General features: G+C 36.0%; 2 protein-coding genes across 2 annotated transcripts; both read left to right on the top strand.

The window, feature by feature from the left end:
* The first annotated feature begins 20,777 nt into the window (after window positions 1–20,777).
* Window positions 20,778–31,102, top strand: LOC131928902 (cubilin-like). The gene is made up of 4 exons (XM_059285070.1): window positions 20,778–20,904; window positions 22,428–22,551; window positions 22,654–22,895; window positions 30,972–31,102. Exons 1-4 carry the CDS (start codon window positions 20,778–20,780, stop codon window positions 31,100–31,102), a joined length of 624 nt encoding a protein of 207 aa, XP_059141053.1.
* A 13,012-nt stretch (window positions 31,103–44,114) lies between these two features.
* Window positions 44,115–54,452, top strand: LOC131928901 (cubilin-like). Its single transcript, XM_059285069.1, has 4 exons — window positions 44,115–44,241; window positions 45,770–45,893; window positions 45,996–46,237; window positions 54,322–54,452. The coding sequence occupies exons 1-4, from the start codon at window positions 44,115–44,117 to the stop codon at window positions 54,450–54,452; spliced, it is 624 nt and encodes a 207-aa protein (XP_059141052.1).
* The last annotated feature ends 17,637 nt before the right edge of the window (window positions 54,453–72,089 follow it).

Here is a 72,089-nt window from a genome sequence, read left to right as displayed (position 1 = left end):
CCCCCCCCCCCTCTCTACCCACATGGCCAGCGTTTGGACGTGTACCGCCTTCCATCCCCTTAATGTGCCTCACGAAATATTACTTGTATAAACGTTGCTTAAACTCTTTGGTGACCAAGGGACATATTTGTCCAAACACATTAAATCAATATCAAACGAAATTTAAATAACTTAGATATGTCCAATTTGCTTTAAAACATAGACTTTATAAAATAATTCTGGTTTCAGTATTATATATTTATGGGAACTTTAAAGCGTTAGATCACTGGCAGAGCAAAACTTTAAATTTTTATATGAAAAAATTTTAAGTGCAAAAAGAGAAATTACTGGTGTTTGTTTCAACGATTTACTAATTAGGTATTATATTGACATGTTTTCGACAAGAATAAATGTGTTTTAATAGGTATCGCTAATGTAAATGTTTTTAATTGAAGTAGTCGCGGAGCTTTTATCTTCTATCATTGAAAAAACAAATTGAGCAAATTCTGTTTTTAGACAAAAATGACATGATAACAATTTTGCTATTAATGAAGAGTTTTATAGATAAAAATGTCGACAAAATCTATGTGGAAGTTGTAATGTAACGTGTGATGTAGATGTTTATATAAAGTGTGTGTGAGAATGGCCTCCCCTTGTAGTGGTGTGCAAGCGAAAAAAGAAGTGTGTGAACTGTAGTGTGTAAGCGGTGTGTGGTGTAGAGCGTAGGAAGTAGGCAGTGTTTTCGTTTCAATGTTGAGTGTTTCTCTGTTGTAGTTGGAAAATTATATAGGACTATTACATTTGAACTGTGGATTCTGTTTTTGATTTGTGTTGTGCCTGGTTCCAAGATGAAATGGAAAGCTGAGCATAACAAGTGAGGGCTTAAGTCCGGGATTTGAACACAACAAGATTCGAGTTTTGACCCTGTGACCTACTTAGGTCTTGTATTTTTTTTTTTGACTTTTATTGCTCAACCATGAGTGACCTGTGGTGCAACCGCCGGTACTTTTCCATAGTTCCAAGAAAGACATATACCCAGTACTTTTCCATCACCAGTGGTGGTGCAATACTTTTATACTATCGATTGGTTGATTCGGACATCGGAGGTGTCCCAACCAATAGTCATATGTTTTGAAGGTGACCTCCCATGTTGCCTCAGGTGTCAAATGGTCTGCGCAGACTTTTCTGCAGGCAGCCGACCGCAGCGGTCCGCAGCAGCACTCAGACCAGACATCTTTGAGAGAGAAAGCCTTGAGTGTCGCTATTTTGTAGCCTATAGTTTTTAAGCAGCATTTTTCTTTTATTACTTGTGATTTTAAGTAATATTTTGTGCTTTAAGTAGTGTCGTATAAACTGTGGTGATTTTCTTAAGTGCCATATCCTGTGATAGTGTAACATAGTGTTTTTTCCTCAAATAGTATGTTGGGTTATTGTTATTTTACTCATTCATTTTATTCGGTATAAAGCTAGAGTCTTATCTTGAATTTGTACACATATTAAAAGTTATATATGGATTAAATGCATTGTTGGTATCAGGAGTTCATCGAGTGTATCCCCTAGACGTTAAGTTCGTGTCCTCGTTAACTGTTGTGCTAGCAACCATTTATAGGGCTTTAAGCCATCTGTGTATAACCATCTAAACGAACCCGGGTACGTTCGCCAGCTATCTGGCTGATAGAGTGGTGTTTCGTAATAACCCCTAGACAAAAAGAGAAATGGCAGAGAAAAAGCGGACTGTCAGTGTCAGAAAGACAGGAGATGCCGAGTTACAAGTAAAATTAAAACGAATAGAAATTGATGCAAAGAGGGAACTTGAATGGATGAAAATAGCAAAGGAATGGGAAATGAAGGATGGAGAGTTGAAAGAAAAACAAATAGAGAAAGAGATAAGACAAATCGAGGCCGATAAGGAAATACAGCTGGCAAGGCTAGAGAGAGAAGGAAATTCACAAAGGGAAGATAATCAGAACTTTGAGGCAGTTAAGTATGCCAAATTAGTCCCCAAGTTTGAAGAAAAAAATATTGACCAATATTTAACGCAATTCGAAATTACAGCGTACAATTATAACTTCCCAGAACAATGCTGGCCAATGATGATACAACCGGCACTAACTGGGAGAGCCGCTGAGGTGTTCACCTCGCTGACCCGAGAACAACAAAGGGACTATCACTTGGTGAAATCCGTGATTTTAAAGCATACGAATTTGTGCCTGAGGCGTATCGAAGAAGGTTTAGAGACTTGAAGAAACAGGAACAAACACATGTTGAATTCGTAAGAGAAAAAGAGCGACTGCTAGAAAAAATGGATCACATCCAAAGAGGTGGGTACCAGTTTTGAAAAATTGAAAAACCTAATATTAATGGAAGAATTCCAAAGCTGCGTGTGGCAAGATGTCCGCACTCATATAGCGGACCGAAGAGAAGATGATGTGCACAATGCGGCAGTGTTGGCGGATGACTATCTCATCACGCATCAATTCGCCGAAATGACATCAGTCAGAAAACTAGATAATAGAAGAAAGGAAAGTGACACAGAGATGTCACCTAGAGGTCAAACCTCTTTGAGAAGTGAGGTTAAAAAACGAGAGGCGTGCACCTATTGTAACAGACAAGGGCAAACACGAAATGTTTGTTGGAGACTTGACTCAAGAATTGACAAAAAGGAGAGTAAAGTTGTTGCCTGTGCTACATCATATCCGACGAGAATCTATTGGCCCACACCCGTCAAACCCAACAAAAAATTTGGGCAGTCAGCAGATGGTCGATCAGAGTTATCGAAAATACAAACAGAGACTGAACTTTCAGCAAGAAAAGAGGTGGACTGTATAGGCGTCGGTGAAGTTGCAGGTGAAAACACCGAGAGTCTCAGGGAAAAAGATCTGAGGAGAGCTGGTGCACCCACGGCCAGAATGCAGTTAACCTCCTTGCAAGAATTCGGTCCTTTTATTTCGGAAGGATGTGTATCACTACCCGGCGAGTCGACTAAGTGGCGACCCATCCGTATCCTGAGAGATACTGGTGCGGCTAAGTCATTAATACTGGAGGGAGTCCTACCCCTATCGGCATCTACGGAGACCGGAGATTGTGCGCTGATCCATGGAATAGGACAGGGGGTAAATCGTGTGACCCTCCACTACATCGATATCAAGTCAGATCTCGTCAGTGAACCTGTTATTGTCGGGGTCCAATCTGAATTTCCAGTAGAAGGCATCTCGCTGTTGTTGGGAAATGACCTGTCCGACACAAAAGTGTTCGCCATCCTACACCCCTCTCCGTTCTCTAACCAAAGGGCACCGCTAGATGGTGACCTGGAGGTAAACACAGTGGGCGCCGTTACCAGGGCCATGAGTTCAAAAAATACCAAGAACCGACTTCCGTTGGAAAAAGAGATGACACTGAGGTAGAATTGGCGGATACATTCCTCACCAGTTTGTATCAACGACAGGACGAAGGGGGAAAACCCACAAAAGAATATTTAATTGAAGAACAGACCAAGGATGTGGAGATATCCGAACTCCGCGAGAATGCCCAGCCGTTGGAAGAGGCTGAACCGGGTCCGTGTCTGTATTATTTGAAAGACGGAATGCTCATGAGAAGATGGAGACCCCCTGAGGCATAGGTAGACGAAGAGTGGAGAGTCCGACCATGTTCCGAAGAGACATTTTGACCTTGGCACACGATACGCCTCTTTCAGGCCATTTAGGAGTAAAAAAGAATAGCGTCAAATTTTTTAGGCCACAATTGAGAAACGATGTGGCCGAATACTATCGAACATGCCACACGTGTCAATTGGTTGGAAAACCAAATCAAACGATACCACCTGCTCCTCTAAATCCGGTTCCGGCTTTCGAAAAACCTTTCGGTCGGATTATCATCGACTGTGTAGGACCACTACCCAAGACCAAATGTGGCCATCAATACTTGTTGACCATTATGTGCGCCGCGACCAGATTTCCAGAAGCTGTTCCTCTCCGGAAAATTAAAACTCCAAACATTGTGAAAGCGTTAATCAAATTTTTTTTACAGTGTTTGGTCTCCCCAGAGAGGTGCAATCCGATCAGGGAACCAATTTTACCGCCAGATTGTTCAAACAAGTGATGAAACAATTGGGAGTGAAACAATGTATGTCGAGTGCTTACCATCCAGAATCTCAGGGTTCCCTAGAACGATTCCACCAAACACTGAAAAACATGATCCGTACATACTGTTATGACCACGAAAGAGACTGGGACGAAGGAATTCCCATGCAGCTGTTTGCTTCCCGAGAGGTGGTACAAGAATCTCTTGGATTTAGTCCTTTCGAACTGGTGTTCGGCCATACGGTTCGAGGTCCACTGAAATCACTTAAGGAGATGTGGATGTCTTCGACCCCAACCGAAGGTCTTCTAGACTACGTCCTTAAGAATCAACTAAGTGACGCCTGTCGGCTGGCCCGATCTCACTTGAAACAATCACAGCATAAAATGAAAACATGGTATGACAGGAAGGCGAAAGCCCGTTCGTTCTCACCGGGGGATGAGGTATTGGTGTTTCTCCCCATACCAGGTCAGACACTACAAGCCAGATATTTCGGCCCATATGAGGTCGAATCCAAGAACGATGACTTGAATTACGTGATAAAGACCCCCGATAGAAAGAAGAAGAGACAATTGTGCCATGTCATTATGTTGAAAGAATACTGTAAGAGAGAAGAAAGCCAACCAGCTCCAGTGAAGACTGTCGCTATGATAAACGTTTGTGATCCTGAGGATAAGATCCCTACAGAAAAGGCAGGACAATATAAATTTAAAAATTCAGAGATCTTGTCCAATTTACCAGCCAAACTTTCACATCTTTCCACTGACCAACAAGAAGCTGTTATCTCGGTGATTAGAGATTTTGCCACTTTATTTCCTGACATTCCAAACAAGACCAACCTCATTGTTCATGACGTAGATATTGGGTCAGCATCTCCGATTAAACAACATCCATATAGGGTAAATCCAATCAAGTTGGAGATAATGAGAACAAAAGTGAAGTATATGCTGGAAAACGATATTATTGAACATAGCAAAAGTAATTGGAGTTCCCTTTGTGTTCTAGTACCTAAAAAACGACGGCACTTATCGGTTCTGCACCGACTTTAGGAAAGTGAATGCGGTCACAAAAGCTGATTCGTTCCCAATTCCTAGGATAGATGACTTGATATATCGCATGGGGAACTAGTCACCAAGATAGACGTGTTGTCGGGGTATTGGCAGATTCCCCTATCCGACCGAGCCAAGGAAATATCTGCGTTTGCTACTCCGGACGGACTATACCAGTACAAAGTAATGCCCTTTGGGATGAAAAACGCTCTGGCAACATTCTCATCACAGACTTAGAAAAATCAAGTGCGTACATAGATCGCATTATAGTCTACAGCAATGATTTCGTTAGCCACGTGAAACAAATACGAGCTCTGTTTACCAAACTGGACGAGGCCGGGTTAACAGTTAACCTGAGCAAGAGTGAATTTTGCCATGCCACAGTTGAATATCTTGGTCATGTCGTCGGACAAGTGAAACCGATCGCTGCTAAGATAGAGGCTATTCAGACTATTTCACCTCCCAATGATAAAAAACAGTTAATTAGGTTTCTGGGGATGGCAGGGTATTATAGGAAATTCTGTGAAAAATTTTCAGTGATAGCCGCCCCCTTAACCAACCTTCTCAGAAAAACCGCAAAGTTTAATTGATCACCAGAATGCGAGGAAGCCTTTGTGAGAATTAAAACCATGCTAACTGGCTCCCCGGTCTTGGTAACCCCAGATTTTAAACGTCAATTCCGAATAGCTGTGGACGCCAGCGATTCCGGTGTCGGAGCTGTCCTATCCCAGTTAGACGAAGAAGAAGTGGAGCATCCGATTTGTTATTTCTCGAAGAAATTTAATAAGCACCAAGCCAATTATTCCACGGTTGAAAAAGAATGTTTGGGCATAATCCTGACGTTGCAGCAATGGGAATTTTATGTTATTTGTTCGGCTCAACCAATCCTGGCGTTAACGGACCACAACCCGCTGACATTCCTCAACAAGATGAGCAAAAAAAAACAAACAAGAGGTTACTCCGGTGGAGTTTATTTTTACAAGAATACCAATTGGACATTAAGCACATAAAGGGGCTACACAATGTCGTGGCTGATGCCTTGTCTCGGTGTTAAAAGTTCTGATGAATTGTATTAAATATTTTACTGTATATGTTAAGTAGTTGTGCCAGATACACCTTAGGAATGCCGGCTAAAAACAATACTTAAGAGTGTTGGATGGGCTACTATTCCAAAATTAGAATTATGTACGAATTTGGATTATAGGCATAGCTTCTGGCTTTCAGTTATCATCATTTTTTATTTGTGTTGTGCCTGTTTCCAACATGAAATGGAAAGCTGAGCATAACAAACGATTGTTACTACTACATAAGGCCTACATATTTTTTTCTGGTGAATTTGTTCTGCATACATCGCATAAATCAATGTTCCTTTTAGGCTGCGCGTTTTATCGGCCGTGTAGTAATTTTGTAAAATACACATAAACTTGTATAAGACTTCTAAAACACAGCGCGCATAAAATACTCGACGCACTTTAGCTATCCCCTTATAGGGGGCGATTATAGACGATTTTAAAACTATCATACAGATTAAGTTGACACGTATCTATAGCATCAGTACACCTGGATTTGCCCAAGCCACGAACAGCAAACGTCCTGGTGATGTTTGAAAAAGGAGAGTAATTTATTGTTTTCGAGTGGAGACATCGGAAAACATTATTTGTCTACAATTTTGGGAAGATAACAATATATGTTAATTGTCATTGCCTACTCAATGCTTTTTAAGCATATTAAAACAAATATCCTGAGAACATGGTATCTCAGATTGTCGACCATATCAACTGACCATTGAGACTACTGGTACACTGAACCTGATCTCAAAGTGTCATAAGTTGCTAATGCGATGCCAAGATATATATATATATATATATATATATATATATATATATATATATATATATATATATATATATATATATATATATATATATATATATATATATATATATATATATATATATATATATATATATATATACTAGCTGCATCCCGTGCTCCGCCACGGTAAATCTTTTTAAAATGTACCAACTTGGGAACAGAACAAAACTAAACACAACACAAACGAACGCAAAAAACACGAAAAAACAAACATAACACGCATAATATAAACACAATTTAAATGCAATCCTAAAGGCATATTGCTCACAGTCTAGTCCGTAGCGCCAAATCGCGCCCTTTCCGAGCGCCGCCGGACGCGTCTGACACAGTGAATGACTATAAAACAGAGGCGTAGCTACCCTTTCCGGCGCCCGGGGAAAAACTTTCGATTTGACCCCCCCCCTCAAACTTGCGATTTGTACCCCTCTCCTCAAAATTTCAATTTCCACCCCACCCCCTTAAATTTTCGATTTGAAATTCCCCCCGCTCAAACTGTTGATTTGCACCCCCTCAAACTTTCGATTTGCACCCTCCCACCGCCCTCAAGCTTTCGATTTCCACCAACCCCCCCTCCCCCGCGAATTTTTTCCAACCCACTTTGGCGCCCCCTTAGGTCGGCAACCGGGGACATATGCCCCCCCCCTCTCTCTACGCCTCTCCTATAAAACCCCCAGCAGTATTTAAAATATCCGTGTTTTACCTAACATATTATATTACTTTATCAATTCACGCATTTTTTCCCCAGTACTTTAAATTTTAAAAATTTACAATAGAATTTCATAACTAAAACCATTGCGCACCCAATGAACGTGATGACGCGTCTATAATAGTGCTTAATAGTTGATTACAAATTATAAGTAGTAAACATTACATTCAGTGAATAAAATAAATAAAAGATAGCCTTTTATCAATCAATGCTAATTATAATATTCCAACAATAATGTACTCTTACACGTCTGCATAATTTGCATTCATATTTTGCTAATTATATTATTCCAACTATTATTCCGTCTTGCAGAATCTGCATTCACATTTTTAGCGTGAGTTCAATTTATTTTTAAAATACCTCCCTTGGCAAAATTACTAAACAGTTTAATTAGATTTTTCTAACCTACAGTTATTATGTTATTAAAATGTATTCACTTTTTCTAGGAATATTAACGAAAACGATATTTGACATTGATTCTTTTAATATGTTTTAGCAATGTGCGTGTATTTAATATTCTCTTGACATTATGCAAAATTGTACAAACAGTGGAAATTATAAAATAGCTCTATGTCGTTATATAAACAAACCCTACTCTAATACTTATAATAAGACACTGTGGTGCACTGAAAAGCACAGCATGGTGCGGTGTTTACTTTTATGGTTCAAAAAAGCTATAGCGATGACGGAAGGAAGGAAGGAAGGACTGACACACTACTTGCCCGCTATATATATATATATATATATATGATATCTAAATGGCATTTATACATAAGTGAGAGACACGAACGCTGTCATTCATTCAATAAAATAACCCAGCGTAAACACAGACAAATGATAGCACAAGCTCTCATTTATGGATTACATAAAGGAAGGATCACCTCTAGACCTGTTAAATGCGACAAGAATTTCTCTCCAACCCCACAATCTGAATGTAATATGATAACTAAAAAAAGAAAAACACAAGAGGTGTGCTCAATGTGTAAGAGAGAAGAATTTATTTTATTGATTCATTTATTCAATTACGGTAACAATAGTATTGACTGAGGCCTTTTTTTCACATTGGCCGTTTTAAAATTAACAAATAAAACAAAAATTTAAAAACAGCATTTAAATAAACCGGGAGTGATCTTCCCTAAACTTTCTCGAATATTTTTATATAAAATAACAGGGGATGGGAACTCGGGCTATAGACATGATTTTTAATCCATTTTAAATACTTAAAGTTTTAAAAATAGAATAAAATCTCGTAGACAAAAGAATTGCACACCAAGTGAACGCTAAATAAAAAAGTGCATAATAGTGCGCAACATTATTAGTACTTTAAAAATTTACATTAGTTTTTTGAGAAATCGAAAGTAGCGTAAATTACTACTTCCGTTCAACGGAAATGACTCAAAATTTAACAGAAGGTTGAGAATTAGATCTTTTACTTACATGTGAAATTTCGTTTATCTATCTGAAATAGTACTCAAGTTATAGGCTTTTGAAAATTTCAAAGTAGGAAAAGCACCACTTCCGGTTATCGGAAATCGCTCAAAAGTTGATACGGATCTACGATTTTGATAAAATACTTATATATAAAATATTTCATCAACCTAGCTGTAACGGTACTCAAGTTTACGTGTTTACACACACACAGACAGACACACAGACAGACACACAGACAGACACACAGACATACGGACAAGATTGCAAAATTATGTTTTTCCGTATCAGTGAGATGTAAAATGTCGAGATTTGTAAAAATCTCGATTTTTTTTGCACGATTACAATACTTTCTCTATACTTCGTATATACGAGAAAGTAAAAAGCAATAGCATAGTAACTACATGACATAGCACTAAAATGTGTAATAAAGATATAACATTACATAGTTATAATACAAAATGAGATTAAATAAGAATATAATAGATGAATGAGAAATATTTCAATGAGTCAGTCATAGAGGTCAATAAATAATTGTTGATTTAGTTTAGTTTTAAATATATTTTCAGATCTAGATTGTATTGTAGTAGGAAGGTTGTTCCACAAAATAGAACCAGAGTAGGCGAAGCTTTGTTTTTGGAAAAAAAATTGTATATGGGATCGGTAAATTAAGACGACGATTTAATTTTGTGTTAAAAGAAAATAGGTCTGATAAGTAAGAGGGCGCTGTATGTGAGAACAGAACGGACAGCGTGGTCTGACACGTTCATGTTTGTTATAGAACATCATATCACTGCTTCCAGAAGCTCAATTCTTAGATGCCTATACACTCATTAGGTACATAAAAGTGTTCTCTTTACATACATTTTTCATTTCAAATTAAATAGAGCAACCATAAACCATTTGGAAATAAAAAATATTGATATTATTCATAACCTAGCCTACTATCGATAATTGTTCCCTTCTGGAAAATAGGGACACATTTGCCCATGCGGTATCTAAAAAAAATTACGTTATCCAGAAATCCAATGTTTCATATCATTTGAAAAGTATTAGATTCAATTTTAAACTAAAAGAACAATGTCTGTTAGTTTGAAGCACGGAGGAATGTACAACCTCTTCTTTCACCTGATCGCTGGAAGAATGACAGCCAGTTAATAATTTCCTAATTTCAAGTTATTACATTTACTAATTTTTTAATTGAGCTCTAACTTAATAGTTGTAAAGTAAATTTGAAATTAAATATTTATTCCTGTTGTATTTTTTAACATTATCTATTGGGAATACTTGTCAATAAAAATTGTATTGATATCAAACCTGGCATTAATTAATTTCATAAATTAATAAAATATGACAACAGCACATTGCTAAAAAAACAAAGCTTTACAAATAAGTTTTTTTTTAAGTAGTTGATAATTGAGTAAAATATATAATAAAAACGCTTAGAATAAGATATTAATTCTTTGGATGCTGTATAGTTTTTGCTCTAATGTGATTTTAATATGATTTTAATTTTAAATATAGCTTTAGATGATTGTTATATAAATTTAAAATTTATTTTTATTTCATCAATCTTATGAAATATTATCTATTGAAATTTTATTAAATGATACGTCTTTAAAATTGTTCAAACAACTGACATAAGTTAAATGTGACCACCACATGGACATTAAATATCCATCTTTAAAATTTGTATATTTTCCAACATTTAGCAACAGAAATTGCTTCTCGAAAATTCAAAATTTGCATCAATAGCTCTAAGCTCTTTATTTTTACAATCCTACTCATTCGTAATTTATGTAAAAAAATGAATGAAAAAAAAACAGCCTAAAATACTAATTTAAAAAAAGAAACAAATCATTTTCGTTTGTTTTTGTTTTTGTCCCTTTTTTTTAATATTCAACTTTTTGTCCACGTACTTTTTGCCTTACATTTCTGTAAAATAATCCTCGCATAAGATAAATCGAACAAAAAGCAATTGTATAGTAAATCATAACACGTCGAATAACCGAAATCAGGGGTCTCCAAACTTTTCAGCCCGAGGGCCGTATTAACTATCAAATATTAGTTCGGAGGCCAAAGTGTCTTCCAGGCATTTCTTCGGAATGGCATAATGGCATAATATATATATATATATATATATATATATATATATATATATATATATATATATATATATATATATATATGTATATACATTTCAATACTCTGCTCAGAACTATCACACAACTTAATATCTTACTGCTGTGAAATATGGTAATTATTGCGATTCTGTATTTGTATCTTTCAACATGTCTCTGAACTATCTATGGATGAGCCCATGTGACCTTATTAATTTCACCATCTTCAAGACAAGATTCAGCACACTGCTAATGTCCACATGCTGGTGAATAATACAGTGCAGGAACATTGGTTGTAGAATGCTTTTCTCACTCGCTTGTCAATCCAAGTCTTTCTTTATTACACTCATCTACTTTGCTCCATCAACAGTTAGGTAACAGAAGTTAGTCCAGGCCAAATTATAATCAGCATTTTTTTAAATTCATTGAATATATCCTGTCCGGTAACAGAGCCATGCATGTTATGTAGGAAAGCCAGCTCTTGTGTTATTTTCTCGTCTTCATCCACATTTCTAATGAACACAAGCAGTTGATAGATTGAACAGCTGTCCAGAAACTCATAAGTTGCAATTGAAAATTGTCAAAACTCTCTTGAATTTTTCACTATTTAATTCACGATGATTTTATCAATGTCTGCAACATGGTTGACAATGGTACTTTTGCACCCAATGCTACATTTTCATTTTCATTTTTATTTTTCCCCAGCCACCTCCAACAAACATTTTTTTCGGGCCTTCGGGCCGTAGTTAGGAGACCCCTGACCTAAATCGTTAAAATATTGTTTAAAATACTTTGGGATATAAAGACTGTTCTGAAAAAGCAAACCTAAAACCTAAAGAAACATTTAAGAAATAAAAAAAATTATGACTTGAGATAACATATAATGAGATCGCTTAGACATAGATATAATTTTTTAGTGCGTTGTATAGTTTATTCTCTAATGTGATTTGAACATAATTTTCATATTAAATATAGTTTTCTATTGTTGTAATTTTTATTTAAAATACATTTTTTACTTAATCAATACTATAAAATATTTATTTGAAATTAATTAAACTATAAGTCTTTAAGACTGTTAGAAAAACTGACATAAGTTAAATGTGACAACCATAGATAACCACATCACACTGAACAAGTCTCAAGGTAATATCTCCAGCCCGGGATATCCATTTGGCAAACTTGATGACATCATGATGTACACCTGGACTATACAGGGCAAAGCTGACAGTTATATCGTCCTCAAGTAAGTTGCCGTTGTTTTAAAATTTACCTTTTGTAAACTAAAGCCCCGTATGCTAGTATGTGCCAAATATTTGAGAATAAAATGGTTTGCAAGTGTTATTTCTATTACAATCACAGCAGGTTTAAATTACAATCGATTTCGCCTTTCCCAGTATTTCAGACTTAGGAGAAGACTGCCAGTATGGTTACCTAAGAATATATGACGGACCTGCAACATTTTCGATGTTTAGAAATTTCTGCAAGTCAGTACCACCAGGGTTAATGGCTTCAACGGGAAACTCCATGTTTGTTGTGTTAAAAACGAATAGTTCCTACAAATACAAAGGCTTTTATGGAAATTATGAAATAAGAGGTAAAACTTTTTTTTTTGATTTAGAGAAAATATATTTTAAAACTATTTATTTTTTTCCGTTTTATTGAACGTTAGGTTTTATTTTTAATATAAATTTTTTGTTGAAATAATGTTGATTGATATCAAGCAGTGTACCAAAATACGTTGAATCTTTAAAACCTATTAATACTGAATTATTATTATTATTAATTATTGGATGTATTAACATAATTAAAATGACAATAGCTCACATTTTTTTTTAAATAGCTAAATGCAAGTCTCAAATTCTAACGAAAAATAAATTAGCAGGCATATTGTTTAATTAGAATAAATAAATTACATTAGTGCTCTCACATTAACCCAAAATTTCAAATACTTCCCAATAATATGTAAAACAGAGAGAAACTGTACACTTAATGAATCAGTCAACTTGGCAAGTCCTACATATCCCTTAAAATACTTAAATTATCAAGAATTTTCATGGACACTACTATCTTACGCTTCAAAACATATATTTCTAAAGTGGGACTTAATAACATTATCTTATTAAAACTTAGCACCGATTTAGTCCGTGACATTGTACATAATCTCCTTGTTCTCAAAACTTAATTTTGCTTATAGTCTATCGTTTGTAATATAATATAATATAATATAATATTACAAACGATAGACGCAACGCAACGCAACGCAACGCAGCAGAACAGAACAGAACAGAACAGAACAGAACAGAACAGAATAATAATATAATAGAGTAGAGTAGAGTAGAGTAGAGTAGGGTAGTGTAGGGCAGCGCAGGGCAGGGCAAGGCAGGGCAGGGCAGGGCAGGGCATAGCAGAGCAGAGCAGAACAGAGCAGAGCAGAACAGAACAGAACAACACAACACAATACATACAATACAATACAATACAATACAATACGATACGATACGATACGATACGATACGATACGATACGATACGATACGATACGATACGATACGATACGATACGATACGATACGATACGATACGATACGATACGATACGATACGATACGATACGATACGATACGATACGATACGATACGATACGATACGATACGATACGATACGATACGATACGATACGATACGATACGATACGATACGATACGATACGATACGATACGATACGATACGATACGATACGATACGATACGATACGATACGATACGATACGATACGATACGATACGATACGATACGATACGATACGATACGATACGATACGATACGATACGATACGATAGGATACGATACGATACGATAGAATACGATACGATACGATACGATAGAATACGATACGATACGATACGATACGATACGATAGAATACGATACGATAGAATACAATACGATACAATACAATACAATACGATACAATACAATACGATACAATACAATACGATACAATACAATACAATACAATACAATACAATACAATACAATACAATACAATACAATACAATACAATACAATACAATACAATACAATACAATACAATACAATACAATACAATACAATACAATACAATACAATACAATACAATACAATACAATACAATACAATACAATACAATACAATACAATACAATACAATACAATACAATACAATACAATACAATACAATACAATACAATACAATACAATACAATACAATACAATACAATACAATACAATACAATACAATACAATACAATACAATACAATACAATACAATACAATACAATACAATACAATACAATACAATACAATACAATACAATACAATACAATACAATACAATACAATACAATACAATACAATACAATACAATACAATACAATACAATACAATACAATACAATACAATACAATACAATACAATACAATACAATACAATACAATACAATACAATACAATACAATACAATACAATACAATACAATACAATACAATACAATACAATACAATACAATACAATACAATACAATACAATACAATACAATACAATACAATACAATACAATACAATACAATACAATACAATACAATACAATACAATACAATACAATACAATACAATACAATACAATACAATACAATACAATACAATACAATACAATACAATACAATACAATACAATACAATACAATACAATACAATACAATATTCATTATAGCTTACCTAGTAACAATTGTTGTTGAGCTAAATTTGTAGAGTGCTATGGTACTTTTGATTTTAATGGAGACTTGTTCCTGTTCGTCATGGTTAGTGTAATGTGGGTTGTTCTAGTGGGTTATGCATCAACTTTTAATTTTTTTGAAGCTATCAGATTTATTGGGTAATTTTTGTTGGTCCATCGTCCAAGTTTCATGATGTAGGTTTTCTTTTGGTTAATGTTTGCCCCGCTAGTCAATGATAGTGTCTGTTAGTAGAGTAAGATATTTATTTTTTTAGTTTAGAGGGTAAATGCGAACGCGGGAATTTTTTTGTTTCTTTTGGTTTGGTAGTGTGAGGTTGTCGGAATCTCAAAGAAAGCACAACACGATTGAGGCTATTACAGTATTCTTTATTTCTCTATCTCCCGTCCTCCAGTCCCAACATCAACCTCCTTGCTTCCACACTCAACCTTCAACTGTCCTCCGCATTCATCCTTACACACCACATTTCTCTCGCTCACAACACAGCCACTGTCACACGACCAGTCGCTTCCCTTGTACCCTCGTTCACTCCGTACAACAACATACACGTCTACACACCCGGCCTCGCGTCTCACTACATGATACATACACACACGCAGTGACCCGTTCCACGTATTCACCTTTCATACACATTACATCACCACAGGTAGGTTGATTCCTCTGATATTTCTAATGTGTCTAATGCATTCTAATAGAGGTTCAAGTTTAAGAATATAAAGGATTGGAGAAGGGGCGGGGGTGCTTGTCTTACTGATTTATATTTATATTCTGAAGGGATGGAAATTTTTATGTTTTATTGTGAGGTATAACACACCAGGCGTCAAGGACGCAAAGGGCGCTCTCGAGAGCCTCCGGTTAAACTACAGCAGGGGCACCGAGTACTGTCCATAGCCGTTTTAAACTAATGTAAGCGCCCTGGTGCTCACAGGATTGCGCTATTCGGTAAAGCGCAGTGTCTTACAGAATTTGTATTCGAGGGGGAGTGCTTGACATTTTCCTGGGGGTGGACTAAAATTTCCGGGGGTAGGACACTGTTAAAAGTATATATTTTCTAAATAAATTCCATTTCGTTTGGGGGAGGAAGCGGTGATCTTCCTTATATAAGACTCAGCCCCCCCCCCCCCCCCCGACCGAAGAGATGCCCGAAAGAAACATCTAAAGTGAAAACAATCAACAAGATTTTTTTAAACACGTACAAAATAAACCGGAGTGACCTTTCCTAAACTAAACTTTCTCGTGTAATCTTATGTAATTTATAGCAATAATCTTGTGGTCTAGGCTCTTAAAGGAATATAAACTTTTGTGAGAAATCCGTTGTTTTCGTTTTAAAGAATACACATTATGTAGGCGAAAAGTTCTTAAACCATGTTGCTTTAATCAGTATGATATAAAATTATCACAAGCAGGCAGATAAGTACATACACACACACAAAGAGATACATACACAATTGAAAAAAAACTAAATTGTTTTCACTCAATGAGGCGTTATAGAGAAAATTCATAATCACGTATTCCATATTCTTCAATGGGAATGTTGTTGAGTTTGACAACCGCTGGGGAAAGGTACAGAAGGTCTACGACTGAGTCAGTTCGTGGTAGCATGGCTATGAAGTGATTCACCTGATGAAGAATGTATAAAGGCGCTTGCTCGTTTCTTTTAGATTAATCTGTTTCCACCACTTTTGAGCTTCTCCATGTGGCTGGAGAGAGCCACTGTAATAACTCTTTAGAGATAAATGTTGGATTTCTGTGAACTGGTGGAAATACTGGTCAAGACCACCTATCCTAATAATGGATTGGTCAAAAACAAAGAAAGCAGCATATGCTTGGACGTCGCCGGCCCAGATGTAGTTCTTAAAGCACACATAAAGGTAACCCAACCGTTGAAAGAATTCTGGATAAGCATTTTATGTACTGTCGCATTAAGCAGCAGGTATGATGCTATGAGCAAGCGAATGTTCTTTGCCTGTGCTTCCGATTGAACCATGCAGAGAGACAACGCGTTTTAGAAACAGTTACCGTCCGCTCGTGTTTCGCATACGAAGAAATGAGATAAAAATCCGTGGCATATTCCTTTCCTGTAGTATCCCTAAACTTCATCTGTTGCCAGTGATGGGTCATATTCTGCTGTAGCGTAAGTCCTTTTATGTTTATGATTAGCACTAGCACTATGGAGATCAGTCTCAGATGTTGCTATCAAAATAGTTGCGAATAGTTTGTAACTGAATAAACAGACTTTGAAAGTTTGATACGCAAGTCGGAAATTAAACACTATTTGCCGACAGAAATATAATTAGTTTAGAGCAGGGGGTCTCCAAACTTTTCAGCCCGAGTGCCGCATTAACTATCAAATTCCAGCTCGGGGGCCAGTTTCTTCCCAGCATGTCTTTGATTTTTCTGGGCAAAGTTCCTCAGCCATCACCAACAAACGTTTTTTCCGTGCACAAAAAGATGTTCGCGGGCCGGATGAGAGGACATCGCGGGCCGTAGTTTGAAGACCCCTGGTTTAGAGGCTGATGGTGCACACATTTCTCTTGATTTAAGGTCCTAGCAGGTGTTAATAACGTATTTATCAGAAGGTGTGTTGAATGGTGGTCTAATTTCATTTTCAATTCGCCTTACTGTTTTTGGAGGAGCGACCATCGTGACAGAGTCCGTTTTTTCTTTTGGTAAGAAATTTTATTGTCATTGAATATAAAATATACAGGCTTATGGTAAGAGAAAAACGTTTCATACACTCTTGAAGTTGTTGAAAATATGACATCTATGTGTGTATTTAAATCTGTGGTTTGGTTGGGATTTCCATTGGTAAGGCAGATATAAGTTTATATTGCTTGAAAAAGTCACGCAAGTCACTGCTGGCATTGTTCAAGACGTTGAAGTTCAGATCTCCAATCACAACAATTTATTCAACAAATTTTACTTTACACAAAAATATTTGGAAAGTTGTTCGAAACAAACTGATTGCCGTGCTAGGTGACTTGTATCCAGCAATGATGGTCATTCTACAGATAGTAACCGCAAATAAATCTACATGATAGTTTGTGCCAGTTTCAATACTGTAATTATGACATCACTTACACCGCAAACGCTGTGTTTCATTAAGCAAATGATACCTCTAGTACCGCAGTATGGATCACTTCTTAAATAATACTTTATAATTATCAAGGACAAATTTCTTCGTTTTCAGATGCCAAAGTTTCGGATAATATCAGTAAGTCACTTTGAAAATACCAATTGTTACCTTTAATGTATTGCAATTTATTCGCTAAAAAGCATACATTCTGATATGCTACTTTGAATCCTGTTGAGTCTTTAAATATACGGAGCGGCAAATTTAAAGACTTAGCTGTCCTTAATCTGTAGAGCTCTTGCAGGCTTGGGTCCACATGCATGGAGTATTTTGGGAACCTAAAGTTTCTAACAATGTACAGTCCTGTGATGCTTGAAACTTTGATTAAAGCTACCTACAGCAAAGGCCTAGTTATCCTTTTTATTTTGTTGAAATCCAACGCCACCTGTTCATATGTCTGTCCTTGGCTCTTGTGGATGGTAATTGCTACTGCAGCTACCACGGGGAATTGAGTTCTTAATGTCGGGTACCGAAGTTTGTTTGAAACAATCAGTGGAACGCAAACATTCCTTATGGGCACTAAATGTGAGTCAAGGTTATTGTCATCAAATGAGCCGTTTGTGGGCCATCTTTGCCTTTTTACCAACGTTGTGTGTGGAGAAATCTAACCAGAGTATCTTTGGTACTTGGTTGTTGGTTATCGAATGATATCAGCCTTAGGACTCCGCACGCTCTGTTTACGAGACCATCTTCTCCGTCTATGTTATTTGTTACTGCATATTTTATTCCTAGTTTTAAAATGATGCTGTGTGGTAGGCCATTTACTTCACTCAATTTTTTTCTCTTTAGTCCATGCAGTTTTCCGAATATGGTATATTTAGCAGTGAAAACGTAATGTGGTCCCGGGTTACTTTTTATTTTTCCTGGTTATAAAGATCGAAACACTCATTTTTATCGTACAATCTGATTGCACTGTTTGATACTGCTGACGGCGACACTTGCCTCGACTTTAACAGTTCAACATGTTTTTGTGCCATGTTTCCACTTGCTAATGCATTCAGCGCTTCAAGAAAAGAAAATCAATTTCATTCTTTTGGCCTATGTTTTGTTTCAATTCGTACAAGGTAAACAGGTCCCAAAGGGGATTTCGATCCATTAAATCCCAAAACTCGTTGTCTTCTTCCACCTTATAAATAAGGTAATCCATAACTGGAGGTAGCTGGTTCAAATCACCGACAAGCAAAACTGATATCCCTCCAAAGGAATTGAGGATGTGAAAGAATAATTCCTTCTGTCCATCGTTCAGACGGGAAAACAAGCTGCTTTAACGGGGTTGGGGGTGGGGGGATAGGGGTTAGGGGAAAGGAGGGGGGGTGGGGGGGGGGGGGGGGGGGGGTTCGTCATTAACGACCTACTGATAGTGTTTTAAAGCAAATGTTTTCAGTGGCAGCAATGGTGCTGCCGAAATTACAAATTATGAATTACTGAAAAGTAGAAAAGAAAACAGCCAAATATCGGCGTATGATACGCCGCGAGTCGAACAGAAGACATATAGTGTTGCCGTAATGACAACATTTAGTGTAATGTCCGGATTTGTTAACCTCTAATGGCAAATGAAGAGCATTGCAAGAAGTACATAGTGCTTTATGTAGTCCAATGTCATGTTCCTCAATGGAAATGGCAGTGTGTTCTTGAAACGCAGCGGAAAGTTGAATGTGATGAATGTGAATGTGGCTTGCAAGAAGATGCGACTGTTTAAAAGAACGTTTGCAATGTACTCACTCAAAGATGGATTTCGTCAGGGCATGAGTTTTCAAATGGTTAATAAGATATTTGCGTGCGAGAAACTGTCGCAGATGCTAAAAAGAAATATTATTAAATGTGTTTCTACATATATATGTTTAGTTTGTAAGTGCTTCATAAGAATGCGAGTTGATTTGAAGCATTGCTGGCAATATTCACATGTGCTTTGAGATATCTCTGTAGTCGAAAGGTTATGGAACAAATGGTGCATTTAAATCATTTGTGGAATGCGCTTGTTGACTGCGGTGTGCTTCTAAATGTGCTTTAAGATTATTTTTTTCGTGTGAACTGTTTTGAGCAAATGTTGAAATAAAAAACCGGCGTTTGTAAATGTTCATCAGTAACAGGAGCGTGGGCAGGTGACGTCACATCAGTGTGGAGATCACATGGGTGCGTATTGTTGGTGCACATGCCGACGTTGTCAACAGATGGCACCAGAAGGTCATCACGTGTGTTTGTGAAAGGCAAGAGAACTATATAATGGCCATGATCGAAAGGACCGCTAAATAGCAGGGGAATGGAGAGACGTTGACCCGGATTGTAAACTCGGGGAGGGTAAAGTGGACGTTTTCGAAAGTAAATAGCTATAGTACTGGGAAGTATTTAAGACATCGCCACAACTTCTGCCTCGCCACCATAAACGCCGGAAGTATTCATATAGGCAGCGTATTGTTGAGCAGAGTGTATGACTGTGCTTCCGTTAGTAAGAACAACGGACATGACGTCGCCATAGTTGTCCCAATGTTCGCAAACAAAGCTTACAGCCATTTTGCAAAGTTCAAGAGCAACAGTTTCGTCGATGACATTTTCCAGAAATATGCGACTGATAAGAATAAACAGTTACCTGGTGAAGGAATTTCGACTATATGAAAAGACCTGTTGACTCCACGAATTATATGTGAAGCGATGGCAATGGTTAGGAAACAAAGGGGCAATCAAAACAAAGATTCGTGGACAAACGTAGCTCAGACGAATGTAGGAGATACCAAAGCAACTGAAGACACAAGAGCGACTGAGATACACAAGGCTGCAGGTAGGTCTACACACGGTTTCGCATCCCCCCCCCCATGAAAGCTGCCTTTGTCTATAAAACCCTGATCCATACCATCAGAGCCAGGGGAGACATTCTTATAAACGTTGCATCTACAGGAATAGCTGCAAAATTGTTACCGGATGGACGTACTGCACATTCAATATTTAAAATCCAGCTGAAGCTCACTCCTTCCACTTGCAATATCAAACCTATCTCGCAACACGCTCAACATATTCTGCAATCCAAATTGATTATATGGGACGAGGCGCCAATGACACATGCATACGCTTTTTAGGCAGTCGACAGATTGTTACGTGATCTCACAGGTGAGACGCGCCCATTTGGAGGGAAAACAAAACTATTGGGTGGAGATTTCCGACAAATACTCCCCGTCATTCAGCGTGGCTCCCAAGAACTCATTGTCGCATGTTGCATTAACAAGCAACTTTTGTTGCGTCACATGCATGTACTTACACTGACGACAAATATGAGAGCTCTTCCTGACGAAAATCATTTTGCAAAATGTCTGTCTAGATCGAAACGCCCGAGCGAAATTACAGGCACTTCTAACTGACAGAAACGTTTCGTAGTTGATACGTTGGTCAAGACATGAAGACAATGCATCATAACATTCTATTTGACTTAATCGGTCGCCTAATTAATTTATTTTTATTATTAAAATTTTGAAAACATATAATAACTTTACCTTTTAAGAACTTGTAAGCAGCGAGATTTAAAATTGCTCTTTTCTTTATGTAGAATGAGGTCGTAGCTATAGTACCTAGATACGTAAACTTTTTAGTTTTATAATTAGCTTCAACATGTAACAGAACAGCTGACAAATGTTTTATCCATTCTATCTTTTACAGTTTATTTTTCCCTTAAAGTAATTGTATACATTATATTTTTTCCTATTGGTAATTGGGATAACCGATCTTTGTGCATAGTTAAGGTTGTGTAAAATGCATTTTTATCAAAATAAAATAGTTTTAAAAATATACGTGTGACAATTGTTTTATAAAGAAAAATCAAACAATAATTAGTATAAGACTAAATATAACTTAAAGCGGGGTATCCAATTGGAGGAAAGATTATGTAATTTATGTTAGATCGTAACAAATATGTACAACCATTATAAACATTGTTACAGCCGGCGCCTTATGTATTTTAGGCTTGTTGGAGCCAGGTGTAACAATTTAAAAGAAACACACTTCACAATGAGAATATGTTTTATGGGTGTATAATTATCATCAAACACAACAACAAATCACAAGAAGATACACTGACTAGCAGGTACACGATGTTTAAATAACACCACAATGCTTACACACACACTCCTTCGTTCACACACTTCTTTTCACGCTTGCAAACCACGTTCAAGGGGAGGCCACTCTCACACACACTCTATCCGTGCCTACACACTTTCGTATAGACATCTACGTCACAGCATAGAGAATGTGCAATGTATTCAGATTTTATTAGTGCACTTTAGTACATTGATTTATTTCTATCGTGTAAAACAGATAGACATTGTGAACTGTTTGAGTCAGGCAAGTTGGCAAGCCCTGGATATCCCTTAAGCTATTTGAATGATCAGGAATTTACATGGACCTTATCAACTCGTGCTGATACCCGTCTCATTTTAAAGTAGGTCAATATCCCACTTACATTAAATTAAAGCGTAATCAAATATGCAAATGACATTGTAGAAAAATCTATGCACTTCTAAACATGTATTTTGTTTTGTAGCATATCCTTTGTGGAAACAGAGTCTTGTGACACAGACTATATCACCGTGTACGACGGAGCTACTAAAAATGCTCCAAGTTCTAAGAAAGTTTGTGGTGAGGGAGTCTCAGATGTGATTGTATCGACAACAAACAACCTGTTGGTCACTTTTAAAACAAACCACGCTAGAACGTACAGAGGATTTTATGATGAGTCTGAGATATCTTTAATGAAAATAATGTACAGACACATGAGATTTCCTGGTTTGTTTGATATGTTATTTAAAACAAATTACAGAGATACGTACAGAGGATTTTATGGAGAGTTCTATTCACACGGTAATTTTGTTTTTAATTTCTACATTCATTCGTTATAGATTTTTAAAAATTGCTTGTCACAGCAGACATATAGACAGGTCATTAGTATGGAAAACTATGAAACACTTTGGAATCCCCTACACATTTATTTCTCTGATCGCCAAACTATACCACAACTCCAACAATCCAAGTGATAAACAAAGACAAACAATTATAAATTAATAAAAACATTGGGTTGAGTAAAGGGTAATTGATTTTGCATTTAAAGTTATTACATATCGCTGACTCGATACTGGAAAATAACGAATTTGAACACAAATAAACTCAAAATACCTGAATACAAGGAATGCTCCCAGTTTTGATCGAATTTGTGGTAGGGGATTCTCAGGAGTGATTGCATCGACAACAATTAAACTGTTGGTCACTTTTACAACTGATGTTTCTATTACCTACAGAGGATTTAATGGGGAGTTTTATCCACACAGTGTTTGTTTATTAAAAATGAGTAATACGACACACGCTTAAAAGTCATTTACTAGGAAGTCTCTTTTTTTTCAAGAGAATTTTGCCTGAATTCGACCATCTCTCTTAATAAACTAGTCATTTATCTCTGATTCTTTTAGATAACATTTATTTACACTATTAATAAAGCAATTAAACACATGCCATTAACAAAGATAGATTCAAGTAAAATAAAATTATTTATTAGTTAATATTCGATTTTAGACGTCATTAACAAAGAGAGATTCAAGTAAAATCACATTTAAATATTAGATAATATTTGAAATTTTCTCCAAGATATTTTTGCCTTACTTTTGTGTCAAATAATCCTCACATAAATCGAACGAAACACAATTGTATTGTAAATGTGGCAAAAAGAAAACAACACGTTGACTAGTCAAGATCGTTAAAATATTGCTAAAAAGACCTAGGACGTAAGGATTGTTTTAAAAATAGCAAATTATATGTTTTTTTTTATCGATCCTCACATTTTGTAATAGAACTTTTATTTTATTTTGAAGTTGGACTCAAATTTAAAATAAATAAATCGAAACTTCTGGAAGAAAATACTACTAGCTACGCATCGTATCGTCAATTTTCATTTGTCTGGGTTACACAGCTCCCGCAACCAATATCCTGCTGTGTCTTGTTTGTAAACACACACTTTGCTAAAACTTATAACACCTCTTTCAGAACAAATAATGTCCAATTATATTTGAGAAAGGTTGGACTATTCTATTTGTGTGTTCTTTGTGATAAAAAATTAAGCAAATAAAAGTTAATAGAAAAAATAAATTTTAATCTCGGGTATATTCAACTTTTTAAAACTATTGGAATTTCAAGCGGAAAATTCTGTTGTAATGTGTAGCATTATAGGAAATGTAAAACAAGCATTTCATTCGTGGCGTGCTTGCAACATATGGCCTAATGTTGTTTATACACACATTTTTAAGTATTGGTTTTTAAAGTGGAAAACTATTTTGAAAAGTGCAGCAAGCCATTTGTATATATCTTCAAAACGTAAGAATTTTTTAATTTTTTTAAAACTTATTTTTTGCTATAGGAAGTGTAAAAAAAGCGTTTCATTCTTGGCGCGCTAGCAACATATGACCTTATGTTGTTTGTTGTACTTATTTGTCGCTAGCTAGAAACACGTTGATGATTATATCAACAGTTGTTTTTTTTTTGTTTAAAGTTGATATTGGTGTATTCAATAGTATGAATTCAATTATGAATTAAGCTAAATACTATATTTACTTATTATATTATTTGAATACATTTACATTTTAAATATCTAAGAAGTAAGAATTACACTTATAATAATAAAGAGGATCTGCAAATTCAACCAGCAGACTAATACTAGAAATAATCTGAGGAGAATACTTTTAATGGTCATGATTTACTTAAAAAGTATGAATCACCGCGTTCTTACATCAACAGTGGGAAATGATATATAAATCCCGACATTTACGGGAGCTTGAGTTACATATATCAGAAAAGGGGATTGTGAAATTTCTATTGTAACGCCACAATAAATTTTCCTATCCAAAAATTACTACTTAACATTTTAATTTTCCTAAGGTTTGGTTAAAAAACTGTTCAGATAGGGAGGTGACTACATCAGGGCGAAAATGGATACACAAAGCTGACCTTTAGAGAGGATTCGAGGTCCTAGTAATAAGATGTCTGATGTTTGCACATACGCCTCTGAATTCCGTACACAGATAATATCAAACATGATGAAGTCCATTAAATGCTTATTGACGCTATTGACTCTTGTGAAGCTTTGCATATTATTTGTCTGGGCTAAAACACTCATATTTTATGGACTAGGGACTTTTTGAGTAGCTTTTCTAAGACAATACTGCAAGGAACAGAGTCGGGGTTGGGGACGGGGGAAGATGCAGCCATAGTACACAAAACACCGTCAGACGCAGTTTTCAGATACGAGGATACCTGATATACTTAAAATTTTCACCTAAAGATCTGAAACAATAAATACAGATTCAATAGACTTAGTGTCAATGTTTGTAACAACTGGAATAAAAATTAATGGATTTTAGATGACAATGATATATACTCGTTATTTAGTTTGTCTAAAGAAGGTATTGTCTTTGTCAAAAAGAAAAACACGGCTATTACTGACCAAAAGAAGAATTTGCAAAGTAAATCCCTACGGTCCGGAAGGGAGCTAACTTTTTTTGGCAGTTGAATACATATACGGGCAGTGCTTTGATTTACTTTAAATCCTAATAAATCACTTCGATTAGTGTTCTCAAAAAACGCCGCTCCTTTGGTCCCCCCCATCCCTACCCACATGGCCAGCGTTTGGATGTGTACCGCCTTTCATCACCTTAATGTGCCTCACGAAATATTGCTTGTATAAACGTTGCTTAAACTCTTGGGGACCAAGAGATATATTTGTCTAAACACATTAAATCAATATCAAACGAAATTTAAATAACTTAGATCTGTCCAATATCCTTTAAAACATGTATTATAAAATAGACTTTATAAAATAATTCTGGTTTCAGTATTATATATTTATGGGAACATTTTAGCGTTAGATCACTCGCAGAGCAAAAGTTTAAATTTTTATATGAAAAAATTATAAGTTCAAAAAAGTGAAATTACTGGTGTTTTTTCAACGATTTATATTTGGGTATTATATTGACATGTGTTTTCGAAAAAAATAAATGTGTTGCTTTGGATATTATGTCCATATGGTCCATATGTTCCTGAAAGGAACCAATTTTTAAATAGGTATCGCTAATGTTAATGTTTTCAATAGAAGTAGTCGCAGAGCCTTTATTTTCTATCATTGAAAAAAATTGAGCAAATTCTGTTTATAGACAATAATGACAATGTTAACAATTTGTTCTTAATGAAGAGTTTTATAGACAAAAATGTCGACAAAATCTATGTGGAAGTTATAATGTAACGACTGTAACTACTACATAAGGCTTTCATCTTTTTTCTGGTGAATTTGTTTTGCATACATCGCATAAATCAATGTTCCCTTTGGGCTGCGCGGTCCCGCGGCCCTGTAGTAATTTTGAACCTGTCGCTCCGTAGTTTTGAGCTTGCCGTGCAGTCATTATGTAAAATACACACAACCTTGCATAAGACTTCAAAAACACAGCGCGCATAAAATACGCGACGCACACTAGCTACCCCCCTTATAGGGAGCCATTATAGACGATTTTAAAACTCTCAAACAGATTAAGCTGACACGTATCTTTAGCATCAGTACACCTTGATTTGCCCAAACCACGAACAACCAAACCTCGTCATGAGGTTTGAAAAAGGAGACTAGAGCAAGTTATTGTTTTCGAGTGGAGACATCGGAAAACATTATTTGTCTACAATTTTTGGGAAGATAACATTATATGTTGATTGTCATTGACTTCTCAATGCTTTTTAAGCATATTAAAATAAATATCTAGAAAACATGGTATCTCAGATTGTCGACCATATGAACTGTAAAAAAATAAACCGGGAGTGATCTTCCCTAAACTTTCTCGAATATTCTAATATAACACTACGTGGGATGTCAACTCGGAATATAGACATGATTTTTGTTTACTTAAACTTTTAAAAATAGAAAAAAATCTAGTAGAAAAAGAATATTGCGCAATATTGTTAGTACTTTATAAATTTACATGCGTTTTTTGAGAAATCAGAAATAGCGTAAATTAGTACTTCCGGTCAACGAAAACTACTAAAAATTTGATAGAAGGTAGAGAATTAGATCTTTTACTTACATATCAAATTTCATTTATCTATCTGAAATAGTATTCAAGTTATAGGCTTTTGAAAAATTCAAAGTAAAAAAAGTACCGCTTCCGGTTATCGGAAATCGCTCATAAGTCGATACGAATCTACGATTTTGATAAAATACTTATAGATTAAATTTCATCAACCTAGCTGTAACGGTACTCAAGTTATCGTGTTTACACGCGGACACACACACACACACAGACATACGGACAAGATTGCAAAATTATGTTTTTCCGTATCAGTGAGGTGTAAAACGTCGAGATTTATATAAATCTTGATTCATTTTTTTGCACGATTACACGACTTTCTCTATACTTCGTATAATCGAGAAAGTAAAAACATATAAAAATACCCTTAAAAACTGATTTATAAGAAACATGAATTTTTAGGAATAAAATTAGCGATGGTTATCATACACTTTCAACATTGATACTTCTGGTTTACTGAACCTGATCTCAAGATGTCATAACTTGCTAATGCGATGCCAAGATATATATATATTTCTGAAATCAAAATGGCAATTATACGTTAGCGAGAGACACGAACGCTGTCATTCATTCAATAAAATAACCCAGTGTAAACACAGACAAATGATAGCACAAGCTCTCATTTATGGATTACATAAAGGAAGGATCACCTATAGACCTGTTAAATGCGACAAGAATTTCTCTCCAACCCCACAATCTGAATGTAATATGATAACTAAAAAAAGAAAAACACATGAGGTGTGGCAATGTGTAAGTGAGAAGAATTTATTTTATTTATTCATTTATTATTTTACGGTAACAATAGTAGGCATGGAGGCTATTTTTCACATTGGCCGTTTTAAAATAAACAAATAAAACAAAAATTAATTTAAAAACAGCATTTAAAAAAGCAATAGCAAAGTAACTACATGACAGTAACATAGTACTAAAAATGTGTTATAAAGATATAACATTACATAGTTTTAATACAAAATGAGATTAAATAAGAATATAATAGATTAATGAGAAATGTTTCAATGAGTCAGTTATAGAGGTCATTTAATAATTGTTGATTTAGTTTAGTTTTGAATATATTTTCAGATCAAGATAGTTTTATTTATTTTGAAGATTGTTCCACAAACTAGAACCAGAGTAGACGAAGCTATGTTTTTGGAAAAAAAGTTGTATATGGGATCGGTAAATTAAGACGACGATTTAATTTTGTGTTAAAAGAAAATAGGTCTGATAAGTAAGAGCGAACTGTATATGAGAACAGAACTGACAGCGTGGTCTGACACGTTCATGTATGTTATAGAACATCATATAACTTCTTTCAGAAGCTCAATTCTTAGATGCCTATACACTCATAAGGGACATATGTGTGTTCTCATTACATACATTTTTCATTTCGAATTAAACAGAGCAACCATTAACCATTTTGAAATAAAAAAAAAATTATATTATTCATAACTCAGCCTATTATCGATAAATGTTCCCTTCTGGAAAATAGTGACACATTTGTCCCATGCTGTATCTAAAAAAATTACGTTATCCATAAATCTAATGTTGATTATAATTTTGAAAGGTATTAGATTCAATTTTAAACTAAAATGAAAGAACAATGTCTGTTAGTTTGAAGGATGGACGAATGTACAATCTCTTCTTTCACCTGATAGCTGGAAGACTGACAGCCAGTTAATAATTTTATATTTTCAAGTTATTAAATTTTCTAATTTTCTATTTAGCTCTAACTTAATAGTTGTAAAGGAAATTTGAAATTAAATTTTTATTCCTGTTGTAATTTTTAACATTATTTATTGGAATTACATGTCTACAAAATTGTATTAATATCAAACCTGGCATTGATTAATGGAATTAATTAATAAAATATGACAACAGCACATTGCTATAAAAACAAAGCTTTTTTTTAAAAATAGTGATTGAGTAAAATATATAAGAAGAAGATATGAATTCATTGGATGCTACATAGATTTTGCTCTAATGTGATTTAATATGATTTTAGTTTTAAATATAGTTTTAGATTATTGTAATATAAATTTAAAATTCATTTTTACTTCATCAATCTTATGAAATATTATATATTGAGATTTTATTAAACAATACGTCTTCAAAATTGTTCAAACAACTGACATGTTAAATGTGACCACCACAGGGACATTAAATATCCATCTTTAAAATGTGTATATTTTCCAACATTTAGCAACAGAAATTGCTTCTCGAAAATTCGAAATTTGCATCAATAGCTCTAAGCTCTTTATTTTTACAATCCTACTTGTGCGTAATTTATGTAAAAAAAATAAATGAAAAAAACAGTCTAAAATACCAATTAAAAAAAAGAACCAAACTATTTTCGTTTGTTTAGTTTTTGTCCCTTAAAAACAGAGTTTAAAATCAAATCAAATCAAATATTTTTTTAATATTCGACTTTTTGTCCACGTACTTTTTGCCTTACATTTGTGTAAAATGATCCTCATATAACAAGATTAATCGAACAAAAAGCAATTGTATAGTAAATGTAGCATAACACGTCGAATAACCTAGATCAGGGGTCTTCAAACTTTTCAGCCCGAGGGCCGCATTAACTATCAAATATTAGTTCGGGGTCCAAAGTGTCTTCCGTGCATCTCTAAGAACGTATACCGTGTTCCCCCTCCGAACGATATTAAATATATATATATATATATATATATATATATATATATATATTTATATATATACATTTCAATACTCTGCTCAGAACTATCACACAAATTAGCTATCTTACTGCTGTGAAATATGGTAATTCTTGCGATAATGTGTTTGTTTCTTTCAACATGTCTCTGAAATATCTATGGATGAGCCCATGTGACCTTATTAATTTCACCATTTTCAACACCAGATTCAGTACACTGCTAATGTCCAAGTGCTGATGAATAAAACAGTGCAGGAACATTGGTTGTAGAATGTTTTTCTCAATCGGTTGTCAATCCAAGTCTTTCTATATAACACTCATGTACATTCCTCCGACAGTTAGGTAACAGGAGTTAGTCCAGGCCAAATTATAATCAGCATTTGTAAAAATTCATTGAATATATCCTGTCCGGTAACAGTGCCATGCATGTTATGTAGGGGAGCCAGCTCTTGTGTTATTTTCTCGTCTTCATCCACATCTCTAGTGAACACAAGCAGTTGATAGATTGAACAGCTGTCCAGAGACTCATAAGTTGCAATTGAAAAATGTCAAAACTTGAATTTTTCGCTATTTGATTCACACTGATTTCATCAATGTCTGCAACACAGTTGCCAATGCTACTTTTGCAAATGCTACATTTTTATTTTTATTTTCATTTTTCCCCAGCCACCTCCAACAAACATTTTTTTTCGTTAACAAAAAGATCTCCCGGCGCGCGGGCCGTAGTTTGGAGACCCCTGAACTAGATCGTTAAAATATTGTTAAGAATGCTTTGGAATATGAAGACTGTTCTGAAAAAGCAAACCTAAAACCTAAAAAACATTTTAATAAAAAAGGAGATAATATTTAATGAGATCGCTTAGACATAGAAATAATATTTAGGGCGTTGTATAGTTTATTCTCTAATGTGATTTGAATTTGATTTTCATATTGAATATAGTTTTCTGATGTTGTAATTTATATTTAAAATACATACATTTTTTTACTTCATCAATACTATAAAATATCTATTAGAAATTAATCAAACTATAAGTCTTTAAAGCTGTTAGAAAAACTGACATAAGTTAAATGTGACCACCACAGATAACCACACCACACTGAACGAGTCTCAAGGTAACATCTCCAGCCCTGGTTATCCATTTGGCAAACTTGACAACATGATATACACCTGGACTATACAGGGCAAAGCTGACAGTTATATCGTCCTCAAGTAAGTTGCCGTTGTTTTAAAATTTACCTTTTGTAAACTAAAGCCCCGTATGTTAGTATGTGCCCAATATTTGAGAATAAAATTGTTTGCAAGAGTTAGTTCTAATACAATCACAGCAGGTTTAAATTACAAGCGATTTCGCCTTTCCCAGTATTTCAGACTTTGGGGCAGATTGCCAGTATGGTTACCTAAGAATATATGACGGACCCGCAATATTTTCTTCGATGTTTGGAAATTTCTGCTCGTCAGTACCTCCAGGGTTAATGGCTTCAACGGAAAACTCCATGTTTGTTGTGTTGAAAACGAATGGTTCCTACAAATACAAAGGCTTTTATGGAAATTATGAGATAAGAGGTGAAGTTTTTTGTTGATTTAACGAAAATATATTTTAAAACTATTTATTCGTTTACCTTTTTAATGAACGTTAGGTTTTATTTTTAATATAAATTTCCTGTTGAAACATTGTTGATTGATATCAAGCAGTGTACCTAAATACGTTGAATCTTAATAATCTATTAATACTGTATTATTATTATTATTACTTATTGGATGTATTAACATAATTAAAATGACAATAGCCTACATTTTTTAAATAGCTAAATGCAAGTCTCAAATTTTAACCAAAAATAAATTGGCAGGCATATTGTTTAATTAGAATAAATAAATTACATTAGTGTTCTCACATTATTTTAACCCAAAATGTCTAATACTTCCCAATAATATGCAAATCAGAGAGAAACTGTACACTTAATGAATCAGGCAACTTGGCAAGTCCTCAATATCCCTTAAAATATTTGATTTATCAAGAATTGTCATGGACACTAGCATCTTACCTTTCAAAACCTATATTTCTAAAGTGGGTCTTAATAACATTATCTTATTAAAACTTAGCACCAATTTAGTCCGTGACATTGTACATAATCTCCTTGTTCTCAAAACTTAATTTTGCTTATAGTCCATCGTTTGTAGAAACCGAGTCTTGTGACACAGACTAAATTACTGTGTACGACGGAGATACTAGGAATGCTCGAAAGATTGAGCGAATGTGTGGTACGGGTGTCTCATCAGTGATTGTATCGTCAACAAACAAACTGTTGGTCACTTTTACAACGAACAGTAACAATACGTACAGAGGATTTTACGGAGAGTTTTATTCACACAGTCAGTGTTAGATCTGTAAATATAAATAAGTAATGCGATAATTCGATAAAAGCTTGAAAGTAATTTCCACGATTGTCTTTTGTTTTTTTAAAAGAGTTTCCCTGAATGCGATCATTGTTTCTTAATAAACTAGCACATCTGTCTTTTGCCCAATTAGCTGAATTCCCCTTAGGTATTTTTGTAAAAATTAGTACAAAATTCCATCCAAAATATAATTGAGAGTCGAATTAACTATAAAACAAAACTTTTTTTGTGTGCATATTTACATGAAATAGGGACTTCGTTGAATATCCATCTTTAAAATGTATACATTATTCAACATTTAGCAACAGGAATTGGTTTGCGAAAATTCGACATTAGCATTAATAGCTCTAATCTCTTTATTTTTACAATCCTACTCATGCGTAATTAAAGTAAAGAAAAATGAAAGAAAAAAAAACAGTCTAAAATACCAATTAAAAAAAAAAGAACCAAATAATTTTCGTTTGTTTTGTTTTTGTCCCTTACAGATGTTTTTTTTTTAAAGTAATATTTGTTTTTAGTGGTCTATCAAGAAAAGTATTTGTCAATTAAGGAAAAAAAGGAAAGTAATTTGTATGTTTTTAAAATGTGTGTGAAGAATGGTATGCCTACATTTTCTTTGTATTTATTTATTCCTCATGACGAAAGTTAAAATCATACGTTTGGAAATTATTTTTTACAAAACCATCCTTATTAATTTTTTAATCATTAATTTTAGATAATAAACGGTTAAGAATATTCCACTATTAAGAACAAGTGGAGATTTTAATTATATGCATGTCTTGCCCCGGGTCATGTCGCTGTCACATACATTCAGAGACACTGAATCCGTTTGAGCTTTATATATTAGACAAATTATCTCAGAACAATTAATGTTAAACAAAATATCCATTACAAAATAACTATGAGACAAATTATCTCAGAACTTAATATTTAAGTACAAATGATCTCATGGAAAAATGATATATGTATACAAATACACCAGGACAAAAGATTTTATGGACAATCGATCTCAAACTAAATATCTCATGGCAAAATATGTATAGTATTTAAAATATTATAGTCGACTATAAAAATTAAAAAAAAAATAGCTTTTGATTAACTTTTTTATAATTTATTGTGTGCATCATTTGTTTTTGTTTTTTAAGTTGAAAACTCGTTTGTGACATTTTAAAAAAAGACATCAACACCGATAATTTTATACATCAAATAAAAAGGAAAGATTCTACAAAAGTACATAGTGAATTTGATATGTTGTAGATGTGATTTAATTTCAAAAAGAGATAAACCGAAACACACACATATATATATATATATACATATATATATATATATATATATATATATATATATATATATATATATATATATTTATATATATATATAAATATATATATATATATACATATATATATATATACATATATATATATATATATATATATATATATATATATATATATATATATATATATATATATATATATATATATATATATATATATATATATATTTATATATTTATATACTAACTACATACCCGTTCTCCGCCACGGTAAATCTTTTTTAAAGGTACCATCTTGGGAAAAGAGATTTAATGATTTGTTATACTATAGTGCTACACTTGCATATCCCCTTAAAGCAATTAAAGCAAAATGAATAAGCAGCTGACAGCATCATTATCTTTCTACAAGGAGTGTGTAAGAAAAGAGGCGCAATTGTAATCTTCATGTTTTTGGAAGGGTTCTAAGAGAGACATAGTTTAATTAATGAGAATTCAATACATTAAAATAACAGCGCCGACCACCATAAAATAGACCTTACGACACAAAAACAGAAATCTGAAAAAAATTCAACAATTTACCGATCCACACCCAACTCATTCTCCTAGCCCACAGAGTTTTTCCAGACATCTCCCCCCTCCTCCCCCCTAAAGAAATGAAAGTATATAATATATATAGAAAATATATACTTTTAACAGTGTCCGCCCCCCCCCCCGAAGAAAGTCACCCCCCCCCCGAAAATTTCAAGTGCCACCGCCCCCCCCCCCCCCCGGAGAAAAAAGTCTGGAAGAAACACGGCAACCGTTTGATAAGCAAGAGCCAAAAGTTACAACAAAATTTCCCAGTTTTTAAAGAGCCACAATTTTTAGTTCAGTACTTTGGTATTTGATTAGGATTAGGTAATAAAATTTGATTTGTTATTTAAAATAAATAGCTTTAAATATGAAATAATATTCATTCATATAAAAACATAGACATGTTTCGCCAGAGTAGTAAAATTAGTAATCAAATAATATTATTCTAGGACTATCTCGATCCACTTTAGATGCTGTTAACTTTTATTTTATTTTTTCTTTACGGATATCACCTGCTCAGGAGGTGTCTCCCATTAGCCAGTCAGGCAGAGGCGTAGCGACCCTTCCCGGCGCCCGGGGACAAACTTCCGATTAGCATCCCCCTCAAGATTTTGATTTGCACCCCCCCCCCCTCCTCAAATTTTCGATCTGCAAACCCCCCGACCACCCTCAAAATTTCGATTAGCACCCCCCCCCCCTCAAAATTTCAATTTTCCAACCCATTTTGGCGCCCCCTAAGGTCGGCGCCCGGGGACATATGTCGTCGTCCCCCGTCCCCCCGCTACGCCTCTGCAGTCAGGCATCAACACGGCAAACGCCGACGAACTTGCTTGGATATCGGTTTGAATAACTTGCATTGTACGCTTCTATCCTTTGGTTCTCATAAGGCTTATCTTCTATCCCACTGAACGCAGGGTAAAGTCGTACCCCACCGTCCAGTAAAAATGAAATTATATAACTATTAATATTTGTGCAAGGAACTGGAGAGCCGCATCTGTACGTCAAAAGAGCCGCATGCAGCTCGCGAGCCCAGAGGCGAAGCGACCCTTCCCTGCGCCCGGGTACAAAATTTCGATTTGCACCCCCCTTCAAACTTTTTCCAACCCATTTTGGCGCCCCCTAAGGTCGGCGTCCGGGGACATATGTCCCCCCTGCCCCCCCCCCCCCCCACATCGCTACGCCTCTGTGCGAGCCGCTGGTTGCCGACCCCCGTCCTAGCCACATCAACCCGCAAGCACCACTCGTACATCACTGTATTATCCAAACGGCTGCATCTATGCTTTTTATGCTGATATAGCAACCAAAACCGTAACTCATTAACCTCTCTAAAATTTAATTTTACTTATCAAACAATATAACATTTTAATAATAATCATTAAAAAAGTTTTTAAAAACCCACGTTTTCTGATTGAACTAAAAAGTAGAAAATAAATGCTATACATCACAATAATGCAAGCGATCACTCTACTATAAGCGATCAAAAACGTGGGGCGCCGAAGTAAAAGTTATATTACTATTGATTAGATAATACTATTGACTTTCATTAGGGAGCTTGTAGAGAGTCAACAGTATTAGAAACTTTAAGAAAATCACGGCGCCCCACGTTTTTGATCGCTTATAGTAGAGTGATCGCTTGCATTATTGTGATGTATAGCATTTATTTTCTACTTTTTAGTTCAATCAGAAAACGTGGGTTTTTAAAAACTTTTTTAATGATTATTATTTTCTACTTTTTAGTCTTTGTCTGTTTGTTTGCATTCAAATCTTGCTATCGATTTTATCTTTTCACTTTTTGTTGGGTAAACGAAGACAACTCGTAAAAAGACAACTCGTAAAAAGACAACTCGTAAAAAACAAGTTGTGTGAAATTATCTGCCCCTAAGCCTGTCGCTACGTTGGATCGTTCGCTTCACTGCGCGCGAGGTACGCGTCGCTCGTTTTTTTTTAATGGCTCGCAGAGGAGAATTATATATATAGATTATATAGCGGTCTAAAATGCTCAATAAAATGTTTCCATTGATCAATTTAGTAATAATAACAATTGAATATTCAATGGTCATCCAAAAGAAAGCTTCCATGAAAATTTCAGCGCGCTAGCTAACTGGGAAGTGCCAGAAATTTCGATCGCAAGATTTGATTGGAAAGACAAACACACAGAGAAAGCAAGTTAAAGAAAACGTGGGAAAAAATCGCCCAACGCTTTAACTGATGTCTGCCAAGATTTCTCTTCTCCCCTTCCCGGTGGTGTAATGTAAACCGTCGACGTACAACATGTATTAAACCACATACATTTAATTTAACTTTAGCCATTCCGTAGATTTTAATAATTTAATTATTTAGCGCGAGATAAAAAAATTTTTGAATTACCTCCCTTATCAAAATTAGAAAAAAGAGTTTAGTTAATTAGATTTTTCTACCCTACTGTTATTATGTTATTAAAATGTATCCACTTTTTCTGAGAATATAAACGAAAATGATATTTGACATGGAAAACAGAAAAAAGCGCACACAGAATAAGCGCAAACGGAAAAAAGCGCAAACAGATAAAAAGGGCAAACAGAAAAATTCGCAACCAGAAAAAACACAACGAAAAATGTGCAAAAGAGAAATTTAGCACAAAGACCATATGGACTAGATGACACATTTATACATGACTGTTAGGGCTGCTGTGAGAGTGTCGTGTTTGAACACGAGATCTACTACCATTTAAAGCGTACCACTACCATCTGCATTTCCATCACCACGATACAGGCGATAATCACTTTACACAATGCCTATTATTTTCTTGGTCAATAATTATTCAACTACTACTCTCGTATAAATAAACATAAAACTATCGACATTACACGAAGTATCTCTCACATTCTCCCTAGTCCGAACTACCTAGCTTGCATACTATGGCAAAACTTCACTCTCTTTCATCCGCGTCATCAAACATGCATTCGTCATATCTCTCGTAACATCATTCATTAGCACCAAAATAACGATTATGTATTTAATATTTTTTTCACATCATTACGCACCCACCTACTTACCTATCTACCCACCTACCCACCTACCTACCTACCTACCTACCTACCTACCTACCTACCTACCTACCTACCTACCTACCCCCTACCCACTTACCCACTTACCCACTTACCCACCTACCCACCAAAAAAGTATCGGCGAAGTTCGTAAGTTTCGTAAACTGTACTAGACATCTTTTTTTTAAATAAAAATTCATTGACATCATTGACATATGTTACAAATATGTTACTTTTTGCGACAACCTTAATTAGTGCGTTGGGCTTGTATGAAAACTCACTTCGAACTAACTCAATTACATGCTATTTAGTTAACATTACACGGTAAGCGTCAGCCAACTGTTGTGATGTGAGGTGAGGACAGGTTCGACAATAAACCAACACGAAAGTACGAAAGAGACATAGACTGCCTATTAGAGAATGGACCCCTTAACTTTCCTAACCCCACCATTTATTATATCCTACCTATCCTCTAAATTTCCTGCGCTAAATGTCACTTTCCCCCCAATCGTTCCTATTCTACAGAATTGTGTGTACTATTTATTTACATTCTTTAATCTCAATATAACTAAAATAGACTTTTGTTTGAAGGGTAATGAAAACATGTAAACAAAAGGGACGCTACTCTAAAGCTATGCGAATACTTATTTGAAGTGGCGTAGACAGGGGGGTCATAACCCCCCATAGACCCCTCGGTATATATATATATATATATATATATATATATATATATATATATATATATATATATATATATATATAAATAAAGTGTGAGGGTGGGTGCAAATCGAAAGTTTGGGGGGGGGGGTGGAAGTCTGGAAGAAACACTGCATTTAGCCTATATAACAGAAGAGCTATGGTTGTTTATATCATTTTGCATTCGTCCGGTAAACATTTCAGTAAAATACCTTAAAACATCTTCCATAACCTTTTTATAAAGAAACAAAGAGAGATGAAGTTTTATAATAACATCAGGCTTTGACTTACACCTACTCCAATGGCATCTTCATTGTTAAACTGATTAACTATGTAATGTAGGGCTCTACATGAGAGGGTCAACACTACCATTATATACTGTCTAGCCATTCAGTAGTTCATCCCAAAGCACGACGACATAAAGGTATACAAATGATTCGACAGAATGACATTAATTTGACTATTTATTGCATTACAAAGGACGACTTGAACGAACAATACTAAGACTGGACTACATTACGACATCACTCTAACACAACAAGAACAAGTGTACTTTTTAACTTCTTTCCCCGACAACAACGAACCTACACTAAAACGTCACATTCTTGCGAACCGCCTAACTATTCAATGCGTCATTAACTTTCGCACTAATATTCGTTCACACCAATCCTTGTTTAAACATAATATATATATATATATATATATATATATATATATATATATATATATATATATATATATATATATATATATATATATATATATATATATATATATATATATATATATATATATATATATATATATATATATATATATATATATATATATGTTACCGAGTCTATTTGCTTGTAGTGCCAAATGTTACCGATTTCACTGCTGATAGAGCCAAATGTTACCGAGTGTATTTACTCGTGCTACCTTTGACCAGCACACAACATCGACCACAATATAGATACTCGGAAATGCATGTTTACATTGATCTCTTTATTACATGAATCAATAGAAATGCTCCACATAACAATGCACCAATGTTCCACAAGAATATAATGAACCAACTGACCCCCACTGTCCTCACTAGTCCTAACATAACAGAATGCACGTGTCCATAATTCCTATCCTCACATAACACAATACGTCTACACCGTTCAATAACCAACTTGATACTGCCTCCAGCCTAGCCCAGCCTCAACAACCACGTTCTGCGCTTTCTACCAGTCCTATATATTCCTCGTATTCGTACTCGTAATCGGTTCTATCATAGCTATGTTCAATCCGATTATCTCGCATTCCGCTTACTACGCAGTTGTCTCGTACCAGTCTTTATTAGACTTTTGTTATCAGTCCACACACCTGCATCCTGTTCCGTCAGCCCCGTTTGGCCTTGGTCATGTCAAAGTTGACAGACTGTGAACTGCGCAGCGGCTTGTCGTATCCTTCCCAAAATACGCCGTGGCTTTATGATCGTTATCAGTCTACCATCTGCACTATTGCATCAGACTGTAATACGTTGTTAACCATAGTATGGTAACTACCCTAGTTACATCCACCCCCGCCTTTTTTTGTGTGTTTTTAACCACAAACAACGCTTGGCAGGTGCACTCCTTCAATGTCCAACGCACCGCCGTAAAAAAAAATTTATTGTTCCACTCACTGTCAATGTCGTCACATTCGTAAAAGATTGACAGTTATCACTATTTCACATATCAAATGTGTCTTCATCATATTCCTCAGACACAAAGCAGTTCTAGAATTCACATCCACCTTTTTTCGTTTGGTGTCTTCACCAGTTCAATTTTCTAGCTTTTGAACAGTCTGCTCTCATCCCAGCGCGACCATGAAAGAATTGATGGTTGCTGACGAAAAATTTCGTATTCTTTCTGTTTCTCAAACTTCTCCGCGGACCACTTATCTGATGGTCTACTGTCTCTCTGCTTCTGGGAGGAACGGAATCCTCTTTGTTGCCGTTATCCTCCACTTGTGTATCGCTGTTGTTCTGTTGATGGTGACATGGTTCCGGGATGGGTATGTGAATTTCCGTTATAGTTTCCGGTTCCCTAATTGTCTTAGGTTTCTTTGTATGTAAATGCTCTTCTTGCCTCTGCCAATATTTCTTTAATTGAGCAATATTCGCCCACCGATCCGGTTTGGTGTGATTGGTGGGTCTTATCTTAAAGGGGCCACCTGCTACTTTAGGCATCTCCACGACTTACCATATCTCCTGTCCCCAGAGGTCGTGAATTTTGTTTCTGCCCAAAGGGTGGCTACGCAATAATACTTTGTCGTTCAGTTGGAGTGGCGGGTCTTTTGTCTGTACCCGCGGTTCTCTTCGCCGTGCTTCATATTCTAGTCTTCCTTGTACTACCCTGTACATTTCTCTTATTCGTCTCATATGTTCATTCACATATTCCAGTGCGGTGTATGAGCCAGTCATACTTTCCTTTTTTCCTAGGAACAAGTCAAGAGGGAGTCGAGCCTCCCGTCCGAACAGTAACATGTGTGGCGAAAAGCCGGTTGTGGCATGGGGGGTGCAGTTGTATAGATATACCAACTCTGGGAGAAAATCAGGCCAACGTTTTTTCTGTTCAGGTTCTAGAGTACGCAGCAAATCATGCATGCTGCGGTTGAACCGCTCGCACTGTCCGTTTCCTTTAGGATTATATGTGGTTGTTCTAGATTTGTTGATCCCGTAGTGGCTGCACAGTTGGTTAATTACTTCTGACTCGAAGGCCCTTCCTTGGTCAGAGTGTAATTGTCTTGGTATGCCATATTTGATGAACCAATGTTCTATTAAGACCTTTGCCACTGTTTTAGCCGTCTGATCTCGTGTGGGCACCGCGACAGTCCATTTGGTGAATACGTCAGTCATCACCAACACATGTTCCGTCCCATCCGATGATTGCTCCAACGACGTAAAGTCCATAGCCACAATCTCTAGTGGTTTTGTTGCCAGTAGGTGTCCTGACGGCTGTCTCATTTTGACAACTGGCATTTAGAGGCTGATGGTGCACACATTTCTCTTGATTTAAGGTCCTAGCAGGTGTTAATAACGTATTTATCAGAAGGTGTGTTGAATGGTGGTCTAATTTCATTTTCAATTCGCCTTACTGTTTTTGGAGGAGCGACCATCGTGACAGAGTCCGTTTTTTCTTTTGGTAAGAAATTTTATTGTCATTGAATATAAAATATACAGGCTTATGGTAAGAGAAAAACGTTTCATACACTCTTGAAGTTGTTGAAAATATGACATCTATGTGTGTATTTAAATCTGTGGTTGGGATTTCCATTGGTAAGGCAGATATAAGTTTATATTGCTTGAAAAAGTCACGCAAGTCACTGCTGGCATTGTTCAAGACGTTGAAGTTCAGATCTCCAATCACAACAATTTATTCAACAAATTTTACTTTACACAAAAATATTTGGAAAGTTGTTCGAAACAAACTGATTGCCGTGCTAGGTGACTTGTATCCAGCAATGATGGTCATTCTACAGATAGTAACCGCAAATAAATCTACATGATAGTTTGTGCCAGTTTCAATACTGTAATTATGACATCACTTACACCGCAAACGCTGTGTTTCATTAAGCAAATGATACCTCTAGTACCGCAGTATGGATCACTTCTTAAATAATACTTTATAATTATCAAGGACAAATTTCTTCGTTTTCAGATGCCAAAGTTTCGGATAATATCAGTAAGTCACTTTGAAAATACCAATTGTTACCTTTAATGTATTGCAATTTATTCGCTAAAAAGCATACATTCTGATATGCTACTTTGAATCCTGTTGAGTCTTTAAATATACGGAGCGGCAAATTTAAAGACTTAGCTGTCCTTAATCTGTAGAGCTCTTGCAGGCTTGGGTCCACATGCATGGAGTATTTTGGGAACCTAAAGTTTCTAACAATGTACAGTCCTGTGATGCTTGAAACTTTGATTAAAGCTACCTACAGCAAAGGCCTAGTTATCCTTTTTATTTTGTTGAAATCCAACGCCACCTGTTCATATGTCTGTCCTTGGCTCTTGTGGATGGTAATTGCTACTGCAGCTACCACGGGGAATTGAGTTCTTAATGTCGGGTACCGAAGTTTGTTTGAAACAATCAGTGGAACGCAAACATTCCTTATGGGCACTAAATGTGAGTCAAGGTTATTGTCATCAAATGAGCCGTTTGTGGGCCATCTTTGCCTTTTTACCAACGTTGTGTGTGGAGAAATCTAACCAGAGTATCTTTGGTACTTGGTTGTTGGTTATCGAATGATATCAGCCTTAGGACTCCGCACGCTCTGTTTACGAGACCATCTTCTCCGTCTATGTTATTTGTTACTGCATATTTTATTCCTAGTTTTAAAATGATGCTGTGTGGTAGGCCATTTACTTCACTCAATTTTTTTCTCTTTAGTCCATGCAGTTTTCCGAATATGGTATATTTAGCAGTGAAAACGTAATGTGGTCCCGGGTTACTTTTTATTTTTCCTGGTTATAAAGATCGAAACACTCATTTTTATCGTACAATCTGATTGCACTGTTTGATACTGCTGACGGCGACACTTGCCTCGACTTTAACAGTTCAACATGTTTTTGTGCCATGTTTCCACTTGCTAATGCATTCAGCGCTTCAAGAAAAGAAAATCAATTTCATTCTTTTGGCCTATGTTTTGTTTCAATTCGTACAAGGTAAACAGGTCCCAAAGGGGATTTCGATCCATTAAATCCCAAAACTCGTTGTCTTCTTCCACCTTATAAATAAGGTAATCCATAACTGGAGGTAGCTGGTTCAAATCACCGACAAGCAAAACTGATATCCCTCCAAAGGAATTGAGGATGTGAAAGAATAATTCCTTCTGTCCATCGTTCAGACGGGAAAACAAGCTGCTTTAACGGGGTTGGGGGTGGGGGGATAGGGGTTAGGGGAAAGGAGGGGGGGGTGGGGGGGGGGGTTCGTCATTAACGACCTACTGATAGTGTTTTAAAGCAAATGTTTTCAGTGGCAGCAATGGTGCTGCCGAAATTACAAATTATGAATTACTGAAAAGTAGAAAAGAAAACAGCCAAATATCGGCGTATGATACGCCGCGAGTCGAACAGAAGACATATAGTGTTGCCGTAATGACAACATTTAGTGTAATGTCCGGATTTGTTAACCTCTAATGGCAAATGAAGAGCATTGCAAGAAGTACATAGTGCTTTATGTAGTCCAATGTCATGTTCCTCAATGGAAATGGCAGTGTGTTCTTGAAACGCAGCGGAAAGTTGAATGTGATGAATGTGAATGTGGCTTGCAAGAAGATGCGACTGTTTAAAAGAACGTTTGCAATGTACTCACTCAAAGATGGATTTCGTCAGGGCATGAGTTTTCAAATGGTTAATAAGATATTTGCGTGCGAGAAACTGTCGCAGATGCTAAAAAGAAATATTATTAAATGTGTTTCTACATATATATGTTTAGTTTGTAAGTGCTTCATAAGAATGCGAGTTGATTTGAAGCATTGCTGGCAATATTCACATGTGCTTTGAGATATCTCTGTAGTCGAAAGGTTATGGAACAAATGGTGCATTTAAATCATTTGTGGAATGCGCTTGTTGACTGCGGTGTGCTTCTAAATGTGCTTTAAGATTATTTTTTTCGTGTGAACTGTTTTGAGCAAATGTTGAAATAAAAAACCGGCGTTTGTAAATGTTCATCAGTAACAGGAGCGTGGGCAGGTGACGTCACATCAGTGTGGAGATCACATGGGTGCGTATTGTTGGTGCACATGCCGACGTTGTCAACAGATGGCACCAGAAGGTCATCACGTGTGTTTGTGAAAGGCAAGAGAACTATATAATGGCCATGATCGAAAGGACCGCTAAATAGCAGGGGAATGGAGAGACGTTGACCCGGATTGTAAACTCGGGGAGGGTAAAGTGGACGTTTTCGAAAGTAAATAGCTATAGTACTGGGAAGTATTTAAGACATCGCCACAACTTCTGCCTCGCCACCATAAACGCCGGAAGTATTCATATAGGCAGCGTATTGTTGAGCAGAGTGTATGACTGTGCTTCCGTTAGTAAGAACAACGGACATGACGTCGCCATAGTTGTCCCAATGTTCGCAAACAAAGCTTACAGCCATTTTGCAAAGTTCAAGAGCAACAGTTTCGTCGATGACATTTTCCAGAAATATGCGACTGATAAGAATAAACAGTTACCTGGTGAAGGAATTTCGACTATATGAAAAGACCTGTTGACTCCACGAATTATATGTGAAGCGATGGCAATGGTTAGGAAACAAAGGGGCAATCAAAACAAAGATTCGTGGACAAACGTAGCTCAGACGAATGTAGGAGATACCAAAGCAACTGAAGACACAAGAGCGACTGAGATACACAAGGCTGCAGGTAGGTCTACACACGGTTTCGCATCCCCCCCCCCCCCCCATGAAAGCTGCCTTTGTCTATAAAACCCTGATCCATACCATCAGAGCCAGGGGAGACATTCTTATAAACGTTGCATCTACAGGAATAGCTGCAAAATTGTTACCGGATGGACGTACTGCACATTCAATATTTAAAATCCAGCTGAAGCTCACTCCTTCCACTTGCAATATCAAACCTATCTCGCAACACGCTCAACATATTCTGCAATCCAAATTGATTATATGGGACGAGGCGCCAATGACACATGCATACGCTTTTTAGGCAGTCGACAGATTGTTACGTGATCTCACAGGTGAGACGCGCCCATTTGGAGGGAAAACAAAACTATTGGGTGGAGATTTCCGACAAATACTCCCCGTCATTCAGCGTGGCTCCCAAGAACTCATTGTCGCATGTTGCATTAACAAGCAACTTTTGTTGCGTCACATGCATGTACTTACACTGACGACAAATATGAGAGCTCTTCCTGACGAAAATCATTTTGCAAAATGTCTGTCTAGATCGAAACGCCCGAGCGAAATTACAGGCACTTCTAACTGACAGAAACGTTTCGTAGTTGATACGTTGGTCAAGACATGAAGACAATGCATCATAACATTCTATTTGACTTAATCGGTCGCCTAATTAATTTATTTTTATTATTAAAATTTTGAAAACATATAATAACTTTACCTTTTAAGAACTTGTAAGCAGCGAGATTTAAAATTGCTCTTTTCTTTATGTAGAATGAGGTCGTAGCTATAGTACCTAGATACGTAAACTTTTTAGTTTTATAATTAGCTTCAACATGTAACAGAACAGCTGACAAATGTTTTATCCATTCTATCTTTTACAGTTTATTTTTCCCTTAAAGTAATTGTATACATTATATTTTTTCCTATTGGTAATTGGGATAACCGATCTTTGTGCATAGTTAAGGTTGTGTAAAATGCATTTTTATCAAAATAAAATAGTTTTAAAAATATACGTGTGACAATTGTTTTATAAAGAAAAATCAAACAATAATTAGTATAAGACTAAATATAACTTAAAGCGGGGTATCCAATTGGAGGAAAGATTTTGTAATTTATGTTAGATCGTAACAAATATGTACAACCATTATAAACATTGTTACAGCCGGCGCCTTATGTATTTTAGGCTTGTTGGAGCCAGGTGTAACAATTTAAAAGAAACACACTTCACAATGAGAATATGTTTTATGGGTGTATAATTATCATCAAACACAACAACAAATCACAAGAAGATACACTGACTAGCAGGTACACGATGTTTAAATAACACCACAATGCTTACACACACACTCCTTCGTTCACACACTTCTTTTCACGCTTGCAAACCACGTTCAAGGGGAGGCCACTCTCACACACACTCTATCCGTGCCTACACACTTTCGTATAGACATCTACGTCACAGCATAGAGAATGTGCAATGTATTCAGATTTTATTAGTGCACTTTAGTACATTGATTTATTTCTATCGTGTAAAACAGATAGACATTGTGAACTGTTTGAGTCAGGCAAGTTGGCAAGCCCTGGATATCCCTTAAGCTATTTGAATGATCAGGAATTTACATGGACCTTATCAACTCGTGCTGATACCCGTCTCATTTTAAAGTAGGTCAATATCCCACTTACATTAAATTAAAGCGTAATCAAATATGCAAATGACATTGTAGAAAAATCTATGCACTTCTAAACATGTATTTTGTTTTGTAGCATATCCTTTGTGGAAACAGAGTCTTGTGACACAGACTATATCACCGTGTACGACGGAGCTACTAAAAATGCTCCAAGTTCTAAGAAAGTTTGTGGTGAGGGAGTCTCAGATGTGATTGTATCGACAACAAACAACCTGTTGGTCACTTTTAAAACAAACCACGCTAGAACGTACAGAGGATTTTATGATGAGTCTGAGATATCTTTAATGAAAATAATGTACAGACACATGAGATTTCCTGGTTTGTTTGATATGTTATTTAAAACAAATTACAGAGATACGTACAGAGGATTTTATGGAGAGTTCTATTCACACGGTAATTTTGTTTTTAATTTCTACATTCATTCGTTATAGATTTTTAAAAATTGCTTGTCACAGCAGACATATAGACAGGTCATTAGTATGGAAAACTATGAAACACTTTGGAATCCCCTACACATTTATTTCTCTGATCGCCAAACTATACCACAACTCCAACAATCCAAGTGATAAACAAAGACAAACAATTATAAATTAATAAAAACATTGGGTTGAGTAAAGGGTAATTGATTTTGCATTTAAAGTTATTACATATCGCTGACTCGATACTGGAAAATAACGAATTTGAACACAAATAAACTCAAAATACCTGAATACAAGGAATGCTCCCAGTTTTGATCGAATTTGTGGTAGGGGATTCTCAGGAGTGATTGCATCGACAACAATTAAACTGTTGGTCACTTTTACAACTGATGTTTCTATTACCTACAGAGGATTTAATGGGGAGTTTTATCCACACAGTGTTTGTTTATTAAAAATGAGTAATACGACACACGCTTAAAAGTCATTTACTAGGAAGTCTCTTTTTTTTCAAGAGAATTTTGCCTGAATTCGACCATCTCTCTTAATAAACTAGTCATTTATCTCTGATTCTTTTAGATAACATTTATTTACACTATTAATAAAGCAATTAAACACATGCCATTAACAAAGATAGATTCAAGTAAAATAAAATTATTTATTAGTTAATATTCGATTTTAGACGTCATTAACAAAGAGAGATTCAAGTAAAATCACATTTAAATATTAGATAATATTTGAAATTTTCTCCAAGATATTTTTGCCTTACTTTTGTGTCAAATAATCCTCACATAAATCGAACGAAACACAATTGTATTGTAAATGTGGCAAAAAGAAAACAACACGTTGACTAGCCAAGATCGTTAAAATATTGCTAAAAAGACCTAGGACGTAAGGATTGTTTTAAAAATAGCAAATTATATGTTTTTTTTTATCGATCCTCACATTTTGTAATAGAACTTTTATTTTATTTTGAAGTTGGACTCAAATTTAAAATAAATAAATCGAAACTTCTGGAAGAAAATACTACTAGCTACGCATCGTATCGTCAATTTTCATTTGTCTGGGTTACACAGCTCCCGCAACCAATATCCTGCTGTGTCTTGTTTGTAAACACACACTTTGCTAAAACTTATAACACCTCTTTCAGAACAAATAGTGTCCAATTATATTTGAGAAAGGTTGGACTATTCTATTTGTGTGTTCTTTGTGATAAAAAATTAAGCAAATAAAAGTTAATAGAAAAAATAAATTTTAATCTCGGGTATATTCAACTTTTTAAAACTATTGGAATTTCAAGCGGAAAATTCTGTTGTAATGTGTAGCATTATAGGAAATGTAAAACAAGCATTTCATTCGTGGCGTGCTTGCAACATATGGCCTAATGTTGTTTATACACACATTTTTAAGTATTGGTTTTTAAAGTGGAAAACTATTTTGAAAAGTGCAGCAAGCCATTTGTATATATCTTCAAAACGTAAGAATTTTTTAATTTTTTTAAAACTTATTTTTTGCTATAGGAAGTGTAAAAAAAGCGTTTCATTCTTGGCGCGCTAGCAACATATGACCTTATGTTGTTTGTTGTACTTATTTGTCGCTAGCTAGAAACACGTTGATGATTATATCAACAGTTGTTTTTTTTTTGTTTAAAGTTGATATTGGTGTATTCAATAGTATGAATTCAATTATGAATTAAGCTAAATACTATATTTACTTATTATATTATTTGAATACATTTACATTTTAAATATCTAAGAAGTAAGAATTACACTTATAATAATAAAGAGGATCTGCAAATTCAACCAGCAGACTAATACTAGAAATAATCTGAGGAGAATACTTTTAATGGTCATGATTTACTTGAAAAGTATGAATCACCGCGTTCTTACAACAACAGTGGGAAATGATATATAAATCCCGACATTTACGGGAGCTTGAGTTACATATATCAGAAAAGGGGATTGTGAAATTTCTATTGTAACGCCACAATAAATTTTCCTATCCAAAAATTACTACTTAACATTTTAATTTTCCTAAGGTTTGGTTAAAAAACTGTTCAGATAGGGAGGTGACTACATCAGGGCGAAAATGGATACACAAAGCTGACCTTTAGAGAGGATTCGAGGTCCTAGTAATAAGATGTCTGATGTTTGCACATACGCCTCTGAATTCCGTACACAGATAATATCAAACATGATGAAGTCCATTAAATGCTTATTGACGCTATTGACTCTTGTGAAGCTTTGCATATTATTTGTCTGGGCTAAAACACTCATATTTTATGGACTAGGGACTTTTTGAGTAGCTTTTCTAAGACAATACTGCAAGGAACAGAGTCGGGGTTGGGGACGGGGGAAGATGCAGCCATAGTACACAAAACACCGTCAGACGCAGTTTTCAGATACGAGGATACCTGATATACTTAAAATTTTCACCTAAAGATCTGAAACAATAAATACAGATTCAATAGACTTAGTGTCAATGTTTGTAACAACTGGAATAAAAATTAATGGATTTTAGATGACAATGATATATACTCGTTATTTAGTTTGTCTAAAGAAGGTATTGTCTTTGTCAAAAAGAAAAACACGGCTATTACTGACCAAAAGAAGAATTTGCAAAGTAAATCCCTACGGTCCGGAAGGGAGCTAACTTTTTTTGGCAGTTGAATACATATACGGGCAGTGCTTTGATTTACTTTAAATCCTAATAAATCACTTCGATTAGTGTTCTCAAAAAACGCCGCTCCTTTGGTCCCCCCCATCCCTACCCACATGGCCAGCGTTTGGATGTGTACCGCCTTTCATCACCTTAATGTGCCTCACGAAATATTGCTTGTATAAACGTTGCTTAAACTCTTGGGGACCAAGAGATATATTTGTCTAAACACATTAAATCAATATCAAACGAAATTTAAATAACTTAGATCTGTCCAATATCCTTTAAAACATGTATTATAAAATAGACTTTATAAAATAATTCTGGTTTCAGTATTATATATTTATGGGAACATTTTAGCGTTAGATCACTCGCAGAGCAAAAGTTTAAATTTTTATATGAAAAAATTATAAGTTCAAAAAAGTGAAATTACTGGTGTTTTTTCAACGATTTATATTTGGGTATTATATTGACATGTGTTTTCGAAAAAAATAAATGTGTTGCTTTGGATATTATGTCCATATGGTCCATATGTTCCTGAAAGGAACCAATTTTTAAATAGGTATCGCTAATGTTAATGTTTTCAATAGAAGTAGTCGCAGAGCCTTTATTTTCTATCATTGAAAAAAATTGAGCAAATTCTGTTTATAGACAATAATGACAATGTTAACAATTTGTTCTTAATGAAGAGTTTTATAGACAAAAATGTCGACAAAATCTATGTGGAAGTTATAATGTAACGACTGTAACTACTACATAAGGCTTTCATCTTTTTTCTGGTGAATTTGTTTTGCATACATCTCATAAATCAATGTTCCCTTTGGGCTGCGCGGTCCCGCGGCCGTGTTGTAATTTTGAACCTGTCGCTCCGTAGTTTTGAGCTTGCCGTGCAGTCATTATGTAAAATACACACAACCTTGCATAAGACTTCAAAAACACAGCGCGCATAAAATACGCGACGCACACTAGCTACCCCCCTTATAGGGAGCCATTATAGACGATTTTAAAACTCTCAAACAGATTAAGCTGACACGTATCTTTAGCATCAGTACACCTTGATTTGCCCAAACCACGAACAACCAAACCTCGTCATGAGGTTTGAAAAAGGAGACTAGAGCAAGTTATTGTTTTCGAGTGGAGACATCGGAAAACATTATTTGTCTACAATTTTTGGGAAGATAACATTATATGTTGATTGTCATTGACTTCTCAATGCTTTTTAAGCATATTAAAATAAATATCTAGAAAACATGGTATCTCAGATTGTCGACCATATGAACTGTAAAAAAATAAACCGGGAGTGATCTTCCCTAAACTTTCTCGAATATTCTAATATAACACTACGTGGGATGTCAACTCGGAATATAGACATGATTTTTGTTTACTTAAACTTTTAAAAATAGAAAAAAATCTAGTAGAAAAAGAATATTGCGCAATATTGTTAGTACTTTATAAATTTACATGCGTTTTTTGAGAAATCAGAAATAGCGTAAATTAGTACTTCCGGTCAACGAAAACTACTAAAAATTTGATAGAAGGTAGAGAATTAGATCTTTTACTTACATATCAAATTTCATTTATCTATCTGAAATAGTATTCAAGTTATAGGCTTTTGAAAAATTCAAAGTAAAAAAAGTACCGCTTCCGGTTATCGGAAATCGCTCATAAGTCGATACGAATCTACGATTTTGATAAAATACTTATAGATTAAATTTCATCAACCTAGCTGTAACGGTACTCAAGTTATCGTGTTTACACGCGGACACACACACACACACAGACATACGGACAAGATTGCAAAATTATGTTTTTCCGTATCAGTGAGGTGTAAAACGTCGAGATTTATATAAATCTTGATTCATTTTTTTGCACGATTACACGACTTTCTCTATACTTCGTATAATCGAGAAAGTAAAAACATATAAAAATACCCTTAAAAACTGATTTATAAGAAACATGAATTTTTAGGAATAAAATTAGCGATGGTTATCATACACTTTCAACATTGATACTTCTGGTTTACTGAACCTGATCTCAAGATGTCATAACTTGCTAATGCGATGCCAAGATATATATATATTTCTGAAATCAAAATGGCAATTATACGTTAGCGAGAGACACGAACGCTGTCATTCATTCAATAAAATAACCCAGTGTAAACACAGACAAATGATAGCACAAGCTCTCATTTATGGATTACATAAAGGAAGGATCACCTATAGACCTGTTAAATGCGACAAGAATTTCTCTCCAACCCCACAATCTGAATGTAATATGATAACTAAAAAAAGAAAAACACATGAGGTGTGGCAATGTGTAAGTGAGAAGAATTTATTTTATTTATTCATTTATTATTTTACGGTAACAATAGTAGGCATGGAGGCTATTTTTCACATTGGCCGTTTTAAAATAAACAAATAAAACAAAAATTAATTTAAAAACAGCATTTAAAAAAGCAATAGCAAAGTAACTACATGACAGTAACATAGTACTAAAAATGTGTTATAAAGATATAACATTACATAGTTTTAATACAAAATGAGATTAAATAAGAATATAATAGATTAATGAGAAATGTTTCAATGAGTCAGTTATAGAGGTCATTTAATAATTGTTGATTTAGTTTAGTTTTGAATATATTTTCAGATCAAGATAGTTTTATTTATTTTGAAGATTGTTCCACAAACTAGAACCAGAGTAGACGAAGCTATGTTTTTGGAAAAAAAGTTGTATATGGGATCGGTAAATTAAGACGACGATTTAATTTTGTGTTAAAAGAAAATAGGTCTGATAAGTAAGAGCGAACTGTATATGAGAACAGAACTGACAGCGTGGTCTGACACGTTCATGTATGTTATAGAACATCATATAACTTCTTTCAGAAGCTCAATTCTTAGATGCCTATACACTCATAAGGGACATATGTGTGTTCTCATTACATACATTTTTCATTTCGAATTAAACAGAGCAACCATTAACCATTTTGAAATAAAAAAAAAATTATATTATTCATAACTCAGCCTATTATCGATAAATGTTCCCTTCTGGAAAATAGTGACACATTTGTCCCATGCTGTATCTAAAAAAATTACGTTATCCATAAATCTAATGTTGATTATAATTTTGAAAGGTATTAGATTCAATTTTAAACTAAAATGAAAGAACAATGTCTGTTAGTTTGAAGGATGGACGAATGTACAATCTCTTCTTTCACCTGATAGCTGGAAGACTGACAGCCAGTTAATAATTTTATATTTTCAAGTTATTAAATTTTCTAATTTTCTATTTAGCTCTAACTTAATAGTTGTAAAGGAAATTTGAAATTAAATTTGTATTCCTGTTGTAATTTTTAACATTATTTATTGGAATTACATGTCTACAAAATTGTATTAATATCAAACCTGGCATTGATTAATGGAATTAATTAATAAAATATGACAACAGCACATTGCTATAAAAACAAAGCTTTTTTTTAAAAATAGTGATTGAGTAAAATATATAAGAAGAAGATATGAATTCATTGGATGCTACATAGATTTTGCTCTAATGTGATTTAATATGATTTTAGTTTTAAATATAGTTTTAGATTATTGTAATATAAATTTAAAATTCATTTTTACTTCATCAATCTTATGAAATATTATATATTGAGATTTTATTAAACAATACGTCTTCAAAATTGTTCAAACAACTGACATGTTAAATGTGACCACCACAGGGACATTAAATATCCATCTTTAAAATGTGTATATTTTCCAACATTTAGCAACAGAAATTGCTTCTCGAAAATTCGAAATTTGCATCAATAGCTCTAAGCTCTTTATTTTTACAATCCTACTTGTGCGTAATTTATGTAAAAAAAATAAATGAAAAAAACAGTCTAAAATACCAATTAAAAAAAAGAACCAAACTATTTTCGTTTGTTTAGTTTTTGTCCCTTAAAAACAGAGTTTAAAATCAAATCAAATCAAATATTTTTTTAATATTCGACTTTTTGTCCACGTACTTTTTGCCTTACATTTGTGTAAAATGATCCTCATATAACAAGATTAATCGAACAAAAAGCAATTGTATAGTAAATGTAGCATAACACGTCGAATAACCTAGATCAGGGGTCTTCAAACTTTTCAGCCCGAGGGCCGCATTAACTATCAAATATTAGTTCGGGGTCCAAAGTGTCTTCCGTGCATCTCTAAGAACGTATACCGTGTTCCCCCTCCGAACGATATTAAATATATATATATATATATATATATATATATATATATATATATATATATTTATATATATACATTTCAATACTCTGCTCAGAACTATCACACAAATTAGCTATCTTACTGCTGTGAAATATGGTAATTCTTGCGATAATGTGTTTGTTTCTTTCAACATGTCTCTGAAATATCTATGGATGAGCCCATGTGACCTTATTAATTTCACCATTTTCAACACCAGATTCAGTACACTGCTAATGTCCAAGTGCTGATGAATAAAACAGTGCAGGAACATTGGTTGTAGAATGTTTTTCTCAATCGGTTGTCAATCCAAGTCTTTCTATATAACACTCATGTACATTCCTCCGACAGTTAGGTAACAGGAGTTAGTCCAGGCCAAATTATAATCAGCATTTGTAAAAATTCATTGAATATATCCTGTCCGGTAACAGTGCCATGCATGTTATGTAGGGGAGCCAGCTCTTGTGTTATTTTCTCGTCTTCATCCACATCTCTAGTGAACACAAGCAGTTGATAGATTGAACAGCTGTCCAGAGACTCATAAGTTGCAATTGAAAAATGTCAAAACTTGAATTTTTCGCTATTTGATTCACACTGATTTCATCAATGTCTGCAACACAGTTGCCAATGCTACTTTTGCAAATGCTACATTTTTATTTTTATTTTCATTTTTCCCCAGCCACCTCCAACAAACATTTTTTTTCGTTAACAAAAAGATCTCCCGGCGCGCGGGCCGTAGTTTGGAGACCCCTGAACTAGATCGTTAAAATATTGTTAAGAATGCTTTGGAATATGAAGACTGTTCTGAAAAAGCAAACCTAAAACCTAAAAAACATTTTAATAAAAAAGGAGATAATATTTAATGAGATCGCTTAGACATAGAAATAATATTTAGGGCGTTGTATAGTTTATTCTCTAATGTGATTTGAATTTGATTTTCATATTGAATATAGTTTTCTGATGTTGTAATTTATATTTAAAATACATACATTTTTTTACTTCATCAATACTATAAAATATCTATTAGAAATTAATCAAACTATAAGTCTTTAAAGCTGTTAGAAAAACTGACATAAGTTAAATGTGACCACCACAGATAACCACACCACACTGAACGAGTCTCAAGGTAACATCTCCAGCCCTGGTTATCCATTTGGCAAACTTGACAACATGATATACACCTGGACTATACAGGGCAAAGCTGACAGTTATATCGTCCTCAAGTAAGTTGCCGTTGTTTTAAAATTTACCTTTTGTAAACTAAAGCCCCGTATGTTAGTATGTGCCCAATATTTGAGAATAAAATTGTTTGCAAGAGTTAGTTCTAATACAATCACAGCAGGTTTAAATTACAAGCGATTTCGCCTTTCCCAGTATTTCAGACTTTGGGGCAGATTGCCAGTATGGTTACCTAAGAATATATGACGGACCCGCAATATTTTCTTCGATGTTTGGAAATTTCTGCTCGTCAGTACCTCCAGGGTTAATGGCTTCAACGGAAAACTCCATGTTTGTTGTGTTGAAAACGAATGGTTCCTACAAATACAAAGGCTTTTATGGAAATTATGAGATAAGAGGTGAAGTTTTTTGTTGATTTAACGAAAATATATTTTAAAACTATTTATTCGTTTACCTTTTTAATGAACGTTAGGTTTTATTTTTAATATAAATTTCCTGTTGAAACATTGTTGATTGATATCAAGCAGTGTACCTAAATACGTTGAATCTTAATAATCTATTAATACTGTATTATTATTATTATTACTTATTGGATGTATTAACATAATTAAAATGACAATAGCCTACATTTTTTAAATAGCTAAATGCAAGTCTCAAATTTTAACCAAAAATAAATTGGCAGGCATATTGTTTAATTAGAATAAATAAATTACATTAGTGTTCTCACATTATTTTAACCCAAAATGTCTAATACTTCCCAATAATATGCAAATCAGAGAGAAACTGTACACTTAATGAATCAGGCAACTTGGCAAGTCCTCAATATCCCTTAAAATATTTGATTTATCAAGAATTGTCATGGACACTAGCATCTTACCTTTCAAAACCTATATTTCTAAAGTGGGTCTTAATAACATTATCTTATTAAAACTTAGCACCAATTTAGTCCGTGACATTGTACATAATCTCCTTGTTCTCAAAACTTAATTTTGCTTATAGTCCATCGTTTGTAGAAACCGAGTCTTGTGACACAGACTAAATTACTGTGTACGACGGAGATACTAGGAATGCTCGAAAGATTGAGCGAATTTGTGGTCGGGGAGTCTCAGCAGTCATTGTATCGTCAACAAACAAACTGTTGGTCACTTTTACAACGAACAGTAACAATACGTACAGAGGATTTTACGGAGAGTTTTATTCACACAGTCAGTGTTAGATCTGTAAATATAAATAAGTAATGCGATAATTCGATAAAAGCTTGAAAGTAATTTCCACGATTGTCTTTTGTTTTTTTAAAAGAGTTTCCCTGAATGCGATCATTGTTTCTTAATAAACTAGCACATCTGTCTTTTGCCCAATTAGCTGAATTCCCCTTAGGTATTTTTGTAAAAATTAGTACAAAATTCCATCCAAAATATAATTGAGAGTCGAATTAACTATAAAACAAAACTTTTTTTGTGTGCATATTTACATGAAATAGGGACTTCGTTGAATATCCATCTTTAAAATGTATACATTATTCAACATTTAGCAACAGGAATTGGTTTGCGAAAATTCGACATTAGCATTAATAGCTCTAATCTCTTTATTTTTACAATCCTACTCATGCGTAATTAAAGTAAAGAAAAATGAAAGAAAAAAAAACAGTCTAAAATACCAATTAAAAAAAAAAGAACCAAATAATTTTCGTTTGTTTTGTTTTTGTCCCTTACAGATGTTTTTTTTTTAAAGTAATATTTGTTTTTAGTGGTCTATCAAGAAAAGTATTTGTCAATTAAGGAAAAAAAGGAAAGTAATTTGTATGTTTTTAAAATGTGTGTGAAGAATGGTATGCCTACATTTTCTTTGTATTTATTTATTCCTCATGACGAAAGTTAAAATCATACGTTTGGAAATTATTTTTTACAAAACCATCCTTATTAATTTTTTAATCATTAATTTTAGATAATAAACGGTTAAGAATATTCCACTATTAAGAACAAGTGGAGATTTTAATTATATGCATGTCTTGCCCCGGGTCATGTCGCTGTCACATACATTCAGAGACACTGAATCCGTTTGAGCTTTATATATTAGACAAATTATCTCAGAACAATTAATGTTAAACAAAATATCCATTACAAAATAACTATGAGACAAATTATCTCAGAACTTAATATTTAAGTACAAATGATCTCATGGAAAAATGATATATGTATACAAATACACCAGGACAAAAGATTTTATGGACAATCGATCTCAAACTAAATATCTCATGGCAAAATATGCATAGTATTTAAAATATTATAGTCGACTATAAAAATTAAAAAAAAAATAGCTTTTGATTAACTTTTTTATAATTTATTGTGTGCATCATTTGTTTTTGTTTTTTAAGTTGAAAACTCGTTTGTGACATTTTAAAAAAAGACATCAACACCGATAATTTTATACATCAAATAAAAAGGAAAGATTCTACAAAAGTACATAGTGAATTTGATATGTTGTAGATGTGATTTAATTTCAAAAAGAGATAAACCGAAACACACACATATATATATATATATATACATATATATATATATATATATATATATATATATATATATATATATATATATATATATATATATATATATATATATTTATATATATATATAAATATATATATATATATACATATATATATATATACATATATATATATATATATATATATATATATATATATATATATATATATATATATATATATATATATATATATATATTTATATACTAACTACATACCCGTTCTCCGCCACGGTAAATCTTTTTTAAAGGTACCATCTTGGGAAAAGAGATTTAATGATTTGTTATACTATAGTGCTACACTTGCATATCCCCTTAAAGCAATTAAAGCAAAATGAATAAGCAGCTGACAGCATCATTATCTTTCTACAAGGAGTGTGTAAGAAAAGAGGCGCAATTGTAATCTTCATGTTTTTGGAAGGGTTCTAAGAGAGACATAGTTTAATTAATGAGAATTCAATACATTAAAATAACAGCGCCGACCACCATAAAATAGACCTTACGACACAAAAACAGAAATCTGAAAAAAATTCAACAATTTACCGATCCACACCCAACTCATTCTCCTAGCCCACAGAGTTTTTCCAGACATCTCCCCCCTCCTCCCCCCTAAAGAAATGAAAGTATATAATATATATAGAAAATATATACTTTTAACAGTGTCCGCCCCCCCCCCCGAAGAAAGTCACCCCCCCCCCCCCCCCGAAAATTTCAAGTGCCACCGCCCCCCCCCCCGGAGAAAAAAGTCTGGAAGAAACACGGCAACCGTTTGATAAGCAAGAGCCAAAAGTTACAACAAAATTTCCCAGTTTTTAAAGAGCCACAATTTTTAGTTCAGTACTTTGGTATTTGATTAGGATTAGGTAATAAAATTTGATTTGTTATTTAAAATAAATAGCTTTAAATATGAAATAATATTCATTCATATAAAAACATAGACATGTTTCGCCAGAGTAGTAAAATTAGTAATCAAATAATATTATTCTAGGACTATCTCGATCCACTTTAGATGCTGTTAACTTTTATTTTATTTTTTCTTTACGGATATCACCTGCTCAGGAGGTGTCTCCCATTAGCCAGTCAGGCAGAGGCGTAGCGACCCTTCCCGGCGCCCGGGGACAAACTTCCGATTAGCATCCCCCTCAAGATTTTGATTTGCACCCCCCCCCCCCTCCTCAAATTTTCGATCTGCAAACCCCCCGACCACCCTCAAAATTTCGATTAGCACCCCCCCCCCCTCAAAATTTCAATTTTCCAACCCATTTTGGCGCCCCCTAAGGTCGGCGCCCGGGGACATATGTCGTCGTCCCCCGTCCCCCCGCTACGCCTCTGCAGTCAGGCATCAACACGGCAAACGCCGACGAACTTGCTTGGATATCGGTTTGAATAACTTGCATTGTACGCTTCTATCCTTTGGTTCTCATAAGGCTTATCTTCTATCCCACTGAACGCAGGGTAAAGTCGTACCCCACCGTCCAGTAAAAATGAAATTATATAACTATTAATATTTGTGCAAGGAACTGGAGAGCCGCATCTGTACGTCAAAAGAGCCGCATGCAGCTCGCGAGCCCAGAGGCGAAGCGACCCTTCCCTGCGCCCGGGTACAAAATTTCGATTTGCACCCCCCTTCAAACTTTTTCCAACCCATTTTGGCGCCCCCTAAGGTCGGCGTCCGGGGACATATGTCCCCCCTGCCCCCCCCCCCCCCCCCACATCGCTACGCCTCTGTGCGAGCCGCTGGTTGCCGACCCCCGTCCTAGCCACATCAACCCGCAAGCACCACTCGTACATCACTGTATTATCCAAACGGCTGCATCTATGCTTTTTATGCTGATATAGCAACCAAAACCGTAACTCATTAACCTCTCTAAAATTTAATTTTACTTATCAAACAATATAACATTTTAATAATAATCATTAAAAAAGTTTTTAAAAACCCACGTTTTCTGATTGAACTAAAAAGTAGAAAATAAATGCTATACATCACAATAATGCAAGCGATCACTCTACTATAAGCGATCAAAAACGTGGGGCGCCGAAGTAAAAGTTATATTACTATTGATTAGATAATACTATTGACTTTCATTAGGGAGCTTGTAGAGAGTCAACAGTATTAGAAACTTTAAGAAAATCACGGCGCCCCACGTTTTTGATCGCTTATAGTAGAGTGATCGCTTGCATTATTGTGATGTATAGCATTTATTTTCTACTTTTTAGTTCAATCAGAAAACGTGGGTTTTTAAAAACTTTTTTAATGATTATTATTTTCTACTTTTTAGTCTTTGTCTGTTTGTTTGCATTCAAATCTTGCTATCGATTTTATCTTTTCACTTTTTGTTGGGTAAACGAAGACAACTCGTAAAAAGACAACTCGTAAAAAGACAACTCGTAAAAAACAAGTTGTGTGAAATTATCTGCCCCTAAGCCTGTCGCTACGTTGGATCGTTCGCTTCACTGCGCGCGAGGTACGCGTCGCTCGTTTTTTTTTAATGGCTCGCAGAGGAGAATTATATATATAGATTATATAGCGGTCTAAAATGCTCAATAAAATGTTTCCATTGATCAATTTAGTAATAATAACAATTGAATATTCAATGGTCATCCAAAAGAAAGCTTCCATGAAAATTTCAGCGCGCTAGCTAACTGGGAAGTGCCAGAAATTTCGATCGCAAGATTTGATTGGAAAGACAAACACACAGAGAAAGCAAGTTAAAGAAAACGTGGGAAAAAATCGCCCAACGCTTTAACTGATGTCTGCCAAGATTTCTCTTCTCCCCTTCCCGGTGGTGTAATGTAAACCGTCGACGTACAACATGTATTAAACCACATACATTTAATTTAACTTTAGCCATTCCGTAGATTTTAATAATTTAATTATTTAGCGCGAGATAAAAAAATTTTTGAATTACCTCCCTTATCAAAATTAGAAAAAAGAGTTTAGTTAATTAGATTTTTCTACCCTACTGTTATTATGTTATTAAAATGTATCCACTTTTTCTGAGAATATAAACGAAAATGATATTTGACATGGAAAACAGAAAAAAGCGCACACAGAATAAGCGCAAACGGAAAAAAGCGCAAACAGATAAAAAGGGCAAACAGAAAAATTCGCAACCAGAAAAAACACAACGAAAAATGTGCAAAAGAGAAATTTAGCACAAAGACCATATGGACTAGATGACACATTTATACATGACTGTTAGGGCTGCTGTGAGAGTGTCGTGTTTGAACACGAGATCTACTACCATTTAAAGCGTACCACTACCATCTGCATTTCCATCACCACGATACAGGCGATAATCACTTTACACAATGCCTATTATTTTCTTGGTCAATAATTATTCAACTACTACTCTCGTATAAATAAACATAAAACTATCGACATTACACGAAGTATCTCTCACATTCTCCCTAGTCCGAACTACCTAGCTTGCATACTATGGCAAAACTTCACTCTCTTTCATCCGCGTCATCAAACATGCATTCGTCATATCTCTCGTAACATCATTCATTAGCACCAAAATAACGATTATGTATTTAATATTTTTTTCACATCATTACGCACCCACCTACTTACCTATCTACCCACCTACCCACCTACCTACCTACCTACCTACCTACCTACCTACCTACCTACCTACCTACCTACCTACCTACCTACCTACCTACCTACCTACCTACCCCCTACCCACTTACCCACTTACCCACTTACCCACCTACCCACCAAAAAAGTATCGGCGAAGTTCGTAAGTTTCGTAAACTGTACTAGACATCTTTTTTTTAAATAAAAATTCATTGACATCATTGACATATGTTACAAATATGTTACTTTTTGCGACAACCTTAATTAGTGCGTTGGGCTTGTATGAAAACTCACTTCGAACTAACTCAATTACATGCTATTTAGTTAACATTACACGGTAAGCGTCAGCCAACTGTTGTGATGTGAGGTGAGGACAGGTTCGACAATAAACCAACACGAAAGTACGAAAGAGACATAGACTGCCTATTAGAGAATGGACCCCTTAACTTTCCTAACCCCACCATTTATTATATCCTACCTATCCTCTAAATTTCCTGCGCTAAATGTCACTTTCCCCCCAATCGTTCCTATTCTACAGAATTGTGTGTACTATTTATTTACATTCTTTAATCTCAATATAACTAAAATAGACTTTTGTTTGAAGGGTAATGAAAACATGTAAACAAAAGGGACGCTACTCTAAAGCTATGCGAATACTTATTTGAAGTGGCGTAGACAGGGGGGTCATAACCCCCCATAGACCCCTCGGTATATATATATATATATATATATATATATATATATATATATATATATATATAAATAAAGTGTGAGGGTGGGTGCAAATCGAAAGTTTGGGGGGGGGGGGGTGGAAGTCTGGAAGAAACACTGCATTTAGCCTATATAACAGAAGAGCTATGGTTGTTTATATCATTTTGCATTCGTCCGGTAAACATTTCAGTAAAATACCTTAAAACATCTTCCATAACCTTTTTATAAAGAAACAAAGAGAGATGAAGTTTTATAATAACATCAGGCTTTGACTTACACCTACTCCAATGGCATCTTCATTGTTAAACTGATTAACTATGTAATGTAGGGCTCTACATGAGAGGGTCAACACTACCATTATATACTGTCTAGCCATTCAGTAGTTCATCCCAAAGCACGACGACATAAAGGTATACAAATGATTCGACAGAATGACATTAATTTGACTATTTATTGCATTACAAAGGACGACTTGAACGAACAATACTAAGACTGGACTACATTACGACATCACTCTAACACAACAAGAACAAGTGTACTTTTTAACTTCTTTCCCCGACAACAACGAACCTACACTAAAACGTCACATTCTTGCGAACCGCCTAACTATTCAATGCGTCATTAACTTTCGCACTAATATTCGTTCACACCAATCCTTGTTTAAACATAATATATATATATATATATATATATATATATATATATATATATATATATATATATATATATATATATATATATATATATATATATATATATATATATATATATATATATATATATATATATATATATATATATATATATATATATATATATGTTACCGAGTCTATTTGCTTGTAGTGCCAAATGTTACCGATTTCACTGCTGATAGAGCCAAATGTTACCGAGTGTATTTACTCGTGCTACCTTTGACCAGCACACAACATCGACCACAATATAGATACTCGGAAATGCATGTTTACATTGATCTCTTTATTACATGAATCAATAGAAATGCTCCACATAACAATGCACCAATGTTCCACAAGAATATAATGAACCAACTGACCCCCACTGTCCTCACTAGTCCTAACATAACAGAATGCACGTGTCCATAATTCCTATCCTCACATAACACAATACGTCTACACCGTTCAATAACCAACTTGATACTGCCTCCAGCCTAGCCCAGCCTCAACAACCACGTTCTGCGCTTTCTACCAGTCCTATATATTCCTCGTATTCGTACTCGTAATCGGTTCTATCATAGCTATGTTCAATCCGATTATCTCGCATTCCGCTTACTACGCAGTTGTCTCGTACCAGTCTTTATTAGACTTTTGTTATCAGTCCACACACCTGCATCCTGTTCCGTCAGCCCCGTTTGGCCTTGGTCATGTCAAAGTTGACAGACTGTGAACTGCGCAGCGGCTTGTCGTATCCTTCCCAAAATACGCCGTGGCTTTATGATCGTTATCAGTCTACCATCTGCACTATTGCATCAGACTGTAATACGTTGTTAACCATAGTATGGTAACTACCCTAGTTACATCCACCCCCGCCTTTTTTTGTGTGTTTTTAACCACAAACAACGCTTGGCAGGTGCACTCCTTCAATGTCCAACGCACCGCCGTAAAAAAAATTTTATTGTTCCACTCACTGTCAATGTCGTCACATTCGTAAAAGATTGACAGTTATCACTATTTCACATATCAAATGTGTCTTCATCATATTCCTCAGACACAAAGCAGTTCTAGAATTCACATCCACCTTTTTTCGTTTGGTGTCTTCACCAGTTCAATTTTCTAGCTTTTGAACAGTCTGCTCTCATCCCAGCGCGACCATGAAAGAATTGATGGTTGCTGACGAAAAATTTCGTATTCTTTCTGTTTCTCAAACTTCTCCGCGGACCACTTATCTGATGGTCTACTGTCTCTCTGCTTCTGGGAGGAACGGAATCCTCTTTGTTGCCGTTATCCTCCACTTGTGTATCGCTGTTGTTCTGTTGATGGTGACATGGTTCCGGGATGGGTATGTGAATTTCCGTTATAGTTTCCGGTTCCCTAATTGTCTTAGGTTTCTTTGTATGTAAATGCTCTTCTTGCCTCTGCCAATATTTCTTTAATTGAGCAATATTCGCCCACCGATCCGGTTTGGTGTGATTGGTGGGTCTTATCTTAAAGGGGCCACCTGCTACTTTAGGCATCTCCACGACTTACCATATCTCCTGTCCCCAGAGGTCGTGAATTTTGTTTCTGCCCAAAGGGTGGCTACGCAATAATACTTTGTCGTTCAGTTGGAGTGGCGGGTCTTTTGTCTGTACCCGCGGTTCTCTTCGCCGTGCTTCATATTCTAGTCTTCCTTGTACTACCCTGTACATTTCTCTTATTCGTCTCATATGTTCATTCACATATTCCAGTGCGGTGTATGAGCCAGTCATACTTTCCTTTTTTCCTAGGAACAAGTCAAGAGGGAGTCGAGCCTCCCGTCCGAACAGTAACATGTGTGGCGAAAAGCCGGTTGTGGCATGGGGGGTGCAGTTGTATAGATATACCAACTCTGGGAGAAAATCAGGCCAACGTTTTTTCTGTTCAGGTTCTAGAGTACGCAGCAAATCATGCATGCTGCGGTTGAACCGCTCGCACTGTCCGTTTCCTTTAGGATTATATGTGGTTGTTCTAGATTTGTTGATCCCGTAGTGGCTGCACAGTTGGTTAATTACTTCTGACTCGAAGGCCCTTCCTTGGTCAGAGTGTAATTGTCTTGGTATGCCATATTTGATGAACCAATGTTCTATTAAGACCTTTGCCACTGTTTTAGCCGTCTGATCTCGTGTGGGCACCGCGACAGTCCATTTGGTGAATACGTCAGTCATCACCAACACATGTTCCGTCCCATCCGATGATTGCTCCAACGACGTAAAGTCCATAGCCACAATCTCTAGTGGTTTTGTTGCCAGTAGGTGTCCTGACGGCTGTCTCATTTTGACAACTGGCATTTTCGCATGCTGACACCTAACACAAGCCTCACAATGGCGTTTGACCTCCATCTCCATATTGGGCCAGTAGCACCGCCGTCGTAATATTTTGTGCGTCCTGTCCTGACCCTGGTGTCCCGCCCTGTCATGTGCCAACTTTAGTACTTGATCTCGTAACTGTCCAGGCACCATCACCTGGTGTATTGTCCCGTCTATTTGGTCATGAATTCTCCGCATGAGAACACCATCCTTTATACTGAGACGGTCCCACTGACTCAGTAGTTTCTTTGTTTCTCGACCAAACTGTTCTCTTTCCCTTCTTCTTGGGAATTTTTGTTCCTGGACGTATTTCAACAGCGGCTGTATCCCACTATCCGTTCTCTGGGCATTTCTTATCTCTTTATGATTAAGGCAATTAAAATCACTGATGTCCATATGTCGGGGCTCTGTGGATGTGTGCTCCACCCCGGAGCTCTGACCTCACATATTCCTGTCAGCGTTTCTTCCTCATCGCCCGGTCTCTCGTAAGGATTCCTTGATAAAGCGTCCGCATTGCCATTGGACCGCCCCGGGCGATATTTTATCTCTAGGTCAAAGAGTGCCAATTCTGCTGCCCATCGCTGTTCGATGGATCCCAACTTTGCTGTCTTTAGGTGACTCAAGGGGTTATTGTCAGTGTATACCACACATTTAGCACCTAATAGATAGTCCCTGAATTTTTCAGTCACAGCCCATTTTAATGTCAAAAGTTCTAGTTTCATGGCGCTGTAATTTGTCATGTTCTTCTCTGATTCCTTCAGAGCTCGACTGGCATACGCAATAACCCTGAAACCTTGCTCCTGTTGTTGTGATAGCACAGCTCCCAGACCTTTAGAGCTGGCGTTAATTTCTAGCCGAAATGGTTTGTCGAAGTCTGCGTATCCTAATATCGGCGCCTCTGTCAAAGCATTTTTCAGTAACTTAAACGAGTTCAGGCATTCCTCAGTCCATAAGTCACCTATCAGTTGTGTTTTGCCTTTCTTTTTCTCCTTACTGTGTTTCTTTGTCATTTTGTTTACCAAGTCATGCAACGGTGCGGCAATTTTTGCAAAACCAGGTACAAATTTTCTATAATAGGAAGCAAAGCCCAAGAATGATCTGACCTCTACTGTAGTTGTTGGCTGTTTCCATTCTTTAACAGCTGCAATTTTATCTGGGTCAGTGGCGATGCCATCCGACGAAATCACATAACCCAAAAAACGTACCGATTTCAGACCGAAGCCGCATTTGTCTGGGTTCAGCTTTACTCCTATCTCTCTAAGACGGAGAAACACTTGTTCTAATCTTTCTAGATGGTCCTCCCAAGTTTTTGAGTAAACTAGTATATCATCCAAGTGCACCAACATTATTTGAAATAGAAAGTCATTCATAGCACTCTGCATTACTCGCTGGAATGTAGCAGGCGCATTAGTTAGACCAAACGGCATACGGGTCCACTCGTACAATCCCAGTGGAGAAATAAATGCAGTCTTATGTTAATCGTTGGGGTGCATGGCCACTTGGTGGTAGCCACTAGCCAAATCCAAGGTAGAAAAAAATCTTGCTCCCCCCAACGCATCAAGACATTCATCAATACGAGGCAAGGGGAATGCATCCCTTCTTGTGATATTGTTCAATTTCCGGTAATCACAACACAGTCTTATCTCCCCTGACTTCTTCTTTACCACTACTATCGGTGCCGCATACGGGCTTGTGCTGGTTATAATAATTCCCTTTTTTAGTAGATCATTCAGGTGTGCTTTCACCGCAGAGTAGTGACTTGGTGGTAATCTTCGATAAGGTTGCGCCACAGGCTTGTCTTGTAGTAAGGGTATCTGGTGTTTTATTACTTCCGTGTACCCCAAATCACCCTCGTACGAGGCAAATATATCCCTGTACTTATTCAGTAATTCATTTAATTTTGGGTCCTCAGTTTCCGGGAATGTATATGATCGGCCATCCTCTTTCTTCACCTCGGCCGTCACATTGACCGACCTAATTGTTACTTCATTACTGCTGGTATTGATCAGTTCGATGCACTGTGCCGAGCTTTGTACCTCGACGTTCTGTGGTACTCCTACCAGAGTGTTAGGCGGTATAAAAATTTCCTCATCCAATACATTTGCCACTAATCCTTGAACCAGTCCATTTTCCGCTGATGTGTATGTCCGCAGTAACACGACGCCTGCCCTCAGTGCGGCGCCACATGGTTCTATCATCACATCACCATTCACGCTTCTATCACCAATTTGTAATGTGATTGCCTTGACCGTGTTTGCCGGGACTGATATCCTTCCTCTGGTCTTGGCAAACCTGGCCAACTTGGATCCCCGACCTGGTGTGGTCGATCCGACAATATTTGTAAGAAATTCTGGCAACTGGCCAAGAATATTCATGCCCAACAGGCAAGGTATATTTGACACATTTGTCTCTAGGTTGTGTTTCGTAACGAACACCCCAACCTGCTTCAACCTATGTCCTGCCACCACTACATCCGCCAGAAAATAACCACAGTATGGAATGGTTAGTCCATTAGCTGCCGTCAGGCGCATGCATGTGTCAGACCTTAAACTATGGTCTTTTCCTTTCATCCATTTGGTGTAAAATTGTTCCGTAATTGTCGTCACCTGGGAGCCTGTATCCACAATTACCTTCACCGCGATGTCCCCAATCGTAATCACCATTTCGGGACAGACTCCCATCATTTTGTTTCTTGGGCCATAACCTCGCCCCTCTGTAGCCTGACTCTGCCTTACAGAGGACGACCGTTTCCCTGACAGTACCGTGCCATATGTCCGGGTTGTGAGCAGGACAGGCAGATTGGTCTACCGTCAGCTGTCCACTGGAGTGATGGCTTGGCAGGTCGCGGCCGTCTAACCTGTCTATGTTTTGTCCCGTTTTTTTCCTGATTCTCTGCTGTTGGCCTGCTTTCTAACCTCTCCAATCGTTGGTCAACCTTATCCAGGTGGGCCAACAGTTGAGCAATCATGGTTTCCATCGTGCCGGTCCCTGTGGGTGGGGATTGTTTCTGTTCCGGCACAGAGACTTTGTCTACCGAACAGTTCGATTGGTCCTCATCCTCGGACCTGCGGATCGCTGAGTTCCTGACCTGAAGGAAGGTCAACTGTGGGTCTTTGTAGACCTCTTCTTTCAACTCTCTCCTTAAGATCGGGGTTGCTAGCCCCTCGATGAAATGGTCCCTCAGTAGGCGCACATCAATGTCAGGTGTTTTGCCCTTTACCGAATCAAAGGCCCTGTTCATTCGGTGTGAATACTCCATCACACTCTCCGCCATTCTCTGCTTTAAGCCTACGAAACCCGATAGCAGTTGCGATCCCGACCGTCTCTCCCCAAAGGTCTCCATAATTAGATCCAGCACCTTATCTGGATCTGATTGGATGGTTTTATCGTGGCATTTGACCTCTGCCCTAACCGTCTCTCCTATACTGCCCATCAGCAGTCTTAATCTTTCCTCTGGTGACATGTATCTCGAGGCCCAGGCCGCTTTGACCTCTTCACTGAACCTGTTGGTTAAAGTTGGATCGCCGTCCCCGTAAAATTTGTTGATGTGGGACTCTCTGGGCAGGACCACAATATGGGTCTGCTTCTCGTCCAGAGTAGACATTCTAATTTTAATTCTTTGAGTAGAAAAAAAAGAAGACCTTTCCTACCGTGTATGTAAGAATACTTTTCCCTGTTCCTGAATGTCCGAATTCACTCACACGAAACACAGTTATTAACTAGGTTGACTATGGGTGCCTAAAGCGGCTGGTCTAGTTGAATCTTCTGCTCGACAACGCCAAATGTTACCGAGTCTATTTGCTTGTAGTGCCAAATGTTACCGATTTCACTGCTGATAGAGCCAAATGTTACCGAGTGTATTTACTCGTGCTACCTTTGACCAGCACACAACATCGACCACAATATAGATACTCGGAAATGCAGGTTTACATTGATCTCTTTATTACATGAATCAATAGAAATGCTCCACATAACAATGCACCAATGTTCCACAAGAATATAATGAACCAACTGACCCCCACTGTCCTCACTAGTCCTAACATAACAGAATGCACGTGTCCATAATTCCTATCCTCACATAACACAATACGTCTACACCGTTCAATAACCAACTTGATACTGCCTCCAGCCTAGCCCAGCCTCAACAACCACGTTCTGCGCTTTCTACCAGTCCTATATATTCCTCGTATTCGTACTCGTAATCGGTTCTATCATAGCTATGTTCAATCCGATTATCTCGCATTCCGATTACTACGCAGTTGTCTCGTACCAGTCTTTATTAGACTTTTGTTATCAGTCCACACACCTGCATCCTGTTCCGTCAGCCCCGTTTGGCCTTGGTCATGTCAAAGTTGACAGACTGTGAACTGCGCAGCGGCTTGTCGTATCCTTCCCAAAATACGCCGTGGCTTTATGATCGTTATCAGTCTACCATCTGCACTATTGCATCAGACTGTAATACGTTGTTAACCATAGTATGGTAACTACCCTAGTTACATATATATATATATATATATATATATATATATATATATATATATAAATATATAATTATATATGAGGTAATTAGGTAGGTGGGTAGGCAGGTAGGCAGGCAGGTAGGTAGGCAGGTTTGCATGGCAGGTAGTTAGGTAGGTAGGTAGGTAGGTAGGTAGGTAGGTAGGTAGGTAGGCAGGTAGGTAAGTAGGCAGGCAGGTAGGTATGTAGGTAGGTAGACAGGCAGGCAGGTAGGCAGGCAGGTAGGCAGGCAGGCAGGCAGGCAGGTAGGCAGGTAGGTAGGTAGGCAGGTTTGCATGTAGGCAGGTAGGTAGATAGGCAGGCCGGCAGGTAGGCAGGTAGGTAGGTAGGTAGGCAGGTAGGTAGGTAGGTGGGTAGGTGCGTCCTTATGATGTGTGTTTTATCAGGTATTTTGGTGCGAATGAATGTTGTTGCAAGAAATATGACGAAATCGTGTTTGATGACGCTGATGAAAGAGAGTGAAGTTTTGCCATAGGAACGGGTTGTTATGGTATGCAAGCTAAGTAGTTCGGACTAGGGAGAATGTGAGAGATACTTCGTGTAATGTCGATATCAAGGATAGTTTTATGTTTATTTATACGAGAATAGTAGTTGAATAATTATTGACCAAGAAAATAATAGGCATTGTGTAAAGTGATTATCGCCTGTATCGTGGTGATGGGAATGAACATGGTAGTGGTAAGCTTTAAATGGTAGAAAATCACGTGATCAAACACGACACTCTCACAGCAGCCCTAACAGTCATGTATAAATGTGTCATCTAGTCCATATGGTCTTTGTGCTAAATTTCTCTTTTGCACATTTTTCTTTGTGTTTTTTCTGTGTGCACTTTTTTCTGTTTGCGCTTTTTTCCTTTTGCGCTTTTTTCTGTTTGCGCTTTTTTCTGTGTGCGTTTTTTCTGTTTGCGCTTTTTCCGTTTGCGCTTTTTTCTGTTTGCGCTTATTCTGTGTGCGCTTTTTTCTGTTTGCGTTTTTTTCTGTTTGCGCTTTTTTCTGTGTGCGCTTTTTTCTGTTTGCGCTTTTATCCGTTTGCGCTTTTTACTGTTTGCGCTTTTTTCCGTTTGCGCTTTTTTCCGTTTGCGCTTTTTTCTCTTTGCGCTTTTTTCCGTTTGCGCTTTTTTCTCTTTGCGCTTTTTTCTGTGTGCGCTTTTTTCTCTTTGCGCTTTTTTCTGTGTGCGCTTTTTTCTCTTTGCGCTTTTTCCGTTTGCGCTTTTTTCTCTTTGCGCTTTTTTCTGTGTTCGCTTTTTTTTCTCTTTGCGCTTTTTTCTGTGTGCGCCTTTTTCTCATTTTGCTTTTTTCCGTTTGCGCTTTTTTCTCTTTGCATTTTTTTCCGTGTGCGCTTTTTTCCGTTGCGCTTTTTGTTATGCGCTTTTTTCCGTTGCGCTTTTTTCCGTTGCGGTTCTTGCCGGCCACCGAAATGGTCATGGGGCTTAGGGGATGAGGGTTATGGGGCTGAGGTTGTGGGCCATGATGGTCGGTGAGCCATCCATCCCTCCCTCCCCCCACCCACCTATATATATATATATATATATATATATATATATATATATATATATATATATATATATATATATATATATATATATTATAATGTTTCTAGATATAAGCCATATGAGTGCTCCATCAGGTTCAATTGCAAGCCCCGTTAATCTTAGTGATCAGAACATTTGGAAAATTGAAGTTGGCCTCAACTCTTTTATTATTTTAAGGTATATATTCCATAAAATCACAGTAATCTATTAAATATAAACATGGTTATCACAGTGATGTAAATTGTATTATTAATACTACTAATACTATTATTAATATTACAGTATAACATACATAGACTTGGGTCCAGCTTCAACAACCTGCAGTAATGATTCTCTTCAACTATTTGATGGACCATCTAGTAGTTCCTATAAGTTAGCTACCCTGTGTGGTAGCGTTGTCCCTGGTCTAATTGCCTCTACATCGAATTACATGTATCTTGTTTTAAGGATTGGTAGCTCTTATACTAATAAGGGATTTAGGGCCACTTACTACACACAAGGTTAGTAATTACATACATTTATTTCGTATATAATATACACTACATTTAAAGCATGCTGAGGTTAAAATGTTTACTCATTTTACAATGTTCCAACATTTTACATACTTTTATCTGTAATAAATAGCGAAACTATGTCAATTTAAATTGTTTCTTTAACGCTCAATATTTGTGTTATCTATACATATGCTCTGCATGTGTTGTTTTTCACTTGTATTACTGTGACGTAGATGTCTATAACGAAAATGTGTTTGCGCGAATAGAGTGTGTGTGAGAGTGGCCTCCCCTTGAAAGTGGTCTGCAAGCGTCAAAACAAGTGTGTAAACTTGCAGGTTGTGAAGCAAATTTTGTGTGGTGTCAACAGTGTAGGGGCCTACCTACTAGTCCGTTTTTTGAATGTTATTTTTCTTGTTGTTGGTAAAAAGTACCAGTAAATTATACAGATTCACTTCATGGACTGTGTTTATTTACAATTGTTACACTTGGCTCCAGCATTGTAACAATTACCGTTCATTGTTGTTCGTGTGACTTATCCCAGGTACAGCAGCAACCCTTACATCGTCACCAGGCTACATCATTAGCCCAGGTTTTCCCAGTTATTTTCTGAAAAATAAAGTCTACTCGTGGACAATACAAGACTATACTGGGACGTTTGTTGTACTCAAGTATGTTGAAAAAAAAGTAATGTTAATTAACAATATGCTACACTTAGGCCATATAGATTATTTTTAATGATATTTTCTAATCAAGTGATCGCTTTCTTTTTAAATTTCCAAAAGTTATTTTAACCTGAACGCTTGTCTTAAATCTCTACGCTGCAGCATAACTACACTAAAACTAAGTAGTTCCACATCTTCCTGTTCCAACCACCACATCCAAATCTACGACGGACAGAACACCAGTGGTGTACCATTAGGACGGTACTGCTATAGCAGTTCACCAGTGTATGTTGTATCTTCATCCAACTACATGCACGTCGTGCTTAGAACTGATAATACAACGACCTATAAAGGATTTTACAGTAACTACTATACACAAGGTAACTTTTCTAGTACCTTTTCTCAATTCTAGAGTTAAGCACGCATTTGTTTATATGACACACAGTGTTGTGAATAAAACCTATTGCAATCTTATTGAGACGATATTCTGTACAACAATAATACTATATTCGTTTTACATTGATATTTTTCGCATTCCGGATGATTTGACTTTAAAAAAAGCAACATAGGCGCGAAGTAAATATTTTTGTGTATGCAGCATAACTTAAATAATAATCAGTGAATGCAGAATAGAAAATGGA

The sequence above is a fragment of the Physella acuta genome, unplaced genomic scaffold (assembly GCF_028476545.2).
Source record: "Physella acuta isolate Inbredline_101_S28 unplaced genomic scaffold, ASM2847654v3 ptg001563l, whole genome shotgun sequence".
Classification (NCBI taxonomy): Eukaryota; Metazoa; Mollusca; class Gastropoda; family Physidae; genus Physella; species Physella acuta.
The sequence above is the reverse complement of the archived record's forward strand: the minus strand, read 5'-3'. Positions and strand labels throughout refer to the sequence as shown.

Excerpts from the sequence above, each read along its gene's own strand:
- LOC131928902 (XM_059285070.1), top strand. The coding sequence starts at position 20,778 with ATGGCAATGGTTAGGAAACAAAGGGGCAATCAAAACAAAGATTCGTGG. Across the intron at positions 20,905-22,427 it reads TGAGATACACAAGGCTGCAG|ATAGACATTGTGAACTGTTT; the intron begins GTAGGTCTACAC and ends CGTGTAAAACAG. Across the intron at positions 22,552-22,653 it reads GATACCCGTCTCATTTTAAA|CATATCCTTTGTGGAAACAG; the intron begins GTAGGTCAATAT and ends TTTGTTTTGTAG.
- LOC131928901 (XM_059285069.1), top strand. The coding sequence starts at position 44,115 with ATGGCAATGGTTAGGAAACAAAGGGGCAATCAAAACAAAGATTCGTGG. Across the intron at positions 45,894-45,995 it reads GATACCCGTCTCATTTTAAA|CATATCCTTTGTGGAAACAG; the intron begins GTAGGTCAATAT and ends TTTGTTTTGTAG. Across the intron at positions 46,238-54,321 it reads CAGACACATGAGATTTCCTG|ATAACCACACCACACTGAAC; the intron begins GTTTGTTTGATA and ends TGACCACCACAG.